The 72,089-nt window shown below is 37.4% G+C and overlaps 1 pseudogene across 1 annotated transcript; it reads left to right on the top strand.

Annotated features, from left to right (window-relative positions):
- The first annotated feature begins 39,985 nt into the window (after positions 1 to 39,985).
- LOC311627621 (small ribosomal subunit protein uS2-like) lies at positions 39,986 to 67,973 on the top strand (annotated as a pseudogene). Its single transcript has 3 exons — positions 39,986 to 40,050; positions 41,309 to 42,096; positions 67,794 to 67,973. The product of its transcript is annotated as a small ribosomal subunit protein uS2-like (transcript).
- The last annotated feature ends 4,116 nt before the right edge of the window (positions 67,974 to 72,089 follow it).

The raw sequence follows: 72,089 nt of genomic DNA, 5'->3' as shown, positions 1-72,089 counted from the left end.
TTCCCGTAATGAGCATTAATAAGCAATCACCAGGGACCTGAGGCTGTGCCTCCCCACCCCCATGGGGCTTGACAGGGAACCTCAGGCCATGCCCCACATCCAACAGGGCTTGATGGGGGACCTCAGGCCATGGCCCCCACCTTGTCACCAGGCCAGGGGAACTCATGCCATGCCCCCTTTTCAGGAGCCAGGCTGGGGGACCTCAGGCTGCACTGCCACCCACCCAGCAGGGCTTGACAAGTGTGGGACCATCTGGATGTATATCTAGCCCAATGTGGGGAGGGGGTTCGATGGGGAGTGCCTGGCTGGGTCTGGGTCTCATGAGATTTTGAGGCACATGTGGGTGGGCAGGGATTTGACTTTGGATCTGGTGGTGAGCACCAGACTCTAAAAGGAGAAAGATTTTCATACACATTTTACTAATTTTCTTACATCTCTGACACTTCTATTATAGAGAAAGGGCAAATAGCAATATTAAAATATTTCCTCTAATTAATCCCCTTTTAATGTGCATGAATTTCGTGCACTGGGCCACTAGTATTATATAGTACTAGTAGTAGGGGTAAGTAGCTGAGTTGCTACAAAATTACAGATTTTTTAAAATGATATTATGTCTTGACTGTGTGTATGTGTGTGTGTGGTTAACTGGTAAACTAACCCAAATAATTTACTATAAACCTATAAATAAAAATAAAACATATAAATTCTTTCTATATTAATCTGAAAATATTTCAGTAATAAATATGCAGACAAGTCATATTTCCTGAAAGACTACAAGCAAAGATATCACTCATTATAAAAAATAAAGCTCTACTTATTAATTAATGAGTACAAGTACACATTTTTGTACATCACTGAGTGAAGATAAATGTTCCCTTCAGCTAAAATCTTAATAGGCATCATTACTAGGCTTTGGTTTCCAACTCTCTGTCTTAAATGGAGCCAGTATACTTTAATGCTTGCCTCCTCTGTCCTAGGTGTAGCCTCTTCATTTACATTTTAGGTCATTCCACAGCTAGTGTTTCTCATTTATTTTTAAACTCTTCTTTTAAATGAGAAATATCTTCTTCAGCCACTTCTTCATTTAGAATTCAATGGACTCATTCACTTATTGAAAGTATAGCAGTAGTGAAATGCTCTTGTTGAATTTGGTACACTTCATAGTAAGAAACCTATTTAATTTTTTTCTTAATTTTCACATTATATTAATCAAGATTTTCAGGTGCAGATGTAAAAAAAGTCCGAAGACACTAAGCAAATGTGTCTAGTATCAGTCTTCAGCTCCCTAGGATGAGCATGTCGCCAAGGACAGGCCAGCCATTATAATCCATCTTTCTGACTATAGCAATTGCTCCTGATTATTCAGGGAGCAGAACATGTACTTGGTCCTTTCCCAAAGCAGACCACCTAAGGTCATGCCAGTTACTTCATCAAAAAGTATTTGATTGGATTCCTTGCCTCTGAGCCAGTATATATGGTCCTATACATACCTGTTCCAATGTCTTAAGGATGATTTGCAATTTATTTATGTGACATAATATTAACCATGAAAGTGAAAAATACTCTTAACAATTAAAATTTATTTGCTAATAATTTTCAAAGAAAGGACCTGCCTTCAGATGGAACTGTATTCAGGGGCTTAATTCCTATAACAAATAGCCTTAGTCCATATATAAGCTCTGCATAGTTTGGCCTAACTTTAGTCATTGTGGATAATCTCTTCACAGTTTAGATAAAATAGCTGTAATAGAGCTCAAAGTGCAGAATATCAAACCCTTGTATCGTTCATCACTCACATAGCATACACTTATTCCAATACATTCATGTTACCATAATATGACTATCCTATATAAAAATAGAAACTATCTTGCCATCTGTACAACAGCATCTAATCAAAGTACTTACTAATTACCTCATTCTAAGATTATAACCTAGTGGGCCCAAGATACACTTTTAATTATGTGGTGACCCCTTTTCAGCAACCTGCAACCTCTTATTAAAAAAAGAATTTAACCATGATCCATAGTCAGTATGCCATGGTGAAGAAGAATAATTTAGGGGAGAAAGAAATATAAGGCATTTAATAATTTTGGCATACACCATACAAGGATTTTCTTCCTGAGTAGTGAAGGTCCTCCTATTAGATTTCTCACTTTGGATAATTGAGAAATCTTATCTCTGATGCACAATGAACTACTCTGAGATAAACAGGGAGGTGGATATCTCTTCAGGGAGGTATTCATACTTTTCTGTCTACTGCCTAAGTGTACTATTAAGGAGGATGCTTTAAGGACTCAACATTAATAATGACCCATTTTAACCCAAGCCTTTCTCTGGAAATATATCTCTGGAAAACAGAAAGCCTGTGCTCGACTTTGTTTTTGCTCATTTCAGATGCTGTAACCAGTCAGAGATTGAGTCGAGTCACAGATCTTGACTTTGGAAACTGATGATGAGATTTCTGTCCCTTAGAAACAAGTCTTTTTGTTGCTGTACATGTCCCAAACCCTTAGCCTAATAGATCCTATCTTGCCACGGGCTACAATAGTAAGAAGTATCATTTCCCCTACTTTAATAATGTCATCAGCTTGGAGAATTAAATTTAGCATTTGTTTTGTTCATCCCATGTCTCCAGTTCATATTTCTGCTTCCCTTCTTCACACTAAATTTTGCCTGAAATGCAGACTCATATTTCTGCAAGGATATGGTTATCTTGAAAAAAATTAAATTCTGCAATTTTAGATCTTTGATTGCAGGCATAATAGGTGCCCATTTTCAAAAGCAGTATCACACTGCTTCCTTCTCTTCTCTAGAAAGGCTTAGTCTCAAAGCCTATAACTTCTCTGAAACATTCCATTGCAGGTGAGAAAACAGGTAGGGAGGAGTCCAAGACTAATTTTTCAACAAAACGTCTAAACCTTTCAGTGCCATAGATGCATAGTTTAAATTCTGACATATTTTTTCACAACACTGCAAAACTGTCAAATCAAATTCGCCCAGTTAATTCTGTAGTTTATAAGTCATCACTTGTAACTTTGCACTGTGATAACACTCTTTATGTTGGCCAGAACTGGAGGGCGAGCTAGAAAATATAAATAAACTGCATACACAGAAGATAATGTATTGATTCACATAGGTGTGACTGTTGCCTGTGAAAACAGGGTCTTCGTGGAATTTCTAAGGGCACACGTGTGGGAGGAATGTAAGCACAGTGGCAGGATTTATTGGGGTGGAGGTACTAATACACTCTGGGGCATGTTGAGGTCCTGCAGGCTCTCATAGCAACCACTCCAAAATCCGTGATAGTCCTTCATATATTTTCTTGGTTTGGGAGAATAAGCAAGCTTTCTTTCAAGTTATCTAACCTACTTCCTGGATTTCCCCAGGCTTGTGCTGGGCCCTCCCCCTAACTGATCCTTTTCCTAGATCTGCATGGGTTCTGTACTCTTATTCAATATGGTTCTTTCCCCAAATTTTCCCAGGTTAGGCTCTACCTCTTTATGCCACCATTTTGGCTCCTACTGTGCATGCTTCAAAGTTCTGCTTGTTATCTGGTCTTCAATACACATACACTCACCTCCCCCTGCACCACCTTGGTTTCTACTGTGCATATGCCTAGCAAAGAATTCCCACCCCCCCCACCCCCCCCCACGTCCCAGGTTTTATTCCTGTCTCGTGTAATCCTTGCTCCTGGGCTGATTGACTCTCCACCCCCCACCTCATCCCCGGGAGATTGGAAAGGGATGCTTCCTGCCTGCTAGGAGATTGCAGGGGATTAAGTCTCTTCAGTAGAGGATGCTAAGCCCCCTGGGAGCCTGAGAATGTTATAGCTTCCTCATAACTCAGGCTTAATATCCAATTCAGCTCCTTAGTTTATTAGGCTTAATGTCTGATTCCATTTGCTCCCTTCCTTTATTAATAACTAGTTAGCTACCTCTAAGCTTTTTAGAGAAAAGCTTAGGCAAAGCTTTCCAAATTATGTTATGGCATCATCCATAGCTCTCTCATGATTTCTCTCACAATACACACACATATAGATACATACATGTGCGCACACACAAGCAATACAACAGGACAACTCAAATAAGGTGATTGCTAGCCCCAGAAGGACTCTGTGGCATAGGAGAGGAATAGATATCTTTAGGAGTGTGTTCCCATGTGGTCACCTGAGTTACTCTGTGCAAGATATAGCCTTAGATGCTTGGTGTGAATCAGAAAAGCGAGTAGGTGGTTAAGCCAATAGAAAGTTATGTATAGCACATTCGTTCTTTGAAGTGCTATAAAAGCTGACAATTTAGTTAGAAATATACAGGATATTCACAAATAACTAGTACAAAATAAAATATAGCAAGGCTATCATGAACTGTTTGTGAGTGGCTTCGAAAAGTAGTGTGTTGCAGATGTTTCTTCTTGTTCTTTCTGATTTGAGACTAATATTTCTGCAGCATTTTCTATAATTATTTTGTCTCTTGTACATTTTTCTTTTGTGCAGGTATCACTGTTAGCTAACACTGTGATTCTTCTAATCTCTTAAATGACCACAGACACAAGGGGGGCAACATTTTATTAAATAATCAGAGCAATGAGTTGGGATAGCACTATTTAAGATGGAATATTATCTCTTTAAAGACCTTCATTGAGCACCTACAAGTGGTTAATATTAAATTTCATTGTTTTTCTTCATTATGAGAGTGAAATATTTAAGTAAGCCCCTTCTGTGTTATGGTTGAGTCAGAGAAGCTGCACTCCTATGATAGTTAGCATAATAAGATATTTTGTATAGTAATTAGACCTTACACAAATATGGAAGTTGCTGGAGATAGGAAGGTATGAATGAGATGTTGTAACAGCAGAGCAAGGGTGATTGACTAGCTCACAGGAAATTAACTCAGAATTTGTAAGGAAGCTCTGATAAGCAAAACATGTCAGATTACCTAAGTGAGACTTCTCATTCAGAGAAGTCTGCAATGGTTACCTCTACAAAGTTAAATTATCTGTGATCTCAACTCAAGCATCTGGAAATGGAGTTTATTGGCAGAGACAACAGTTGAGAAGATGAGCTGAATGAAAAGTAGAGGAGAGGAAATAATTCAGCTGGGTGAATCTGTGATTGTCCACCTACATATTTTATTATTATAACCTTTTGATACTAGTGTCTACTCCTCACTTTTACCTCCCATACACTACTTAAGTTCCTCTGGTGGATAATTCTATTCCCAAGCCTTAAAGGGAAAGAGATTGAAGGTATTATACTTCTTCTCAAGTCCAACCATGTTGATTAGAATTACCCACCACTGCCTACCATTTCAATTTGTCATTCATACAATATTTAAGTTCCAAATGAAGGAATATAAAATGTTGTCTTCACTTAACAGGACTTTACTGTACTTGCATAAAAATACATGTTACTTATATTCAAAGAGACTATATAATGACCCACATGGGACTTTAGCAATTATTGTGTACTGTTTATCCCAACCCAAACTGATTTATTCTGTCTTTGATATCTGGCAACTTAATAGAGAGAATATTAACATTTGCTATATGAGGAGTGGGTGGGATTGATATGCACAAACATAAAAATAAACTGACATAAATACAAGGAAGACATGCAAAACCTGCCTTCACTTACATAATTCATCATACTGTGCATTAATTTTCTATTACTGAAAAATAAATTACCACATATTTAAAGGTTTAAAATAGGATCCATTTGTATGGCTAGCATGGCTCAGTGGCTGAGCATCAACCTATGAACCAGGAGGTCACAGTTTGATTCCTGGTCAAGGCACATGTCTGAGTTGCAGGCTTGATCCCCAATGTGGGGTGTGTGGAAGGCAGCTGATCAATGATTCTCTCTCATCATTGATGTTTCTATCTCTCTTTCTATCCCTCTTTCTTACTTTCTGAAATCAATAAAATATATTTTTTTAAAAAATAGAATCCATTTATTATTTAATAATTCTGTTATCATATACTGGGCACAACATAACTGGGTCCTTTGTTCAGGATCTCACAAGCCTAAACTCAGTATGTCATCCAAGCTGGACTTCCTTCTGGAGCTCTGGGTCCTGTTCCGAACCTAGGATGTTACATGTTGTCAGTATTCAGTTACATCTGATTGTAAGACTGAGGTCTCCACATTCTTGGCTGTTGGACTGGAGAATGATCTGTTTTCACATGCCATCCACCTATCTTACCAACTTGGCCTCTGTACAACACTAACACCTGACTTCTTCAAGGCCAGGGGAAGTATTTTTCTCAAAGTAGAGTTCAGCCAACCTCTTATGAGTTTTTTCTTATTGAATGAGAAACATTCAAAATAATATTTCTTTAAATTAACTGAAACACAGTTAATGTAATGAAATCAAGGGACTAAAACCCATCATATTCACAGTTTATCCCATACTTAGAATTTTGCCTGCCATATATGGCCATAGATTAAATTTGTAACTTGTATCTTCTTCTGCCCTGGAACTGGTACTTAGACCACTGGTGCTTCTGGTTCTTAGGTGTTTGATTTTGGTCTGGAATTTATTTTTTAATCATTATCATGAAATATAATTAGAATGTAAAAAGCTGTACATATTTAATGTATACAATTTGATGTGTTTAGAGATAGGTACATACAAAACCAACAGAATAATCAAGGCCATAAACTTATTTATCACCTCCAAAAAGATGACTTTCCTGGGTCTCTGGCTTACAGATGACACATCATCAGACTTCTTAACTTTATAATCTACGAGTCAATTCCAGAACCGTCAACTCTCAAAACTATATTCCACTTTTCTGTTTTCAGGAGAATCCTTACTGAAGGTCCTGGGACATTTTTTAGTTTTGCATTCAGTGGGTGGTATGTGTCCATTTTGCATTTGCATAGATATGAATATAGCAAACAGATCTCCAAAGGATGTTCTAAGGTCTGGACACATAACTTTCTCTCCATTATGCAGAAACAACTAATTCCACCTTGATTTTTAGGAATAATCAATGCAGGAAGCAAAGTAGAACCTTCATTTTCACCTTCGTTTAATGACACAAAAACATTTCTGGGGGGTGGGGAGTGAAACAAAGAGAAGAATGCAATAGCTCATAATTGCCAAGCAAACTCCTTGAGTCATATGACTCAGCAAATCTAGCGATGAGACAGCAGGGCTATATGAAACTTTTGTCAGGTTGCTGTATGTGAATAATGGTGCAGACATTTAGAATTTTTAAGCAAAGTGATTCTACCCTGGGTGCATAACTATTCTCTATCTGAAAATGTGTTTTTTACTCTAGCCAGCACTAAATGCTTGGCCATTGACTGTCAAGATTTTATGCAGCCTGAGCTACACATCATGAATTTGGTATAATCTGGCACACCGGCCATAAAGTCGGGGAGACAAAGTAACACTCTGTCATTGAGTAAAATGATATACACAAGATCTGGCTTGTGCAGTTCCAGAAGGCACACATAATTTGCATTAGCAAGGGACTCCAATTCACATGTCTGGCTTCTCCTGAAATATTGATGTATCCCAGTCTACATCTATGGTCTCCTGAGGAGTTCATTATTCCTATTTGGAACACAAAAAATTGGGTTAATTAACTAAGGGTTCTGCACAATATGCTTGTGTTACCAAAAGCAAATAGCAGCGGCATTACAATCCCACTTAGGGTTTGTATTACAGACAGTGTTGAAAAGGAATCCTTCCAGTAGACAGAATTTAAAACAGTACATGTGGTTGGGGACTTGGAAAGAACACAACTGAACATCAGTGCTGGTAATTCTTGGAGTGCAGTAGGATAACCTTTTTAGGATGATTATAGGTAAAGGAGAGATGGTGAGGGTAGAGTTTAAGGAAGACTGGCATCTCTGGGTAAAGTTACTACCTCATGATTGGTCATTATAGTTTCTTCATACAAATGAAAATTCACCCACTCAAACAGAAAAATAGCTCTGCTTCTAACGGCAAAGAGTCTCAGGAGAAAATCAGAGTTAATTTTTTTCTTTCTATAAATTTGCCCATATATCTTTAACTCAATTTTTACAGTTCCATTCTTACCCAATGATTGCCCTAACGTTAACAGAAGAGAAATGCAATTCTGGGAATCCAAGTCTCCTTGTAATTCTGCTGGTAAAGTTCATTAACATATAGCTCCAGAACTGTCAATGCTCAAAACTGTCACTTCTAGCCACATCTGAATCTCTGAGTCATGGTAAAGACCAAGGAAGAAAGCTAAATAGCTCCCTGACACTACTGTATCAACATTAGGCAAAGAACAAGTCACCAGAATAATAATCTTCCAATGTTTTCCATGAAAACCCTCATGGTATGACTCCAGGCTTGAACATATGATCAAAACACTATTAGGGTTCTCTTACAAAACACACACACACACACACACACACACACACACACACACTACATATATATGTATTATATACATAATAAAACATAGCAGATTGATATTCTAATCTTCAAAATAAAAACACTGAAAAATTAATTGTATTATGCAGTTCTCTATCCTGTTTGAAAATTAACAATAGGAAACTTATTCAAACTTCCTTCCCAGACTTTTTTCAAACTAGTCACATTTCATAATGCTTTCACCTCTCTCATTCAATTCCTTCCACAACACTATCCACAAACATATATAAATACCACAAACATAATAAACCAATTCATGGCTGTAAAAATTACTGTTATTTTTGGAAATTATGTACACTCTAGTTGTGCTAAAGTTAAGAACATGTGAATCTAACTACTCAAGAATACTTTATTTTTTTAAATATCCAAGATCTTATCTTCCCCATGAAATAAATAATCTGTTCTCTAGACCTGAATAAATTGACCCCTAGGAAAGGATTTAATTTCAGATTTAAAAGGTTTACATATATTATTAAAATTGAAACACTTGACCATTGTATTGTCTATTTATTACTAATTTTTAAAATACTACAAATATATAATTCTCAATTGCCAATTTTTTTATATGATTCATCAAATTTCCACCTAGTTTTCATAATGTTTTAACATTTTAAACAATTTCATTTTAAGGATATAAGATATGTGGGAGGGAACTTACAGTGATTTTTTAAAAAAAATATGTCTTTATTAATTTTTTAGAAAGAGAGAAAGGGAGGGAAGAGAGAGAGAAACATTGATTGGCTGTTTCCTGCACATCCCCCTATTGGGAATCAAGACTGAAATCCAAGCATGTGCCCTGTCTAGAAATTGGACTGCAACTTGTTGGTGCATGGGATGACACTTGGCCCAGCCACAATGACTGGGCTATAGTGCTTTATAATTTGGAAATTTTCTATATACATTATATTAAAACTAGAGGCCCGATGCATGAAATTCATGCAAGAGTAGGCCTTCCTTCCCCTGGCTGCTGGCACTGGCTTCCCTCTGGCGCCCAGGACCTGGGCTTCTGTCCAGCTGCCAGCAGGCACCCAGGACTGGGGCTTCATCTGGAAGGTCATCAAGAAAGACATCAGTCTAATTAGCATATTATTATAGATTGATTAAAGCCTACGACTTTTATAAAAAACAAAATGAAGCATGAAATTTGAAAAAATTTCTTTACAATTCTACTAAAAAGTGAATCTTTCCAGAGCACTGTGGGAATATATAGCAGTGTCTATCTTAATTCTAATATTATTTCTCTGCAGATTATTATTAGAAAGGCACAAAATAGTACTAATTGACAGATGTTCCTATAATATAAAAACATCTGCCTACTAAAATACCAAATTTCTAAAAAATAAATGGTAATAGGAATGATGGTTTGGATTGACTTAATATGACATTATCATAATAGGCTGTCTTTTTTATTTTAGTTTTGTTTTTTAATTGAATATTAGGCAAGGTTTTAAATCATAAATACCAGTGAGACTAGATATAAACTACCAATTTTTACTACCTGAAAGTGGAATTTTTCTTCCTGTATACCCAACACTTGTAAATTATTTTCTTGGCAAGATTATAACTATGAGAACATTTTATTGTGATTGAAATGACAGAATAAATAATACTATTCCCTTAATTTTCTTCAGGCAAATTTTTGAGATGTATAATGTCAAAATAAATATTTATACAAAAATTCAGGGCTTTACAATAATGAATCATATATCATCTTTATTTCTTTTTTTCTGCAGCTAAGTTTTTGACACTGCTCTTGAAAATGACTTATAGTTTTTACTTAGTGCTTCTTTATTTCATACAGGCTTTATTAAATTCATCTATGCCACTGAAAGTAAAAGAACCACACAACTGTATAGATTCTGGTTCCAATCTGATTTCAAATTCAATGCTTCACACAGAAAAATGTCAGATGGGTCTGCAAATGCCATGTGGATGCCATTAATCAGGAAACTCTTGTTATTCACTGATCTCCAAAGCCTTTCTCACTATCAGACTCAAATGTTATTGCACACTGCATCATGAGAACATTTTTTCTATTGTCTCCCTTCTTCCATTTTTATAGAAAGACTAGAGGCCTAGTGCATGGATTCCTGCACTGGTGGGTCCCTCAGGCTGGCCTGAGGAGATCAGGCCAAAACTGGCTCTCTGACATCCCCTGAGGGGTCCCAGATTGTGAGACAGCATAGGCGAGGCCAAGAGACCCCACCAGTGCACAATCAGGGCCGGGAAGAGACGTTGGGAGGGCTCCAAGGCATGTCTGGCCCATCTCTCCCAGTCCCAACTGGGGCCGATCAAGCCAAGACTGTCTCACCCAGTCTTAATCAGGGCCCATCAGGGCATGCTGGCTTGGGAGGGACCATAGGAGGGCTCCAGGGCATGTCCTCAAAGCAGCAAGCTAACCTACTGGTCAGAGCATCTTCCCCTTGGTGTGTGCCTGTCATAGTAACTAGTCGAATGGTCAGATGAACAGTCTGACACTTATCATATTAGGCTTTTTTTAATATAAGATATTTTTAAACTTACAGATCTTTCCCTCTGAATTCCACCCCTATTAGCTGCTGCACACAGCTTGCCTGAATGCAAACATTTTTCTCTGTAAAGAGATTTTATTTTCAGTCCTGGGATAATGATTCATCTAAGTCAGTTTCTTTTTTTATGTATGAATAGAGTTGTGTGAATAGAGTACATTCTTCTGAAGAAAGATAACAGGGTGATAATTAATTAGCTATGCGTATTTAAGTTTACAATTTCTTAAAATCTATGTTGACATGACAATGATATGTTTGGATGTTAAAAAGAAAATTCAATACCTACCTTGATCATGACACTATGGTAAGGGGGGGGCTGATATAATTTATTTACATAATAAAATATTTGCAACTCACTAGGTGTTTTTATAAACAGGAACACAATTCATAATCACACCAAGACTTTGCAGAATTGACCATACACATACATATAAGAAAACTGGCTCTAAACACTTAAGAAATATATTCACGATCCTACAGATACCAATTTTTACTTAAAAAAAAAAAAGAAAAAGCCATAGTTCATGTTTTTGTTACTTTGGAAATAATTATATTTATCACAAACAATAAAATGAGGTTATATAAGAGCAAAATGCTTTATTTCACTAGTTGAGAAAAACCGTATTTCATATGTTTTATTTCACTCAATACAAAAACAACCAATAGATTTTACCAGCTGTGTTTCCTACAAAGCCCAATAAAATGAACAAATGAATGTTTCCCAAGCAGCAGCCATGTTTAAATCCTGTCCTCCTAATAATGTCAGATATTAGCCATGTCAACAAAGCAGTGAATGTCACTTTACCAGGTCCCTCAGAGACAATTGAAGATATTTTATCATTGTTAACATCTAAAAGGATATAATATTTGTTGGAAAATGAATCTATTACTTGCTAAGACTTTTGGCCTAGAATCCTATATAGCTATATATATATACTGTTAGTCAGGCCCTGTAATTATCCAGCATTTAATCTGTCCTGAAACTGATTAAACTTGTGTGTTTCTTACACCTTGTTGACAGTTCTCCAAATGGGTTAGGTCTGGGCTTTCTAATGGAAAAAGAATAATGACTCTCCTATTAACTGCAGAAGTTACATAAGAGACTATGTGTCAAATGAGAAAGATCCACAAACATTTGAGACTACAAATCATATTTCTAAGAAGTAATTTTCAATATCTTTTTATTGATTTCAGAGAGGAAGAGAGAGGGAAATATAGAAACATCAATGATTAGCGAGAATCATTGATTGGCTGCCTCCTACATGTCCCCCACAGCCTAGGCATGGTCCTGACAGGGAATTGATTGAACTATGACCTCCTAGTTCATAGGTCAATGCCTAACTAGTGAACCAAGCCAGTTGGGTCCAGGAAGCAATTTTTAACCCTTTTCTTGCACATGAATGATTTCTTCCTAGAGCTACCATCTTAGTGTTTTCATCTTCCTCTATGATTTAGCTCTATTCAGGAATAAAAGCAACTGTGGGTTAGAAAACATTATTGTTATTTATTTATTTATTTATTTATTTATTTATTTATTTATATTCTCTTTGCTTATTTCAGTGTCTGGCAAAAAGTGATGATCAAATCAAAGTAAGTAACTTTATTAAATATCTGAGCAGGTAATATGTGAAAAATAATTTGATGAACATTGAAAAACAAAGATGAATAGAATACCACTTACAAAGTAATCTGTAATTTAGTGCATGACATAGCTTTAATATTTTTTGTGTGTGCAATTAAATAACTCACAACATAAGAACTGTTAGAGTTAAAAATGTATACAGTTGAAATAATTCCTTCTAAAGAAGTGGTATTTGTGATTAACTTGAAGGAATGGTAGTATTTCCACATGCAGGGATTTAAATAGTATTTTTTTTTTTTTTTAAATCTAAAGTGAAATGGGTAAGAAGACTAAGAACATGGTTTACTTTACTTGGTGTTGTTAATAAATAATTTGGCTGGCTTTTGCCCCTGGTTCCTGGGAGGGGACCACTAAATACTTGGTTTCCCAAGTGGTGGTGATGTCTTTGTTATTCATGGTGATACTTGGGACAACATCTGAGTTTTGCTGATACCATTACCGAGGATGAGACCTGGATTTGCACCTTGTGAAATTAGCCTGATTTCTGGGGAGGAAAGGAGAACTAGAAATTGAGCCACATAGGCCATGGTTCAATCAATCTGGACAATGTAATAAAATTTCAAAAACAAAACAAAACTGGTTTTTTGTTTGTTTTCACTTTTTTTTTTGTTTTGTTAATCCTGAGGATATTTTTCCAATTGACTTTTTAAAGAGAGTGGAAGGGAAGGCTGAAAGGAGGGAAAGAGAGAGAGACAGAGAGAGAAACAGACATTCATCTATTGGTTGCCTCCCTCACACACCCCTACCAAGCTGGGGATGAACCTGCAACCCAGATATGTGCCCTTGACCAGGAATCGAACCCATAGCCCTTCAGTCCATGGGACAATGCTCTAACCACTGAGAACACCAGCTGGGGAATTTTTCACTTTCTTATTGGAGTATAATTGTCAGACAATATTCGTTTTATGTGTACAACACAGTGGTTCAATCTTCATTTATATTGTGAAAGGATCATCACAATAAGTCCTGTTATTGTTTGTCACCATACAAAGTTAATATAATATTATTGACTATATTCCCCATGCTGTACATTTTATCCCTATGACTTATTATTATTATTTTTAAAATATATTTTATTGATTTTTTACAGAGAGGAAGGGAGAGAGATAGAGGGCTAGAAACGTCGATGAAAGAGTAGCATCGACCAGCTGCCTCTTGAACACCCCCTACCGGGGATGTGCCCACAACCAATGTACATGCCCTTGATCGGAATCAAACCCGGGACCCTTCAGTCTGCAGACCGACGCTCTACCACTGAGCCAAACCGGTTTCGGCTATTATTATTATTTTTAATGACTGAAAGTTTGTGCCTCTTGATCCCCAATTAAAACTGTACACAAAACCTCAAAGCTCAAGTAATCCTCCCTGGTTAATAACATCCTGAATATTGTAACAAATCAGTGTGCTGTGAGCATGATGCAACCTCACTCCACAGGAAGAGCACACAGAAGATTTGCTTTTGGGTCCCACCCAGACCTTACTTTATGTATTTCCTCTTTTGTATGGTCCTTATTTGAATTCTTTCAGCTATAACAAGACACTATTACTAAGTATCCAATTCTCCTGAGATCTGTGAATCATTTTAGTGAACTGTCAAACCTGAGGGGATAGTGGTGTTAGTGGTGAATGGCAGCAGATGTTAGACCTAAGTCCTTAACTTAGGTTAAGAAAGAACTCAGCTGAAACCGGTTTGGCTCAGTGTATAGAGCATCGGCCTGCGGACTGAAGGGTCCTGGGTTTGATTCCGGTCAAGGGCATGTACCTGGGTTGCGGGCACATCCCCAGTGGGAGGTGTGCAAGAGGCAGCTGGTCGATGATTCTCTCACATCAATGTTTCTAATTCTCTATCCCTCTCCTTTCCTCTCTGTAAAAAATCAATAAAATATATATTTAAAAAAAAAAAAAAAGAAAGAACTCAAATCCAAGGACTCAAACACAAGCAAAAGTTTATTTAGACAATCACTGAGGTAGAAGAAGTGAGCCAGCTGGGCAGCATGGGTTCAGGATACTAGTTACAGAGGCAAAAACAAACAAACAAAAACCAAAAACGGTGGGGAGGGGTGTTTTTGGAGCTTAGGTTAAAGAAAGCAAAAGTATGTGCCTTGAAGGTAGGAAGGGGGAGGGGAGGCACAGAGTGTGTGTGCCTGTGTGTATGCATGTGTGGTGGTGGAGGGAGATAGAGAGAGAGAGAAAAAGAGACTGCTGAGTCCTTTGTCTTGAGGGCTTTGATAAACTCCCCAAAGGTGAAGACCTTAGAGGAGGTCCCAGGAGAGGACCATAATAGAATATTCAATAGCTTTCCTGGTGCTTTCTTTCAGGTTTGTGGTCTGCATTGATTTGTCAGAACCAGAGTGGGGGGCGGGTTGGTTAGTTAGTTATGCAGGTGGTCCTGATGCCAGCCATGGCATTGCCCCTGCCTGGCCTTGCTGCTTTTCTGGACTTGGAACTGAAATACAACTGAGGCTTAAATGTTATCTACAATTTGATCAAACTTCGACTCTGTGGTCAACAGACCAGAGGTTTGCTCCTAAGATTATTTGATGTAGGTCAGAACCTCATTGTCCTAGGGCCTTATAGCTGAAGGGAGCTATTGTGCAAAGGCTTGCATGGGAGTAATATGAGGCTATTATCCAGCCCCCTTGTTCCTCCTCTAAGGAGGTCTACCATATGAATGGCAACATACCAGGGGAGGGAAGATCAGGGAATAGTCCCAATCACATGACCAGTGACATGAAAGGTAAGGGGGTCTAAACTGCTTGACCAGTGATTTGCTAGGGGAGGGAAGGTCACCTAGTTTTGTCCATTGAAAGATATCTGGGGCGTTCCAAGTTGGTGAACTTCCGCACCCGGCCTATTGTTCCTACTCTGCTAATGCTAACAGCCTACTACAATAAAATAGTGAATTTGTAGCTAGTTGTCTGCTCTTTGGGTGGCTTGGGTACATCCTAGTTTGTGGCAGGTGTTTGAAATGAGAGTATAGTCCTGCAGAAACCTGTGCACACTTAACTTGTGAAATTTTAGTCTAACTCTGGACAGTTAGTGCCAGAATTGAAACTGGAGGAAAGGTATATAGATATGGTTTTATAGAATAAAACACAGGATGGAGGGAGACAGGAGATCCTATAGGGAATTCTTACTACCATTATATCAGAATAAAATTAGTATAAATTTGATGGTGGAAAAGAAAGAATAAAAAATTTCTTATTGATATTTGAATAGATATTTAATAAGAATGAAGAATCAAAGGAGACCAAGTAGGTTAGAATTTGAAACAAAATTTAAATGTATAGGAGGAGTTAAAGGAATAAAAAATTATAGAGCCAGAGAAGTTGATTGATGGTTTGATTTAGGGCTTATTAGGTTGATCTATAATGAGCTCTAATAAAATATTTTATACAACTAACATCATAGCTGGTCTTCAGAACAGAGAGGAGATATGTTTTGAGATACTCTTATGGAGACAAATCTCTTAACACGTTTGGAAAATATTTTCATCACTATTTACTTGGAAGTAAATAATAGATTATTAAGATATTGCATATAATGTTTCTTACTATATTTATCTTTCATATTCTATTCTCCTCTTCTAAACTAGATAATAAACTCTTGTGGGGTTATGCAATCATTTCAGTTATGGTAAATACTTATGAAAATAAACATTCAGTAATCTTGGCACTGCAATTTTTTTCCCAGTCATGGATTTTAATGTCAGTTTGTTGCATAATTAGGGAAGAAAGGGAACAATAATTGAAAACTAGACTAGAGATACTTATGTGCAGGTCAACTTAATCAGACACTTTAATCTAATGAATAGTGATTCTAATGTACATACTGGTATCAGCAATGTTATGTAATTACATCCTGAACAATCTCCTAGGATATGTATCTATAATAAATTAATATTTTCTTAGAAAATTTTTCCAGTAGTAATCATGAGATGAAATCCTGAACTAAATGAAGAACTATGCAAATGTGTTTGTCATCTAAAATTGTCAAAGGATAATATTTATAATATATTCACAATGTCTCTACTCTTTTTACTAGCCAAGAAATAGGAAACTGGTATCCATATATTTTGTTGCAAAGTTAAATTACTCTATATTAAGAAAGCTAGATAAAAATATTTTCCTACAGGTGAGCAATAGTGTATTTTACACTAGGAAACCCAAAATCAGTTTATAAATTTGGTAAAATAAACATTTTTAAAAACTATTTTAAGGAGATTTAAAGTAGTCCTAACAATTGATAATTGGTAAAATTAATATTTTAAAAGTTAATTTTAAGGACATTATCTCATAACTTTTATGTTTATAACTAGAAGCCCGATGCACGAAAATTCATGCAAGAATGGGCCTTCCTTCCCCTGGCTGCTGGCACTGCCTTCGCTCTGGCCAGAGCCACCTTTCCACTCCAGCCTGGAACCTCCTTTCTGCCTTCCCATGCTGCCCTGAGGCCCTGAGCAGCTGGGGTGGTGCAGAACGCCTGCAACACAAGGTACTGTCAATTAGCATGTTTCTCTTTTATTAGTGTAGATGCCACTTTGTAAACAATATAATTTTCTTATATAAAAAATACAAGCACCCATGATTCGCTTATGTAAAAAGTAAAGATTAAAATCACAAAATGTTTATAGTATGAGTGGCAGGTTGATGATTAATTTATTCTTTTAAAGAATTCCGAGTTCCATAGGACTCTGCTATTATACTGAAAAAGGATTCTTCTAATCTGTTGAACATGAGCCACTGAAAAGACTTTCCATAAATCACACTTCAGAGTTAAGTTTTAGTAAAATTCTTATACTACCATGTTTCCCCAAAAATAAGACATCCTCCGAAAATAAGACCTATTTACAGGTTTCCTTCTGAGTGAAATATAAGGCATCCCCCTGAAAATAAGCCCCCCCCCCCCCCAGGCTAAACATGAGAGATTTGGTCCACTGATTCTGAAAGAAATGGAGTCACAAGAAATTCACCAGGAAATTCAGGAATTGGATTGTTATGATGATGTTCCAGAAGATGACGACATGATTGTCATTGAATAAATGAGTAAATTCTTGATACTGTAGGATTCACAGTTTGTCTGGTTTGTGTTGACAACTACTGTACTACCGTACCGTATACAGGTAATAAATTTCCTTTATTTTCATTTAACAATAAATGTGTACCATATTCTTCTTCAAGGAAAAATAATACATCCCCTGAAAATAAGACCTAGCGCATCTTTGGGAGCAAAAATAAATATAAGACACTGTCTTATTTTCGGGGAAACAGGGTAGAGGCCCAGTGCGTAAATTCTTGCACTGGTGGGGTCTGGCCAGCTAGCATCAATAGTGGCAGATCAGGGGTGGGGCTGGCCGGGGGAGGGGCTGTGGGAGGTTGGCCGGCTGTAGTGCACATCATACTGACAGGTTGTCCAGGTTGTACTGGTTGTTCTGGTTTTTACAGTCACTTGGCTTTTATTGTCAGTTAATGCCAAAGGAAACACAAAACTCACTTAAAACAATGTAGTGTATCAGCCAGGCCATAAACATTCTGGTTGTTTCTGTCATTTGATGTATCACCACCAAACTTCTCCCCCTATTACTACTCACCTCCTACTATCCCTACCCACAAAAAATTTAAATAAATAAATAAATAAATAAATAAATAAATAAATAAATATAATAAATAAAATAAAGAATAAAAGATGGGTAAAAATATGGCTTCTGGCTGTTAGCACAGTCTGTGCCTTGACCTTAAAAAGCATAGAGTATTGTAGAGTAAGACAGAAAATGAACATGGCATGACTGTGATTCTTTGAGATTCATTATATAGTATGATGAAATAAAATAGTGTGATAAAGAATACCTAGGAGTGGTTAGTCTCCAGTAAGACTAGTTTTGAATATAGTGGCATGGATTAAATGACTTTGGTAGGGACTATAATTCATCCTTTTGTAACTGGTATATGGAATGCCTAACTCAAGAAGATTCTTATAAGCCATCTAGGAGGGCATATCAAGAAAAAGAGAAAAATAATAGACTAGTCTCAATAAAAATATTTGTCAGTGTATTATTTTTTAAAACCAGATATTAGTCATAAACCAATGTTTTCATTTGAGGCACATCTCAGTCTTAACCACAATGATTTTCTTCAATTGGTTAATGGATAAACTATCTGTAATTCATCCATACAATAAAATATTTCTCAATAATCAAAACAAATAAACTCTTATCCAGGACAGTGTTGCTTAGTGGTTAGAGCCTCAGCCCACACAAGGAAAGGTGTGGGTTTGATTCCTGACAAGGGCAAGTACCTGGGTTGTAGGTTCTACCTCCACCTCCAGTTGGGGCTTGTGTGTGAGGCAACCCACTGAGTATCTATCTCAGATCACTTCTCTCTCTCTCTCTCTCTCTCTCTCTCTCTCTCTCTCTCTCTCTCTGTGTGTGTGTGTGTGTGTGTGTGTGTGTGTGTCTTCCCCTACCTTCCTCCCTTCTACTCTCTAAGGGTTCTGGGTTGGATTCCAGTTAAGAGCACATACCTAGATTGCAGGCTCCTCCCTGCCCGGGCCCTGGTATGGGTTAATACAGGAGGCAACCAATCAATGTGTTTCTCTCATATTAATATTTCTCTCAGTCTCTCCCTTATTCTTCTACTCTAAAAGTAATTGAAAAAAAATATCCTCAGGTGAAGATTAAAAAATAAAAGAAAAAATATCCTTAGATAAGGATTAGCAACAGCAACAAAAAGAATAAGTTCTTAATTTCTGCAACAACACAGATGAATCTTAAATGTATTTTGCTAAGATCTTCAGAAACAAAAAAAAAATCATAACATTGAATTATGAACCAAATAATTTTATAGATATCCATGACTCATAGTTTTATAAATAAAAAGTTAAATTAAAAAAAAGGAGACAGGACAAATCTTTACAGAATGATTCCAATTAATAAGTGTACAATCATAGAGGGAAATAGAAAATTACAACTAGTATACTGGAATACTCACATGCAAGATCCACTGAGAAATGTTAATATTAGGGCCGGAATTTAAGTAGAAAGAAGATGGTTTATAGCTTCTGAATATTTCCCCCCCCCCCAAATACTTGTCAATTACTGTGTTTGTTTTAAAATATCCCCATATATATTTTACTGGAGGCCTGGTGCACAAAATTTGTGCACTTGGAGGAGGGGGGTGTCCCTCAGCTCGGCTTGTGCCCTCTTGTGCCCTCTTGCGCCCTCTTGCAGTCCAGGAGCCCTCGGGGGATGTCTAACTGATGGTTCAGACCCACTCCCCATCAGTTGGACATCCTTAGCACTGCCACAGAGTCAGAAGCGACTCCACCATGGCAGCTGTGCTCGCCAGCCATGAGCCCGGCTTCTGGCTGAGCAGCACTCCCCCTTTGGGAGCTCACTGACCACCAGGGGGAAGCTCCTGTGTTGAGCATCTGCCCCCTGGAGTTAGTGCATGTCATACTGACCAGTTGTTCTGCCTTTTGCTCAATTTGCATATTAGCCTTTTATTATATAGGATAGTTCTCCTTTCAGGAATAGACTTTAATTACCTCTTTTTGAATGGAACCTGGAATTAGTGACTCACCTTTAACAAATACAAATGATAGCAGATAATAACAATTTTGCAGTGGAGACACCTGGCACACACTAACTTAACCAAATGATCTATATTTAAATCACCAGAAACAAATCTATATTCAGGGACATTCAACAAAATAGCTGACCAGTATTATACAGATATGTCAAGCTCACAAAAAACAGGTAAAGTCTCAGGAACATTCACAGATTCAAAGGAGACAAAAAAAAAATGCTGATATTCTAATTTGTAGATGCAGGAACAGGAAAAGGACATTCATAGGGAAACTGATAAAAGATAAATAAAATACAAAATTTAGTTAGTTGTATGATAATAATGTTAGTTACTTCATTTTTGAAAAATGTGCTATAATTATTTTAGATGTTAACTTTAGTGGAACCTGGCTAAGGAATATATAAGGGAATTTTCTGTATTGTCTTTGTAACTCTTACGTAAAATTATTTTAAAACTAGAGGCCCAGTGCATGGATTTGTGCACTAGTGGGGGGGGGGGGGTATGGCCTGCGGGGATCAGCATGCTGTGGGAGCAGCACTCATCCTGGTCAGCCAATCGGCACTCCCACTGTGAAAGCACACTGACCACCAGAGGGAAGCTCCTGTATTGAGTGTTTGCCCCCCCAGTGGTCAGTGCACGTCATAGCAACTGGTTGAATGGTTATTCTGGTCATTTTGTCATTTGCTTGCTGGGCTTTTATATGTATGTAGATAAGTTTTAAATGACTATATATCTTTTGCCTTTTCACTTAACTGGCTAGTCTTCAATCAAAATAAAAAAATGAAATTGGTGATAACATGGCACAAACGACTTCGTCACAATTTTGAGGGAATAATAATTACATTTCACCAGCAATTTAGTTCCTTTATTTTGTAATAATGATTTTTGTGGGTGACTTTTATCAGGTTAAATAAGTCTCTATATATTTACAAATTATTAAGATTCTTTTCATGAATGGTTGTTGAATATTGTCAAATAATTTTTTCAGTAGTAATTTAAATAATCACGCATTTTACTTTTAATTTATTATATGGTAAATAACATAAAATGAATTTCAAATGGTCATGATAAATTATTAATAAATAACTGAATGTTGATTGTTTAAAGGTTACATGCATGTTTTTCATTGACACTGGCTTCTAGTATTTCCCTTGAATTGTAATTGTCTTGGTTGTCATGACCTGGAATCTAACTCTGCTCATCCATCAGAGTGTAAGGGCTACAAAAGAGATTGATGCTTTTATTTTCCCATAATAACTTACCCTCAAGTCAGGCCCTGTAGTTGAAGGATAGAGTATATTAAATAAAAATGACAGGATGCTTTTTTCATTCAGCAAGAATGCTATTTTTATGTGCTTAGTATTACTTGGTGTGAACATTGCGATTACAGGATTTCTACTAGTTCCCATGTGACTGCTCCCCTCACTCCAAATATCTCAATTTTACCCTTACAATGAAGGGTAAACTAGCTAGACTTTGCTAGTTTATAATTATAATTAAATAAACTTGTACTAAGCCACAGATTTAGAGGAATAATATTTTGACATCAACATCTTCTCTTATATGGCTTAAGATTTAAACAATCTATAATGATAAAATGGTAATATGCTAATTAGGCCAGACTTCCATTTGGAGGGAAGCCTGGGTTCTGGGTGCCTGCTGGTGGCTGGAGGGAAGCCAGCCTGGGTCCCAGGTGCCAGAGGGATGCTGGTGCTGGCAGCCAGGGGAAGGAAGACCTACTCTTGCATGAATTTTGTGCACTAGGCCTCTAGTTTAGTAGATAATCTTCATATGTATATGTTAGATATATAAAATATATATAAATTTGGAGTTTTACCATTAACTTTATTTATTTTGAATGTTGATATTCAATGAAATTATTTTCCTCCAAAATTTTAACTAATAATGTCTCATCTATTTATTTTTTGCAATTTTTAGCACTTCTATCAAGTTTCAGCATGTGTGGCAGGCAAAATAATGGCACCCCAAAGATGTCTAAGTCCTAATCCCAAGAATCTATAAATATTTGTTATGTGCAAAGAGAAATGAAGGTTGCAGATAAAATTAAAGTTGCTGAACAGCTAATGGTACCATGGAAAGATTATCCTGGATTATGTAGATGAACCCAATGTGATCACAATGATCTTTTAAAAATGGAAGATAGATATAGGACTGTGACTCAGAGTCAGGGAAGAGGATTTGAAAATGAAAACTGTGTCCCAGGGACACAGTGTGAGAAAGTGAATTGTCGGAGGTTTTGAAGATAGAGGAATGGGCCCCTGAGTCAAGGAATGACTCTAGAACTTTAGAAAAAGAACATAGCTTTTCTCCTAGAATAAATATATCATGACTGCATCTTGATTTAACTGAGTGAGACTTGTTGCAGACTTCTGAACTATAAAACTGAAATTTAGTAAATAACACAGATACTAAATCCATGTTGTTTTTAGCCGCCAAGTTTATATCTTTCTAATATATTATTAGAAAGTTTATATCAATTATTTGATTTAGTTTCTCAGCAATTCTAAGAAGTAAACAACCTTTCTAATTTATTATTCCACAAACATGTAAAATAATTTAATTATGCATTTATAAATCATTCCTCCCTGCTTAATTAAATTAATATTTTTAATGTTATAAGCTTAAGTACAATATGGAAAGTGATAAATGTATTTTAGCTAAATTATTATTAACATACATGTAGAGTTTAGATAAGGAGCAGAGCAAGGAGAGTTTCCAGATTTTTCTGATAGCCTTATGGTCTGGAGCATTAACTCAATTTTTCTAGTTTCCATATTGTATTCAGGTGATTACACTAAACTTGCCATGCATATAGTAATTGGTCATTCCCATCTCAAAGGGAGTTGTAAATCTGGGAGCTCAGCAGACTAATCCCCCAAAACTTGGAAACTCTAGTAACCACAAAGAGGAAGTACAAAAGCCTAGTATAGAATGCAAGCTGGCTTTCTTACTGCACTACAAGTTATTTAAAGCAAAAACCAGATACATAGATGGTGCCCATCAGGAAGCCGGGTATGTCTAGTATTTACCTAGTTCAGGGTGCCAAATATGGCCAAATAAAATCAAAGTTAGGTTTTCTTTAAAGACTTAAGTATATCTCACCATATTTTATCAGTAGATTTTATACTGGAGATAGCATAATTATCTTTGTATTTTATGCGTATATAGGTTATGAAATCAACCAGTGTTGTTTAGTGATGAGAAGTCATTTATATGCAGGTTTTTATTCCAATGATCATGTTTATTGTTTAATAGCATTGTACAATATCAATTTCCTTATTTCAGGAGAAGGATAATACATTGCTCAAGTTATTATGCATTATAGTAGTTATATTATTAACCAAATATGTAACTTGTATTTATGCATGATTATAAAGTACAGCACCATTAGCTATAAAATAAAACATTTTGCTCAATCTTTTTAATTCTGACATATAACTAATATTATTGCTTTTTCTTCCATTTACACTTCTTAATTATTCCCTACATAATTCTGTCCTCATTCACCAGAGTAAATTGTATATGATGTTGAAAATTGTTGCTGTTTTCTAGCCAAAGTAAGAAAGGCACAATGACATTAACTGGAGTTTTGAATAGAACTTAGTTGTTGATTACTCATCATAAAAAAGCTTAGTTGCAGTATATTGTTTTCACAATATTGTTATTTTTGTTTCATCACTTTAAAATGTTTGTAAAATCATTGCTATGTAGCCATGTAGTCAGTAATTTTGCATTTATTGTTTTTAAACTGCAAAATTTAAGAGGTTTTATGTTTTTCAAATAATAAAGAGAAGTAATGCTATTTACATATCAATATTATATACCATCCAATTATTTTTGTTTTAGTATGTGTGAGACAACATTACTAATATTATTAAAATTATAATGACATTTCAATAAAACATATTATACTCTTCGAAATGTATAAATGCATATAACTCACAAAGTTAATTTCATATTCTTATATTCTTCAGCATATATATCTGGATGTGTGTGTTTAAGTTTTTATGTGTGTAAGTCAGATAGAGCAAGATAAATATCACATGATCTCACTAATTTGTGGAGTATAATGAACAATATAAACTGATGAACAAAAACAGATCCAAAGGCAGAGAAGCATCAATCATCAAACTTTAGAGGGAAGGCTTGGGAGGGTGGGGGTAAGGGAAAGAGATCAACCAAAGGACTTGAATGCATGGATAAAAAGCTTAACCAATGGACACAGACACCAGGGTGGTAAGGCCATGAGAAGAGAGGTGAGGGGGCAATGGGGATATAATAACACATATGTAATACCTTAATCAATAGAGAAAAAAAGTAAGTAGAAAATAAGTATAGGTGAACACAGATGAACCAATAAAACACCAAAACCAGATGATAGGTTGAAATCCCATGGTATCCTATATTATTCAGTATGAATAGACACTGATATGCTCCATCAATAGTCTGTGAATATTGATTTAGTTGAAAAAAGCAGCCCAAAGACTGTACTTTCTGGAAACACTTCTACAGTTTATTACCAAAGAAGTTTCTCTGAGTGCATGGAGTATCCCCTCTCACCACACCTTTTAAACTAGTTAATATGTGAAAAGAAATTTAAAATGTATATAGATTAGGATAGAAGAAATGAAACTGTCATTATTTGCAGATTATAAATAATCTATGTATAAAATTCAAAAGAATCAACAACAAAACCCTTTAACGAATAAGAATTTATAACAAGATCTGTATACTATAACAAGATTGGTTAATATACAATACAAATTTTACTTGCTATTCTGTATACCAGCAAAGAACAAGTAGAAGTTGAAATTGAAAGAATAACACCTTTTACATTAGCATCCAAAAAAACTGAAATACATCAGTATAAATCTCACTAATTATGTACAGGATCTACATAAAGAAAACTGCAAAACTTTAATGAACAAAATCTAAAAACAAAATAAATGGAGAGATATTCCACGTTCATGGATGGAAGACTCAATACTGTCAAGATGTCACTTCTTACTAACTTGATCTATAGATTCAATGAAATCTCAATCAAAATTCAGAAAGTTATTTTATAAGTATCAACAAACTGATTCTAAATTATACAGAGAGGCAAAAGGCCCAGAATAGCCAACAGAATATTGAAAAAGAAGAACAAATTTGGAGGATTTATCTTCCCAACTTTAAGATGTCCTACACAGCAGCAATCATCAAAACAGTGTACATCACATTGACGTGGTGAAAGAGTAGGAAAACAGATCAGTGAAACAAAATAGAGAGCCCAGAAACAGACCGACATAAATACAGACAAATGATTTTTTCAAAGGAGCTAAGGCAATACAATGGAACAGAGATATTCTTTTCAACAAATGATTCTGGAACAAGTGAATATTCATATATAAAATTGATATGAAAATTTAGACACAGACCTTACACTCTTCACAACAATTAACTCAAAACTGAGCACAGACCTAAATTTAAAACATGGAACTATAAAACTTCTTGAGGATAATGTAGGAGAAAATCTAATGGATTTTGTAGGAGAATTGGTATAGCAATGTCTTTTTTAGATATAACACCAAAGGTGTAATTCATGAAAAAAAGAATTGATAAATTGAACTTCATTATAAGACATATAAATGCATAGATAGATAGATACATAGATAAAAACTTCTGCTCTATGAAAAACAATAGAAAGAGAATTAGAAGACAAGCCAGGGGCTGGAAGAAATATTTGCAAAAGGTAAATGTAACAAAAGACTCTTATCTAAAATGTGTGAAAGGAACTTTCACAACACAATAAGAAAATAAACAATCCAATTTTTTTAAAAAAAGATCCTAACAGGCATCTTATCAAAAGATATATATGAATAGAAAATAAGCATTTGAAAAGATACAATATAGCTTATCTCATTGCCAAAATTCAAATTAAAGCAATAATGAAATACCAATACATGCCTGTTAGAATGGCCAAAATCTGGAACACTGACAATATCCAATGCTTGCATTGATGCTGAGTAGACTAAAATTTCTTATCTGGGACACAAAAAGCTCTAAGCCCAATCACATATACAGTATAAATATCTTTAAGAAATAATTAAATTCTATTCATCAGAAGAGACTATTAAAAGAGAAGAAAGTTTGGCTCAGTGGATAGAGCATCAGTCTGAAGACTGAAAGATACCAGGTTCGATTCCGGTCAAGGGCATGTGCCTTGGTTGCAGGCACATCTTCGGTGGGGGGTGTGCAAGAGGCAGCTGGTCCATGTTTCTCTCTCATCAACGTTTCTAACTCTCTATCCCTCTTAATACCTCTCTATGTAAAATCAATAAAATATATTTAAAAAAAAGAGAGAGAAGAAAGTTAGGACAGAGAATGAAAGATGTTTAAGATGCATTTATATTTATGACAAAAATTATATATAGAACTAGAGGTCCCATGCACAAAATTCATGTAAGCACTTGGCCCTTGCAGCTCTGGTTGCCTCCGCCTGCCCTCAGCCAGCCCCTCGCAGGCTTGGCTGGCCCTCGCATCCCTGGCTTCATCTGGAAGGTCATCCAGAAGGTTGTCTGGAAGGTCATTCTGCTGTTTGGTCTAATTAGCATATCTGCTCTTTATTATATAGGATGTAAATAGTGATATAAGTAAAAATCATATAAGTGATCAAATGAGCGAATGATGGGTTAATTGGTCACTATGATGCTCTCTGACCACCAGGGGGCAGACACTCAATGTAGGAGCTGCTCCCTGGAGGTCAGTGCTCTCCCACAGCCGATTTCCAGCAGTCAGACAACCTCCCGCAGTCTTTCCCTCTAGCTTGCTGACCCCAATGATCCCAATGGAGGCTGCCAGTCAGCCTCCTGCAGTCCCTTTTCCTGGTCAACCTCCTACAGCCCCAGTCAGCCCTGACTGCCAGCCAAGTGAAGTGACCCCACCTGTGCATGAATTCATGCACCAGGCTTCTAGTTCTATCCAATAAAATAGTAATATGCAAATTGACATCACTCCAAGACACAAAATGGCTGCCCCTGTGTGGACATAAGATGGCCTGTAGGGGAGGGCAGTTGTGGGCAGTTGGGGCAGACCAGGCCAGTAAGGGAGGATGGTTGGAGGGGACCCAGGCCTGCAGGAAAGGGAAGTGGAGGGGGGGGGGAGCAAGGCCTGCAGGAGAAGACAGTGGGGGTGGGGTGGGGTGGTACACCTGCAGAGGAAGGCAGTTAGTGATGACTGGGCCAGCAGGGAAGGGCAGTTGGGGACAAGTAGGCCTGCAGAGGAGGACAATTAGGGGCGACCATACTGGCAAGGGAGGGTAGTTAGGGGTGACCAGGCCAGCAGGGGAGGGCAGTTAGGGGCAATCAGGCTGGCTGGGGAGCAGTTAGACATTGATCAGCTGTCAGGGGAGTGGTTAGGGGGTGATTAAGCTGGCAGGCAGAAGCAATTAGGGACAATCAGAAAGGCAGGCAGGCGAGTTGTTGGGAGCCAGCAGTCTTGGATTATGAGAGGGATGCCCGACTGCTCATTTAGGCCCTATTCAAGTGGGATCGGGCCTAAACGGGCAGACAAACATCCGTTGAAGGGTCCTAGATTGGAGAGGGTGCAGGGTGGCCTGAGAGATTATCCCCCCCCCCCCCCGCCCCTCATGCACTGATTTCATGCACCAGGCCTCTAATTAACATAAAAGGCAGAAACCTCACTGAAAAAATATGTTAAAACTTGAAGAGGCAGCTGAAACCGGTTTCGCTCAATGGATAGAGCGTTGGCCTGAGGACTGAAAGGTCCCGGGTTCAATTCCAGTCAAGGGCATGTACCTTGGTTGCGGGCACATGCCCAATAAGGGGTGTGCAAGAGGCAACTGGTCGATGATTCTATCTCATCGATGTTTCTAACTCTCTATCCCTCTCTCTTCCTCTCTGTAAAAAAATCAATAAAAAACAAACAAACAAACAAAAAAACATGAAGAGGCATTTTATAGAAGATATCTATTATTACTAAACATATGCAAACATCTTGATATTTATTAGTCTTCAAGGGGGTTTCAAATTAAAACTAATTTGATACCATTGTATACACTGGAGAATGATTAAATTGAAAAACAAAACTAAATATAACAATTTTTACAGAGATGTGAAACCAGTTACAAAGTCATACACTTCTGGATGATATGGAAGGCAGTTGTGAGCAGTTAGGGGTGACCAGGCCAGCAGAGGAGGCAGTTGGGGCAGACCAGGCCAGTAAGGTCTGGATGATATGTAAATTGTTTTCATTGTTTTTAGAAACTACCTGACAGTATTTTTACTGAAATTGAACAAATGTCAAGTTATGTACTCAAAAGTTATTTGCACATATGTTCACCAAAAGATATGAAGAATAATATATATAGGTGTAATGTTTGAAATAACCATAAGCTATAAACAATCAGATATCCATTAGCTCCTGAATGAGTAAATATATTTTAGCCCATTATTTAAATGTAATATTATGTGTAAGTAAAAATGAATCAACTATAATCAAACACAAAAATACGAATATATTTCACACTAAAAAAATATTGAGACAAATACGCCAGACCCAGAAAAGCCATTTGCCCTGATCAGTATGGCTCAGTTGATTATCATCCTGTCCTAGTTCCATTCCTGGTCAAGGACACAGCCCAGGTTTCAGGCTTAACCCCCAATAGGGGTCATGCAGGAGGCAGCCCATTGATGCTGCTCACTCATCAATGTTTCTCTTTTTCCCTCTCTCTCTTTGAAAAATATAAAAATATGTTTTTCAAAAAGAGCATATTCTATATATTATCTATCTATCTATCTATCTATCTATCTATCTATCTATCTATCTATCTATCTAAAAAGCCAGTGACCATCATGGCCATAACAACCATAACAACTAGTCACTATGGTGCCAACTGTGGCCATCGAACTGGCCCAATCAGGGGTTGGAGCCAGCCAACCTCACAGGCTTGGCCCCTGCAGGCTTGCCCCTGAATGGACTCTCTCACCCTGATAAAGAGCAGAGTGGCTGGCCAAATGCTCCCTCCCCTCCCCCCACGTCACCAGCCCCACCTCTGATCCACTTTAGGCCTGCAGATCCTCCCCTGCCAGCCCACCCCTGATGACAACACCCCACCCCAACAGGGGGCAGGGCTGGCCAGCCAATTTCCTGCAGCCCCTCCCCATGGCTGGCCCTGTCCCCTATGGGCTCCCATCACCCTGATTGGCCCCCAGTCCCTCCTTCTGTTTGGCCCCCCCTTATCCCCCCCATCCTAATTGGGGGTAGGGCCTGCCATCCAATCATTTGCATCCTTTTCCCCCAGCAAGCCCAGCCCTGACCTTATGCTGCTGGCCTGACCCTATCTCTGCACGAATTTGTGCACTAGGCCTCTAGTTATTTATAAAATTCAAGGACAGTTGTATTATTTTATAGTGTTACAGTTAGCAGTTTGAGGTTAATTAGAGGTTAGTGTTTATAAAAGAGGCATCTGAGGAGCTAGTATGGTGAAGTTTTAAATTTGGCAAGTTTACTTTATAAACATTTGGTGCATTTATTTTTTAGAAAATGTCATTGTGTTGCTTTATACGTAAGTTATAATACATTATTATACATTAACGATGTAGTGAATAATTTAAAAAAATATTTAGTATTGTGTCCATGAAGTAGTATGTCTTATTAAACATTTTAAATTTATTTCTTTCAATATGTTACATTATAAAATTATAGTTTGAATTTAAAATATAAAACACAAGATTATGGTTTATAATTACATTACTCATACAAAATCATTTTTATCAATTATTTGCCCCACTGTTCCTCTATTTTTTTATTTATTTTTTTAAATAAATCTTTATTATTCATATTATTACAAATGTTTCTCATTTTTTTCCCTCCTCCATTGCTCCCCTCCACTATTCTTTTAAATATAAGTCCATGTTTTATAAAATATTATTTGATTGTTGAAAGGTATAATTACCTAGGGATATATCTTTAATGCAAATATATTTATTTCCTTATTTGCATCTGTTTTACTATCTGTCTTTCTGTTAATTCCCTTAGATCATAGGTTCTTATATTTACCCCTTTAAAATTTATATTTTTGTAGAAATATCTGTTTTCTTTAATTCCTAAATATTAAATTCTTATCATCATACCATTAAAATATTTCTTTCTACAACATCCTAGAACAGTGATTGGTAGAAGATTGACTGCATGCAACCACAATTGTTTTTTGTGAAATGCTATAAATGGAAGTAGAATTTATATGTACAGTTTGATTTAAATTATTGACAAAATAAAGAAAATAACTAATTGACTATAAACTATAGTAATAACAATGAGCCTTTTTTTTTCCTTCATGTAATTACATATGAAAAGAGGTAGTAGTAAAAGAATAATTAAGAAAACATGGAGAAGGCTTACTCCTTTTCATTTAGTTTCACATTATAACTATGATTATTTCAGGTTAACCTCAAAATGCCCGGTTAAAGATAAAAATTATACAACCATTAATTGGGGGTTATATTTCCATCTCACTAATCATTTATATTTGGTCATAGCGTATCAAAAAGAAATCTGGAGAATAGGTCATGCCCGTTAACTGAAAGAGAATCTGTATTGTCTTATTAAAGACATATCACATCCAAAGAACATAAAATTTTCCAAGTCCTTTCTTTTGCTTTTACTGTAAAATATGCTGTGACTTTTGATATATGCTATAATAAGCTGGCTATAATAATTGGCTTTAATTACAGGTCAACCTGAGAAAATCCCATCACTGGTAACTGAGAAAGCAACATTAAAATAAAACTAGGAAGAATATATATAAAAAATCATTATAATTTATTATAATAATTACTTTCACAACACACTAAGTGAAAAAGAACATGTACACAGAAGAAGCTGTTTATCATTTGTAATTAATTTTTTTTCTAGAATGCTTTGCACCAGATGAATGAAAAAATAAGCCCTTACTCGAAACTCCATTGCAAAGTTCTAGAGTTTCTTATTCTCAATATCTTTTTTTTAGATTTTAAGTTTTTTTCTAACTTTTCCTTCATGATTTTATCATTATGACTTGCAAAATTATATATTGACTTTTCTTTTATAGTTTAGTCTTTGTACCTTGACATCAATAGTAATTGATAGTAAGTCCAGATTTCTATTTTTCTTATAAAAAGCAGATGTATGTGTAAATTAGCTCTAGGTTATGCTTTATAATATTGATTTCTTCTTACTGCTGCAATTCTTATAAGTTAAATTGTGTTAGTAATACCTATTTTACTACCTTGTAGAATATTTGAAATAATAAAATTTAATATGTTTAGAATTGGTTTTTATATTACAAAAATGTTACTATCATGGGATATTATTACAGTTTTAGTAATAAGATAATATTTACTTATTTGATTATATTGCTAATATTAATGTTAGGAGTTATTTTATAAGATATGCAATATTAAGTATTATGTGAGCTGTTTTTAAAATTGTGTTTATGGTTACCTGTTATTGGAAAAGGAAATGTTAGTGCTACATATTGGAGTTTTTCTGCTGCCAAATAGTGTTACAATCTTCAAAAAATGAAAGAAAAGTGGAAGTTATATTAACAGGTTCCAGATTCATATATCAAGCATAATTTGGCTTATAATATATAATACATTTTAAATATTATAATGTTATTCTACATGAGTTAACAAAATGTGACTTCCTAGAATCCTAAGTAAGGTATTGCAATTGAGTCAAAAACAAAACCAAAAACAAATGCATCTAGTCAGGAAACGCTGGAGGGGATGATCCAGAGGTATTAGGCTCTGACAGACAGAGGCTTACAGGAACCTGCCCCAGTCTGAAGCTTTCCTCCTAGCTCTAATAATTTTTTTGTTTGAATCAATACCTAAGCCCAGGTCTAGTTTGCCAACTCTCTGACTATTTATATAAGGCACATATGTCAAACACAAGGCCCGCGGGCCAAATCCAGCCCGCCAGGCCTTGCAATGTGGCCCGCACCACACTGTCATCACTGCACTCCGCTGTCAGTTTATGACATTGTCAGTTTATGACTGTTCAGTAAACCATTCGGCCCGCGATTTAGGCTGGATTTTAGATTTTGGCCCCTTCTCTGATTGAGTTTGACACCCCTAATATAAGGGAATCACCCAAAAAGAGACAGATCAAGCAGAAAGTATTACCATTGCCTGTGCGGTCAGCCTTTCCAATCTGAAGAAAAGGAAAAGCCAGTTCAGACCAGGGGGCATGCATGTGAGAGGAAGAGGTGAGTTTTAGTGCCATTTCTATATTTTCCCTTCGTTTTTCAAACATAACCAAAAACATATTTTTCTTTTTTAATATTGTCTATTCATCAGTGTGCTTAATTTTGTGGAATATTTTTAAATATATATATATGTTTTATTGATTTTTTACAGAGAGGAAGGGAGAGAGATAGAGAGTTAAAAACATCAATGGGAGAGAGACATGGATCAGCTGCCTCCTGCGCACTTCCTGCTGGGGATGTGCCAGCAACCAAGGTACATGGGCTTCTAGTATTATTGTAAAAGAATAAAAGTTAAATCCTGCTTAAAGGTATCAGGAGGAGAAAGAATACAGAGTGTATGCATGATTTCTTTGCATCGTATGGACCACATCACCACTCATTCAGAGACTGCAAAAATAACACAAATTATTGAAGTATTTATTTAAAAGAAACCTTAATCTCTCTTAGTTATTTTACAAATGACAAGATCATATCCCAGAGGAAAAAATAATGGTTTCTCATGATCACTTATTACTTAGCAGGAGCAATTCACTATCACCTAAACTTTATTAAATCTATTTTCTTTTGTGTTTATTGTTAATGAAAATTGACTTTAAAAAATCTCTGGGTTAGCCCTGACCAGTTTGGCTCAATGGATAAAGCATAAGCCTGTGGACTCAAGGGTTTCGGTTTCAATTCTGATCAAGGGCATATACCTTGGTTGCCAGCACATCCCCAATAGGGAGTGTGCAGGAGGCAGCTGATCAATGTTCCTTTCTCATTGATGTTTCTAATTCTCTATTCCTTTCCCTTCCTCTCTGTAAAAAAAAAAAAATCAATAAAATATATTAAAAAACAAACAAACAAAAAAGTATCTGGGTTAGCCTGTCTGGTGGTTGTGCATAGACCTATGAGTCAGGAGGTCCAGGTTCAATTCCCAATTAGGGCACATGCTATATATGTTTTACTTTCTCAAAGTAAAAGCTGATCAAGGCAGCTGATTCTCTCTCATCATTGATGTTTCTATCTCTCTCTCACTCTCTCTTCCTCTCTGAAACCAATAAAAATGTATATTTTTTAAAAGTATCTGGGATTAAACTCTTTATATTGAAGTGTTTTTCCTGAAAGTTTTCTCAAAAACTAGATTTATAATATAACTGATATACATAGAGACATCCCTCATGCCTGTAATTGACAGTTAATTCTAAAAATTTAACCCTAAAACTAAATTTCGTATCAGCAATTTATAATATTTATTTATTTTGGGGGTGTTAGTATAAAACTTGCCTAAATTACTATGTCACTTCTTTAATACTTTAATTCCAAGGGATAAATATAACTGTCATTTCTGAAGATGCACAGTTAATTTGAAAATAAATACATAAATAATAATTTAAAATTCTTATTATAGTTATATAGACACAAAACATGAATGAATAGATGTATATGGAAATTACAGCAATAACATAAAAATCAACATATCTGTATCTGAGCTTAAGAACTATGAGCAGAACAATGTGGCAATTACTAACTACATGTCTTCTATAAAGAAAAACAAAAAATGTACTATGAGTTGTTTTTATCCCCATACCCTTTAAAGATTATTTTGCCATATATAAATAAAACTTTCCTTTGGCAGCTTTATACTTCACAATAAAACAACTTGTGGCAGGTAGAATTGATCAGTTTTAGTGCAACTGACATCTTGATGATGCTTTCAACAATATAGCACAAGCCAGTCTTCTTTTACTATGTGAATTATACTTATTCATTCTAGCAATAAAATAACTTAATGCAGTCATGACATAATGAATATACAAACAACTTATACCTCACAAAATGCAGAAGATTTTTATTTTTTAAAATTAAATGCTTCCTTGTTATATTTTCCCTCTCTTATTTTCTTCTAGAGGCACAGTGCACAAATTTGTGCATGGTTGGTGTCTAGCTGGCTCTGCCCCAATCAAGGTGGATCTGGGCCAGGCTTTTTGGGAGGAGATGGCAGGTTGGCCGGCTGGCCCAAACAGATCAGGACCCAATCAGGGCCAGACCTGCCAGGGTGAGGGGCTGTGGGCAATAGGCAGCTAGACCTGTCCTGATTGGGGTGGGGGGCCATTTGGGGGCCAGCAGCCAGGGAGAGGAGCTGTGGGAGGTTGGCCAGCTGTCTCCGCCCTCTATTTGTAGGGGGGCAGGTCAGGGGCGGGGCCAGCCTGGGGAGGGGCTGCAAGCCTATCAGGGTGGTGGGGCTCATCAGGAGTGGGGCCGGGCAGGGGGAGGGGCTGCAGGTGGTTGGCTGACTGGCCCTGCCCCTTATCTGAGTGGGATGGGCTGATCTGGGCCAGGTGAGGGGAGGGGCTGCAGGGGGGTTGACAGATCCCATATTCATTCGGGGTAGGGGAGGCCAAACAGGGACAGTGCCAGTCGGGAGAGGAAACATGGGAGGTTGGCTGCTGGCCCCATCCCTGATCAGGCTGGTTTGCTGGCCACAGTGGGCATCATAGTGACTGGTTATTTCAGTCATTATAGCATTCCAGTCACTGGCTTTTTATAAATATACTAGAGGCCCAGTACACAAAATTCATGCACAGGGGTGAGTGTGTGTGTTCCTCAGACCAGTCTACATCCTCTCCAATCTGGGACCCCTCGAGGGATGTCCAACTGCCCATTTAGGCCTGATTCCAGGGCTGCTGGTTCCCAACCACTTGCCTGTTCGCCTTCCTGATTGTTCCTAACCTCTTCTGCCTGTTAGCCTGATCACCCCCTAACCACTCCCCTGCCAGCCTGATTGATGACTAACTACTCCTCTGCCAGCCCTATTGCTCCTAACTGCCCTCCCTTGCCAACCTGGTCACTCCTATCTGCCCCCCTCTGCCAGCCTGGTTGCCCCCAACTACCCTCCCCTGTAGGCCTGGTCACCCCTAACTGCCATCCCCTGCTGGCTTGGTTGCCCACAACTGCCCTTCCCTGCCAGCCATCTTTTGGTGGCCATCTTGTGTCCACATGGGGGAGGCAATCTTTGACCACTTGGGGACAGCCATCTTGTATGTTGTCCAATTTGCATATTACCTCTTTATTATATAGGATAGATTATTTAACTACCTATATTTCTGATGAAACACAGACCTGACTTTCAGGGACGGCATGTATATGAGTTCAATACAATTTTTTTAAGATCACTCTCAAATATATTCAGTTCCATATCTAAGTCATTACTTCCTTTTAGTGGAGACTCTTAGAGCCAAGAGCATATACACATGCAAAAACACCATCTTTTTTTCCACATTAATTCATTTGTTCATCAAGCCTGCTTCTTATATCTTTACATCACTACAATCTTAGAAATAAATATCATTGATAAAACTAAATTTAATGTTTTAGTATCAATTTATCTTCTCTCAAATAATGAGCTGACACATATGGGTATATGTTTCACAAAGTGGATCTTTTAAGTCTAAACTATGGTGTAGAAAAGGCTCCTTCCTACATGTAGTTTAGAAACTGGCTCTCATTTGCTCAATACTCTGCACCAACTACTTGCAGTGCATTGTGCATTTCAGAAATGAATTTTTCTATGAAATTCAACCAGCCACCTGCTGGTATACCGGAGGGTGCTCCAACCAACTTAGCCACACTAACCAGAACACCCATTTTTCATTTTATTATCTTTTTGGTGTTGAGTAGTATATGTTCTTTATATATTTTAGAGAATAACCCCTTATCAGATGCATCATTGGGCATTATGTTCTCCCATACAGTGGGCTCCTTTCTCACTTTATTGTTGGTTTCTTTTGCTGTGCAGAAGCATTTAAGTTTGATGCAATCCCATTTGTTTATCTTCTCCTTTGTTTGCCTTGCCCTAGGAGGCATATTGGCAAAAATATTTCTTGAAGATATGTCTGATATTTTACTGCCTATGATTTCTACCCTGTTTCCCCAAAAATAAGACAGTGTCTTATATTAATTTTTGCTCCCAAAGATGCGCTAGGTCTTATTTTCAGGGGATGTCTTATTTTTCCATGAAGAAGAATACGGTACACATTTATTGTTAAATGAAAATAAAGGAAATTGTTTGCCTGTATATGGTATGGTAGTACGGTAGTTGTCAACACAAACCAGACAAACTGTGAATCCTACAGTATCAAGAATTCACTCATTTATTCAGACAATCATGTCATCATCTTCTGGAACATCATTATAATAATCTAATTCCTGAATTTCCTGGTGAATTTCTTTTGACTCCATTTCTTTCAGAATCAGTTGACCAAATCTCTCATGTTTAGCGATAGCACTGTCTTTAAATGAGTACTTCTTGTCAAGGTAGCCTGCTCGCAGTGCATTTGCAATGCAACTGTCAGTGATTTTCTCCCACGAATTCTTCACCCAAGTGACAACTTCTTGCAGTTTAGGTTTCACAAAGTTTCCATGCTGATTTCTCTCCATTCTATTTTCAATGTAGTCATTAATTTCCATGTGCAAATTGTCTATGAATGGCTTGTTTATTGCAATATCAAGAGTCTGGAGATAGGCCGTCATTCCTGCGGGAATCATTATCTGATCTATTGTTCTTTCATGAAGAAATGTCTTCATGTCTTTAGCGCGGGGAGTGCTGGTTGCATCCCAGACTAGCAGACCTCTTTGGCTCCCTCGCATAACAAGCGGCAGCATTAAATCGACCCACTTCCTTATAACTGCTTGTGTGGCCCAGGCTTCTTTAATTTCAAGAATAAAAATGCCCAAAACACGTTCAATCTTTTTTTTTCTTGCCCTTAGAAATGATTAAAGGTGGGATTTTAGTGCCATCCAGACGAATTGCCAAAATACAGGAAACACGTGCACTTTCATAAGCAGTGGAGGGAATGTACACTAAGGAGGCCCCCGCTGCTCAATTGTTGTTTGAGATGATTGGCCCATAAACACTGCAGTTTCATCCATAGCAATCATGTTGGAAAGATTGTATTTAGAGAAGTCAGCATCATCAATAAAGGACTTGAATGTTAGTGCTTGCTTAATAACTTGAGTATCTTCCAACCTAAACAATGTTGTACCAGTAGATCTTCTTAAAGACAGTTCACTTCGCTGAAGGAAATTATCCAGCCAGTGTTGTGATGGTTTGAAGTCTTTGGGGGCTATGTCAAACTGTGGTGCCATTGCAAGGGCAAATTCTTGAATCTGAGCCCTATTCACAACCAAAGCCTTTGCTCTCCTGTCAACAACCCGTTCACAGATCAGGTCTTCCAGCTTGGAAAATAATGGTTGCCGACCTGATCCACACTTGTGCTTTTTAGCATTTCCCTTGTCCACTTGTTCAATGAGGTTACCATACTCTGCTCGCCATTTTTGGACCAATCGGATACTCAACATCTTCTCTTTGCAGAAAGCAGTAAGATTTTGGCCCCAAGAGTCTTCCATGATTCCTTTCTTGTACTCCATGGAGTAGCTTTTTCTTTTTGTGTTCATTTCTAGGGGTAAAAAAAAAAAAAAAAAGGAATGGGGGTGTCAAGGAGGGGGGAAGGGGGTCACTTAAAATGACACAGGGGGATCAGAGGGGGGAATCAAAATGGCACAGGAGAATCAGAGGGGGGATTACCATTTTAGTAACCCCTTTTGATCCTCCTGTGTCATTTTGATTGCCCCCTCTGATCCTCCTGTGTCATTTTAAGTCATCTCCCTCCACCCACCCCTGTGTCACTGAACACCTTCACCAGACATCCCCCCTACCCTTTATCAGACATTTACCCCCTGGGGCCTGCCTGTGGACTGTCACTGGGCTTGCTGGGGCCTGGATCTGGGCTGGAGCAGGGTCTGCCACTGACTGAGAACCTTCAGTCATCATGAGGGCAGCTGCAAGCATCAGGTAGTGTCACCAGAGACAGACCAGCACTCACCACCTTCGCGGCGTTCTGTCTGCTCTAATCCTCCTGTTCTTCGACATGCATCTGCGAAAGTCTCCTCCTCTCTCCCGCCCCACACTCACTGCTCACTCCGACCTCCACTCCTCCTCCACACAGTAGTGATGTCAGGACTCCGGGTAATGTCACTGGTTGCTAGATGCCAGTCGACCAGTTTAAGATAAATTAATTTTCATTCTGAGACAGAGCCTAGGGGGGGCCTTATTTTGGGGGGGATGCCTTATATTTCACTCAGAAGGAAACCTGTAAGTAGGTCTTATTTTTGGAGGATGTTTTATTTTTGGGGAAACACGGTAGCATTTTTATGGTATTATGAATTACATTTAATTATTTTATCCATTTTGAACTTATTCTTGTGTATGGCGTGAGTTGGTGGTCTAGTTCCCATTTTTATTTGCATGTATCTGTCCAATTTTCCCAACACCATTTATTAAAAAGACTGTCTTGTCTCCATTGTATGCTACCACCTCCTTTGTCAAATATTAATTGAGCATAGTGGCGTGGATCCATTTCTGAGCTCTCTGTTCTGTTCTACTGGGAAAGAAATAGATTGTTCAGAATGATAATTGTTATCTCATCTCTGTTGCTTACTTTGGGCACATTTAGGTAGTCAGGGGTGAGCTATAGGCAGAAGATGAGAATGTGGGGACATGCTCTGAGGCAACAGCCAGTGAAAAGTGACTGTTAAGGAATGGCTGTCTTTCTAATTCCACAGACAGAAGGCATTATAGTCACAGTTTTAATCCTATTTTGTACTTATATTTCACGAGAGGCATACAATAGTGGAAGACTTCCTGAAGCCCAGCATCATTTAGTATCAAATAAAAGTGTTACAGGATTCCAGGACAGGAGGAATAGGGGAAACTGAGACAGGAAAATTAGGACAAGGCCTAACAGTGTGAGAATATGCAGCTGGCCCACAAATAACAAAGCACCTCCTTCCCCAGCCAAGGACACTCGGGGAGCAAATGATTAAAACCTCCCTAGGGAGAGAGTGCAGAAAGAGAGGGGGACAGGGGAAAGGAAAAAAGGACAGGTTTACTCCCTAAGCAGAGAAGCCAGCAGTCTTGGGAGTTGGTAAGATAAAGTTGCCAGGATTCTGGGAAGAGCATATAGGGAAACCTTGATACTTAATCTGTACTAAGATACTCAGCAAAAGAATCTTTGAAACCCATAGACATTCACTTTTCCAGATTAGCCAGAAAAACAAAAACAAAAAACAAAACAAAACAAAAAAAAACAAGAAACAAACAAACAAACAAAAAATATGTGCTCCAAGCTGGATGAAATAAGACAGGTTTGCTTGCTTCGCTTTTTCAATAAAGGTACATGCTTTAATAAATTGGCTTTCCACAACACAGCCAAGGTCTCTCATACAAACTCATTTATATGAGAAGACAAGGGTGGAGGTTGGGGACAGCCCACTCCCACTGACTCAGGCGGCTATCGAGTAACACTTCTCCAGTGCCCATGAGAGGTGCCGCTAACAAAAAAACCAAAAGCAAAAACAAACACACACACACACACACACACAAAGAACAACAACACATAGATATATTTTTACATCTCCGATTGGAATGAAAAAAAAAGTCAATTGTGTATTTTCTTTCTTCAGTGTCATGACTCTTAGCTTAAAATATATCAGCTTCTAGTGTAATGTGGAAAAATGCGAAGCACCAGTTAGATTTGAGTTGCCAGATGGCAGCTGCTATATTGTCCAAGTAACAAATTTCATTATTTGTTCATAGAATTTGTGTAGGTACTTAGTTGGATGCCATCGGTATGCACTTCATAATGACTTTCTTTTCCATGTTGTTTTGCATTTTTTGTTATAGGGAATGTATAAAGATAACTGAAGAGAGAAGATATATTTTCACCTGTTCGTGGACCAGTGATAGGCCAGACTGGAATTCCTAGTTAATGAGCCATGTGTTCATGTCATAGTTCCTGCTGCCCCCTCATCTAAGGCAGGATCACTGCATTTGAAATGGATGATGTTATTGACATTTCTGTCTCTGTCTCTGTCTATCATAAAATTCACAGTTGCACATTGTGAGTCTGTGTGACAGTTTAAGTAGACTTCTCTGTGTAGAGGAGGAAAAAGCTTTAGCAACAGTAAAACGTCTAACACTGTGTCTGTCCTCTTCATATATATACTATATTTTTTACTCTCAAAGGTAACTATGTTTCATATTAACATAAGGGTTTCAAATAAGAAATACATAATCTGACTTCAAAGAAATTGCAGGAAGAAGCCTGGCAGAATGTCAGATATATCCGCATTTAAAAAGCAGAGGATATCATTTTAAGAACTTGAGAAGAATAAAATTAATTCTGTGTAAAAGTGTTTTCTACAGCTTCCTTGGCATTTCTCTTCTTGAAATTTTATAGCAGGATGTATTTTATTTATCAATAACAATGTCATTGTTTAAGTCATATCCTAGAAAATTACACTCAATGTGTCTAGAACTTTAGATTTAAAAAGATACTTTTTAAAGTGTTACGTATGTAAATTATCAATCTAACTTCTAAGAAATAATATTAACTTTAGTTATGGAAAGGAAACTAAACCATAGAATATTTAGCCACAAAGTTTTTAGGTTCTATCCTTTCTTAGCTGCAATATCCTAAACAAATGTCTGCCTTACCTTTGGAGTAAGAAGTCATGAATCAGGACTCAAACCAGCAGTCAATACTGAATGCATGAATACAGGAAAAAGTGAAAGAATCTGTGGCAGGAATCCATCTATTCTAAAAGCTTAGAAATATTGCATACATAGCACAGATTACACAAATAATGAATGGCAGAACCAGGATAAACATCTTGACGCAGGCTCTATATTCCACCATGATGCTTTCCTAATATGTAGTCATTTATTTATTGCTTTTATGTAAGTAAAATTATATCTTCTTAGCCTTTCCACACTCCCCAGAGAAGGGCCCATATGGTATTTTTCTTGGTTCCCACATAACGTAAAGGGGAACATTCACAATTTCCAGAGCCCTTGATGTCCTGCAAATGGAGGAGGATGGTGTCCTCCAATCCCTTGCATCAGAAACCCACTTAAGTGGCACCAACCTTGACTTCCAGATGGAACCGTCCACTTACGGAAGTAAAGTGATGGCACCTGCAAGGTAAGTGTGAGGAAAAGCCGGGAGAAGCTTCTGCTGGTGGCTCTGCCATTGTTGTCTCTGAAAATCCGACTGATGTCAGTGTCATATCGTCCAGGAATACCGGTCAGCTAGCTGTGCTGGAATTTGCTGCTGCCACTGGAGCCCCTCCTATTGCCAACCCCATCACTCCTGCAAGCTTCATCAGCCAGATCCAGGCAGCCTTCCCGGAGCAGAGACTTCTGTGGTTACTGACCCCAGAGCTGACCACCGCCTCCCACAGAGGCGTCTTATGTTAACTGGCCTGCCCCAGCTCTGTGCAGCTCTGGCCACAAGGGGGCTCACTCAGTGGGTCTTACGTGGTGCATGCTGGCCCAGGAACCACTGTGCATGTCTGTCACCATCTCCCACGAACACCCAAGGGAGGTCACACCTGATCTTTACATCTGCAGAGACCCTGAAGAGACAGAAGGAAGAGCAGCGACCCCTGAAAAGGCTGTGACCTAGAGGAATCTCAGGGTAAAGGGATGGCTCCAGCTCCTGAGTCCATGGCTGCTCAGCCTGAGCTCGCAGACTGGTCTGAGGCGCAGGTGCCCTGGGTGCCTATTCAGCAGTTCCCTACTGAAGACTGGATGCTCAGCTGCCACCCAAGGCTGGTCTGCAGCTCCACTGCTCAGGCCAACGAATGGGGAGGGACAACCTCTGAGTGGGATTTTTTAAAGACTGATTTCAGAGAGGGAGCGAGGGAGAGGGAGAGAGAGAGGAACATCAATGAGAGAGAATCGTTGATCATGGCTGCCTCCTGCACACACCACACTGGGGATGGAGCCTGCAGCCCTGGCAAGTGCTCCAAACAGGCATGGAACTGAGACCTCCTGGTTCATAGGCCAATGCTCAACCACTGAGCCACGCTGGCTTGGTCCCACTGAGTGGGTCTTACACTGTTCTTCCACAAACTATTAAGATAAAGTTTGTAGAAAATAAATAGCCACTAAAACATCAAGACATATAAGAGCCTAAGTGACTGAACATCCGGTTGACTGGTTGCTATGACATGCACTGACCACCAGGGGGTAGACAATCAATGCAGGAGCTGCCCCCTGGTGGTCAGTGAACTCCCCCTCCTGCCAGCCTGCTGCCCCCTCACCCCTTCCCCACTGCAATCAGCCCCCATCATCAGCCAGGCCGAGGGACCCCACCTGTGCACAAATCCGTGCACCGGGTCTCTAGTAACTAAATAAAAGAAATAAAATAATATCTCCTTAAATTTTAGGCATGCCTGTGGCTCAGTGGGAGAAGACAAAGTTAAAGCACGTAGGCATGTTCTACTTTAAAGAACTGTATAAACCAGTATACCCAGAGTTAGAATGTACTGAGCAGAGTTACAATCATACCACGAGCAAAAACTTGTTTCAGGTTTTCAGACTTTCAGTCACTTCATTTCTATATCGGACAGCCCGTTCCAGAGTGCGTCCACAGTAGCCTGGCTCTCCCCACCTCCATCCCTACATTAGAGCCCTGGCCACGCAGCCGAGGAGAGGAAGGAGGGTGATAAGGTTCAGCGCCGGCTTTATCGTATGTAAAACAGGAGGGTACACGGCAGAGAAGAATGTAAGTGGGATTTAATTAGGAGGCAGGAGAAGTCAGAACGCCGGCGACAAGAATAAATCAATGCTTTTGATCATGGGACCTTGCAGAGGCTCCGCTGCTCTTGTAAGAAGGACCTGGCACAGGCGCCTGCCCGCGGAGGCCCAGACCAGCTGGGTGGCACTTTGCACCGCAGCTGGCAGGGGCGCCCGCGATGCTCAGTGGCCGTGCTGCCACCGTCTCTCTGCTCATTAAAACGGGAGCCACGACATGGTTCCTCTGCTGTGGCTCTTCTTAGAAACAGCCTCTCTGTTCTGTTGATGTGTGCACATTGTATAGAAAATGGCCTAGAAACTGGAACATAATAAAGTATAGACTCCCTGAAAGCTGTAGGAGGTGAACATGGGTATGATCTCTTTTGTGCTGGAATTAAATAGACTCTCTGAGACTATGAGGTTTTCTGTGCAGTTTAACTGAACCTCTTCTCCATGCTTATAAATTGCTGAGTATTACTAATTAGCAATTCCTCTAAATAAGGACAAGCCGGGATTACCAGGGTGACTCATGTGTAATTGTCTTTGAGATTACTGATGTCCTTTCATGCCAGGTTCTCTCCATCTCATAAAACGATTCCAGTGTCAAATGGTACTTTGCCTTTGGACCCATCGCTAGGATGTCATTCGTTTTCACAGGAATTATCATTGCAATGGCATTACTGCCGCTGTTCTGTTATTTCAAGGGTGCCTAAGAAACACTATGTTGGCCTGAAAAACATTAGCTGGAGAAGTGAGGCTTTGTAACCAGGCTGTTTTCTTGGCGTTCCTTTCGTGTGGCACAATTCCTGCCCCTCAGGACCAGTCCCTGATCTAAGAGCCAGTTACAGCACATACATTAGGCATGTACTCTGCTTGTGCTGCTGTGTGCCATCTACAGTGGCTGTGAAATAGGTGCTAGTTTCTGCAGATCTGAGGAAGTCTCACGTGGTATTTCCAGCACACTGTATTTGTGGTGGAGAAATTCTCGGTAATCAAGGTTCAAGTCTCCATTTGTCAACAGTTTATTTTCTAGTGAAACAATCACAAAGCCAAATAAGAATTACATGTGTAGCGATGAGAAAAGGAAATAAAAATTGTAAGAAATAGTTTTAGAGATGAAATATTATGTTCAATATTTAGTGTGTCCAATGTAGGCCTTTGCAGAGTGCATCCTACATGTCAGTTATGTGCTAATGATGTTTCCCAGCACACCTTGATCCTCATGGCTCTTTGACCTCCTCACTGCATTCACTCATAGGAAATCTTGTTTCTGTCACCTTAATCTCAAATACTGCTACTCATGATAAATAGGTTGAATGTCTTCTTGATTGTGTTTTTCAAACTTCCTCCTTTATCTCTGCCCCTAGGCACTGGCTCTTCCCCTCCCCTACCTTATCACAGCGTCCTTTTACGTCATTTGTTTGCAAGGGGTTCATCTAAAAACACACAGTACAAAAATATTAATATAAAGTGGACAGCAACATTGATATCAATAATAATGTAAATAGTTTCCTTTTCATTTATTATGGGCTAGGCATGGTTTTATGTTGGGAATTTATGTACATACTACAGTTTAATCTCAAGATGTAGATACTGTTGTTACGACTATTGGGAAGCGAGGGGGAGAAAAGGCAATAAAAAACGGATTTCTTAAGTTGTCAAAGATGAAAAATGAGAGAGCTAATATTTGTACCCAGGTGACAACATTCCAAAGAAAATGCTACTATAACCAAACAGCCAAAATACCTCCTCTACTACTGGTGTCATATTCTGCTCCGATTTCTAAAGAGGGACTTACTCCCATTCCCAACCAAACAAGTCCGTTTTTCATATTTAGTAGATCAACCAATCTTTTTCCCTTCCTCTGTCTTCCAAAAGCCTCCTTTTCTTCCTTATCTCTTGCCTCCAAATTCAGAGGAGGGATTCCAATAAGTCCGGGAATGCAAGGCATTCTCAAGACATGTTATTAGTTTAGATTTTGTCCCCTGAATTAAGTTGGGCAGACGAAAGAATCTTTGTTGCTAGTTTTGTTGCATACTTAAGAGGATGCTCTTTCTCTCTTTTTCTCTCTTGAAGTGCATGGTAAAAGGAAACATCCCCTCCAGTTATTGCAGGCAGATTGTTAGTTTAAATTTTTTTTTTTTTTTTTTTAACTACAACAAAACCAGCAGTAGGAGGAAGCCATCACAGGTGACTGCAGATTAAAGACAAAGAAAGGACTGCTCCCCAAGGACAATCTTGTTTCTTTAATAACAAACCTGGAGCGCACACGCTTTCTTCCCATCCATTTTTTTTTTTTTTCATAAATCTCTCCTAAATATTTTCTTTTTTAACAGAATTCTAAGTGTTAAAAATAAATCTTTGATAGAATAATGAACTTGGAGCTCAATATAATTCCTACATGATGGATCAAAATTTCTCATAAAATCATAACATTTTGTATTTGGAATAGCACCCTATTTTATAGGCTGAATGAGGTAAAGTTGTCGTCCGACATATATAAATATAAGCTAAGATAGGAACCTTATTATTTCAGGCAGAGCCCTTAACTTACCTAAATAACAGATCTTTCTGTCTCAGATAAATCTGTGGCTCCAAAAGCATGTTTTAATGAAGTTAAAAAAACAAACAAACAAAAAAAAAAAACAGCTTTAAAAAATCTTTATTGTTGAAAGTATTACATATGCCCCCTTTTTTCCCCCATTGATCCCTTCTAGCCTGCCCCCTCTCTCACCCCAGGCCTTCACCCACCTATCGTCTGTGTCCATGGGTTATGCATATATGCAAACACGTTCTTTGGTTGATCTCTTCCCATTCATAACCCTCCCCCACCGTCCCTCTGAGGTTCAACAGTCTGTTCCATGTTCCATGTCTCTGGATCTATTTTGTTCATAAGTTTATTTTGTTCATTAGATTCCAAATATGAGTGAGGTCATGTGTTACTTGTCTTTCTCTGACTGGCTTATTTCACTCAGGGTAATATTCTCCAGGTCTCTCCATGCACAAAGTTTTTTGATCCCTCCCAGCAAAAGAAAACTATTGGACAACTGTGAAAGCTGTCAGGCTATGAAAATTTCAAACTCCCATTGGCTTCATTTTACAGAAATCTTCAACACTACCATGAGGATAACGGGCATGTCCTCCTACTTTAAGCTGGGCATACGTGATTCACTGGCATTTGCCATTGGCAACCTTAGTTGAAATATTCTGTTTCAAGGGTGCTGGATATCATACACACATTTAAATATGAATATGAACAGTATATATATATATATATATATATATATATATATATATATATATATTAGATTAGGTGCTCTGTTAAAGTAGCACATGTCATAGCTCTGCTTCATAGCTTATTTTTAGACCACTTTGATTTCAGAGTTCTGATATTTGGACTCAAAAGCATGTTAACTGAAACTGAAATGGGGGAGGGGGAAGCTAATGTTAAATACTTTTGTAATTCCTTGCACATTCTAACTTCCAACCTGTTATTTTACACTGGCCTTTAATTCCTCCATATCCCTGTGTTTATTTTCCTTTTTCCCATTTGGACACACTGCCAGTATTGTACTCACAAATTCCTCTAAGCCTATTATTATCACTCTGTCTAATGTGTGTTGCACTTTTTTTTTTTTTTTACTGCTTAAAGTATTACATATGGCTTCTTTTTTCTTGATTGACCCCCCCACCTCTCTCACTCCCCAAGAACAAGCTCCCCTAACCCAGTGTCCCTGTTAATTGGTTATGCTAATATATATGCATATAAGTCTTTCCTTTGGTTGATCTCTTACTGCCTCTCCTGCCTTCTCTCTGAGGTTGGACAGTCTAATCATCAGTGTTTCTTAGTCTCTGGATCTATTTTTGTTCATCAATTTATGTCGTTCATTATATCCAACATATGAGTGAGATCATGAGATATTGATCTTCCTTCAACTGGCTTATTTCACATAGCATAATGCTCTCCAGTTCCATCCATGCTGTTGCAAATGATAAAAGGTCCTTCTTTTTTATAGCAGCATAGTATTCCATTGTGTAAATGTACCACTGTTTTTTAATCCACTCATCTGCTGATGGGCACTTAGGCAGTTTCCAAATCTTAGCTATTGTAAATTGTGCTGCTATGAACACAGGGGTGCATATATCCTTTCTGATTGGTGTTTCTATTTTCTTGGGATATATTCCTAGAAATGAGATTACTGGTCAAATGGAGGTTCCATTTTAAATTTTTTTGTAATTCTATACTGTTCTCCACAGTGGCTGCATCAGTCCGCATTCCCACCATCAGTGCAAAAGGGGTTCCTTTTTTCTGCATTCTCACCAACACTGTTTGTTGATGAGAGCCATTCTGATAGGTGTGAGATGGTACCTCATTGATGTTTTCATTTGCATCTCTCAGACAATTAGTGACTTTGAGCATAGGGAGGCAACCAGTGGCTGTGGCAGGAACTGGGTTGGCAAGTGGGTGGAGCCAGGTCAGCAAGGCAGGTGCCAGCAGGGGGCTCCATAATTGCCCCACACATGGGCCCTGACCTCCAGCCAGGCCTAGGGACTCTACCCATACACAAATTTTGTACACCAGGCCTTTAGTGTTTGTATATATGTCTCTTGGCTTTCTGCATATTCTTTTTTTTTTTTTAATATATTTTATTGATTTTGTACAGAGAAGAAGGGAGAGAGATAGAGAGTTAGAAACATCGATGAGAGAGAGTCATCCATCAGCTGCCTCTTGCACACCCCCTAATGGGGATATGCCCACAACCAAGGTACATGCCCTTGACCGGAATCGAACCCGGGACCCTTCAGTCCTCAAGCCGACGCTCTATCCATTGAGCCAAACCGGTTTCGGCTCTGCATATTCTTTTTCAAAGTGTCTATTTAGGTCCTTTGCCCATTTTTTAATTTGGATTTTTTTAATCTCCCTTTTGTTAAATTGTACAAGTTCCCTATAAATGCTGGAAATTAAACCCTTATAGGATATAGCATTGGCAAATATGTTCTCCCTAATAATGGACTTTTTTGTTGTTTTGTTGATGATTTATTTTGCTCTACAGAAGCTTTTTATTTTGGTGTAGTCCCATTTGTTCATTTTCTCCTTAGTTTCCATTGCCCTAGGAGCTGTATCAGTCATTATATTGCTTTGACATATGTCTGATATTTTGATGACTATGAGGTCTCCTGCACTGCATCCAGCACAGCCAGGGGTGAACCTGAGGAGGGGTAGTGAAGGATTAAAAAAGACAGACAAGAGAAACCAGGTGAGGCTAGGTGGGACATGTTCCCGGATGGAGAGACAGTGCCACAGCGTGCAAGCCAAGTCTTTATTTTATAATCAGATCCCACTAGGCAAAACATGGTCAAGATGTTTACAAAGTTTCCATGAGTTTCAAATCTACTTCATTATGTGCACCTGAGAACTCTATCCAGCTTTGTTTTGGCAGCACTTGCTGCACCTCCAGCAGCCTACAACACTCAGCTACCTGGGACCACAGGTTCAGACCATAAGGTGAAGATAACAACCATAGTCTTTGGCTATAATTGTGCTGGGAGGGCTTTGCCACCAGAGGACCGTGCCTCTAATTAGCCCGAAGCTTGAACATGTAGCCGCTCTCCACAGTCTTCTAAGATTTTTATGGTTTTCCATATTACATTGATCTCCTTTAACCATTTTTAGCTTATTTTTGTGTATGCTATAAGTTGGTGATCTAGTTTCATTTTTCTGCATGTATCTGACCAATTTTCCCACCACCATTTATTGAAGTTATGGTATTGACTCCATTGTATGCTCTTTCCTCCTTTGTCAAATATTAACTGATCATAATGGCTTGGGTCGATCTCTGGATTCTCTGTTCTGTTCCATTGGTCTATATGTCTGTTCTTGTGCCAATACTGGGCAGTTCTGAGAACAGTGGCTTTGTAATAAAGCTGGATATCTGGTATTGTGATCCCTCCGACTTTGTTCTTCTTTCTCAGGATTGCTGTGGCTATTCGGGTCTTTTTTTTATTCCAGATGAATTTTTGATGAGTTTGATCTAGGTCCGTGAAATATGCTGTTGGCATTTTAATGGAAATTGCATTGAATCTATAAATTGCTTTGGTAGTATGGACATTTTAATGATGTTGATTCTACTGACCCATGAACTCAGTATATTCTTCCATTTGTTTATCTCTTTCTCTGTCTGTTTTCTCAATGTCCTGTAGTTTTCCAAGTACAGGTCTTTTACTTCCTCAGTTAAGTTTATTCTTAGGTATCTTAATTTTTTTTTGGTGCAATGGTAAATGGGATTCTTTTTTTGTTTTGTTTTTGTTTTTAGTTTCTCTTTCTGTGAGTTCATTATTGATGAATAATAAAAACCATAGATTTCTGGGCATTGTACTCCTTGCTGTGATCCTCACAACTTACCCATACCCACTCTCTAACTCCTCCAGGTGTTTTTAGATTTTACCGATCCTTAAACTTGACTTACCTTTCCCCAATCTGACTATTGCTAATCACAACCCAAGACACCCTTTAATGACTTCCTCATTCAGACACAAAACATTTCAATTATTTTGGAATTTAAATAAAAACAATACTACTAATAGTAATGATAAAACAAAATCAAATCATTTCTAGATAAGAGAATGTATAGTTAATTCAGTTGTATTTTTTGATCACCTTAGATATACTAGCAACATTCTATATTATGTTTAAGACATTAGAAATTATCCTAAATGGGAGTACACATAATGCCTACTTAAATATATTTTTAAGATTACATTATGCATAAAAAAATATTTGTGATAAACAACGCTAACAACGAATACTTAACTTTGAGCTATTTGCCCTGTACAAGAAAGTGAGAGCTTGTATATAAAGTTTTGGCTTGGGAAATTCTACCAAAAGGAGTTATTTTTATATCCTTGATACTTGATTCTTAAAAGTTATCTTTTGTCTCTTGTCCTACTCAATGGTGTGTTTTATTTTTTCATAAGATCAATAGACTTCTATAGTTTTTACACTATTATAAAATTTTCATTCTTATATCATACAATATTTCCTTATAGTTTTATTATAAGGAATACATTTGTAAAAGATTCCATTTTGAGTTTTGCTTTAAAAAAACATTACAGTTAAAAAATAATAAAACAAACATTAAAATAGATTTTTAAAAAGCTCAGGAAAGTGGCATCAATAAGCCAGCATGACGAAACTCGTCTTATCCAGGCTGCCAAAAAGGAAGGCAGCCTGTAATCACATTTTGTAGCTCCTTATTTTCAAAAGCAATTGTTTCTATTTAAATGGTTTTTGCTTTTGTGAGCTTCTGTGTTCTTGACTATTATTGGCCCTTCTGTCATTTTGAGGGATGGACAGAAAACATTTCTGTACTTTAAAATATCTGAATGGAGAGCTGGCTCCTCAAACAGCATGACATTAGTAAATGTACTTAACAACCTTTTAATAGCTAAGTTGGATGACTCTATGTCTGGCTTTATTTGACTAGATCTAATTTACCTGATGCCTTCAGCATAATTAATCAGATAATGAGCTATTGTGAATGCCATCATTTCATGTCTTGAGAGGGCTAATTGACTGGTTTTGGTATCTTGGGTATATCATGTCATTCACATGACTACCTCATTTTATTTTGCTTTGTTTAAAAAAATGCTAGTATATTATATTTTTAGTCTTTTTAAAATTTACATCTGTCAAGTTTCAATTGATAAAAGAAATAATGTTTGATACTTGCTCCTTTTTACCAAGAAAAAAAAGTCAAAAGAGGAAAATTCAGAAGATTATTGAATGACATTCTAGAAAAGAAAGAAAAAGAAAAAAAAAAGATCCCTAGGAAAAAATAGCATATTTAGATTGTCTCTAAAATTTATAGGTATTCTATTTTTGCAGTAGAAAACTACAACTGAAGACTCATTGCATAACTATAAGAACAAGTTTATTTATAATTTTTACTAATTACATTATATTGTATAATTTGAGATGAATATTAAAATAGAAATGCAATTTTTACTAACCAGGCTAATGCACACATCCAAAAATTAGTGACACTCAAAATTCAGTGACTATATTATGCTGTATTCATAAACTCATATTTTAATTCCTGTATCTCCATTTATATTCAACCTTGATTGTCAGGTGGTCAGTATTTTTTCTACACTGTTCGATAGTCTGCAAACACACACACACACACACACACACACACACACACACACAAACTGAAATTATCCACCCCTTAAATTACAAAATAAATGAATATGACTAGAGCAATATCAAGTCCTCTTTGGTCATAATAAGTGTGTTAAAGTAAGACTGAAGAGAGATGCAGGTGACTAAGGGTGAAATCTGACAGTAAATATAGTTCCAGAATTACCTATCTTAACTTCCTTTTGAAACATCAAATATTTATTTTTTACCTGATAGATTTTAATCTTTAATGTACTTATATTCTCTATCTACCTCACTTGTTTGGAAATCTCATCTAATCTCATGGCTTCAAATACCAACTAGAGGAAGATATCTCACAATTTGTATCTATAACCAGGTCTTCTTCCCTAAACTCCATACTTATATACACAATAGTCTATTTATAGTCATTACAAACTTATCTTGTCCAACATTGAACTTCTCCATTCTTCCAAATTTTGCTTTCTTCCCAATCTCAGCTAAGCAACACCACTTGTTCTCTTTATCAGGCAAAATCTTAGAGTCATCTTAATCTCATGCTTTTTTCCAATTATACATTTAATATGTCACAACATTCCATTACTTTCATCTGAAAAATATATCTAGGATCCAGATAGTTATTTATCCATGTTCAAATCAATCTGATTTGAGTTTCCATTGGTGGTAGCTCAGTTAACTATCATAGCCTTTAGTGGTTAGTAAATTCCACCCATGGCTCACATCACTCTGTTTCTTTTTAAAAAATGAGAGTTGCTTTATTAAAATATATGACAACTCAAAAGATTTACCAGATCAAGTCTTACAATGCCTTTACATATTATTCATAAGGAAAACCAATTTTTTTTAATTACTTACAAATAAGGTGACCTTAACTTCCAAATGGGGCCAGTTTGAAAATGAAAAGAAGCTCCAGTCATAATCACCCTAGCCAACAGATGTGAACGAAGATTGGCTTAGACAAATCTGGACATATGGTCAACCTACCTGAAAGGGCTTATACAGTCTTGTCTCTTGTCACCCCTTTATTCTCACCTCCTTCTGGTAACCCTATTGATCTCTACTATAGCCATACTGGCACCTTGTTATTTCTTCAAAATGCAAAGAGAATCTGCCCATTTTCACAGGCTGTTCTCTTTGTCTGAAATGCATGTCTCCAGAATACCCACCAGTCCTTCCTTTACTTCAGATGTTTTTTCTGAAAAATTGTTGTATGCCAGCTCTTTCTGTCCAAGCTGTTTAGAATGCCAGTTTCATACTTCTTATCCCTCTTCGAGTATTGTTTTCTCCATAACACTTATCACTATCAGATAAACTGTATATCATTTTATTTATTATATGTGCCCTTTCCATCTAGATAAGAAAAGCCTAAGCAACCATTACCAGTCATTCTGATGCGCACTGACCACCAGGGGGCAGACAATGCAGGAACTACCCGCTGGTGGTCAGTGTTCCCACAGGGGAAGCGCTGCTCAGCCCGAAGCAGGTCTCATAGCTGGTGAGTGCAGCAGTCCTGGCAGGAGCCTCTCCCACCTCTGCAACAGATCTTAGAAGCAGTGAACCAAGAGTTAAGGAGTGAGAGGGTCAGGCCAGGCTGAGGTGCCCCCTCCCCAAGTTGCATGAATTTCATGCACCGGGCCTCTAGTTAAAATATAAGCTCAATAGGAGAGTATTTTTGTGTTGAAACTTTTATTCTAATCCATTTGAGATTTAGTTTTATAAGAAGGTATTTATTGAATTTTTAAAACTTGCATAAGCGTGTCTGGATTTTATTTTATCTCTCCCAAACCACACATGTCTGAAAACTCTCATGCTCAAATTCATGAGGTTAGACAAATGCCCTCAATGCCTACTTAATTGAGTATGACTTACTTTAGTACTACTCATGAATATATTTAAGATGTTACATTAAAAATATTTTTGTCAGCATATTTCATTCTTTTAAATGGGAAGATTGATGGAGGGGAAAATGTCAATGAAGGTACTTAGTCTAATATGTTGCCAGGAAACAAAGATTCCTAGATAGGATTTTAAAAGTGACTAAATTTAAAATTGTTGCTTTGTGCTTCAGTTTGATCTTATATCCCAAATGCCTCCAGATATACAAGGGTTGAGGATTTATTAAAAATAATAGCCATATTCATGTTATCTCTTCATGCATGACTGAGTGAACTAAGACACCAGATAGTTTCCTAAAATTCTATTTTATTATTTATTAGGAACTTTCATTATGTCTCACATTTTTTCAGGTTGTCTATTTGAAAAACCACATAAGAGAATAACATCAACGGTTGCTGATGCCTTCTAAGAAAACTGTATTTTTTTCCAATGGGCTCCTAAAGCTAAAAAGTTAGTTATACTTACATCGGTTAAAAAAAAAGATTTTTATAACAGAACTATGTCATATTTTCTCACTTTAGTTGATGGCACTGTCCAAGGTCATTTCAAAAGGGTTCTTTCTTCTACTATTTATATATTTTCTCTCTCCATAAAGAATTACAATAACACTTTGTCCAGATTAAACAAAGAGAAGTCATGTCATTTAATTATTTCCATCTACCCACTTTATTTTTTAGATTAAAAAAGTCCCTTGCATATAAACTTGGGGGAGAAGGGAATCATAAGAGTAGTTGTCACCAAATTTGGTTATCAAACTTTGACTTTGGCTAAAGGCACTCTATGGCAGTAATGTTAAATTTCCCTCATTATTTCTTATCTCTCAGAAGATATCTAAAGAAAGAATTACTGTATCATGAACAAAACATTTTCCTCTATATTCATAATTAATTTTGATCATCCTTCACCATCTACATATTTCCTAAAAATGATATTCACTTTACAATAGATTAACCCATACAGAAAGAACAATTGTGCTCATCTATGACATGTTTCAAAAAGATGTGTTATGACATTCCAGTGTTAATGTGTTAAATTCTTTGAAAATCATCTGTCTCTAGTCTCAAAGTTTAACAGAGATGACAAATATTCTTGGCAAACTTCTGAAATACTTAACTGTCAGGAGTACAATTTGTTAGTTTCTAATTTAATATGCAGTTAAAGGCATTCTCCATAGGCATTGTTATTCTGCAGTGTATGATTTAATAAAAAATGTATATTTAATATTCTGATATTCAAATTTTTGCCTAAATTCTCATACATATTCTTATGTTTATTTATAATATATTGTCTGTAGCTACCTCATCTCAGATGTTCTAAGAATTTTGTGAACATCAAATATTCTCAATGCAGTATTTTCTGATAAAAGGAACAAGAACTTTGGATTCAAAATGACTGAGTTGTTATTATTGCCTCTCGACTTATGTCATGTTTGAAAATTAAATTTATCTCCCTGTGCCTTAATTTAGACTTCTAGAAGTGAAAATTATGCTTTTAATTGTAAACATTTGGAACCACTGAATGTTGTGTAAGAAAAGGGGAGACCTCGTTACTAGTATAATTTTTAAAAAATATATTTTATAGATTTTTTACAGAGAGGAAGGTAGAGGGATAGAGAGCTCTAAACATCAGTGAGAGAGAAACATCAATCAGCTCTCTCCTGCACACTCCCCACTGGGGATGTGCCTGCAACCAAGGTACATACCCTTGCCCTGAATAAAAACTGGGGCCTTTCAGTACCCAGACGGACGCTCTATTCACTGAGCCAAACCAAACTGGTGCTCATAGAAGCCTGGGCCCTGGATACTGGCAGCATCACCCCGGTGACAAGTCCTAGCATCCTGCCTGCCTGGGCCCACGGAGGGAGGGCGGGCTGGCAGGCCTCTAACCAGAGGCCGGCTAGGGCGGCATCACCCCAGCAACAAACTCCAGTGTTCCGTGTACCCCAACCCACAGAGGGAGGAAGGGTGGGCCTCTGGCCAGGGCGTGGGATACTGGAGTCATTGCAGGCCAGGCTGAGGAGACCGTCACCCATGCACGAATTTCATGCACCAGGCCTCTAGTGGTTTGTTATAATTGCCTCTTTGTTCTGTGGTTAAGTGACAAGTCTTCATCAGAGGTATAAGAAAAAAATGACCTGCAATATCCAGATTTAACCTAAAGTTTTAAAACCCTACATGGGTTAAGGTTTAGTCAATGGATTTACTAACTAAACCAAAATAAGTAAACTATATTAATCAATAAAGGTTTATTTTATACTTCCTTTTATTAACAGTTTATACTTTTTAATGAAAATAAAGTGAAGAAAGTATGAAAGCGAATCCTTCCATTCATTGTTTAAGCTTTAACTCTAGGATTGTGTTGTGTATATAACTTTTCTCTTTCTTTTCCCTTAACATTAAATCATAAAAATTGTCTTTATGAAAAATTTTTGTGATACTATAATGTATTTTATAATTTTACTTAATGTTGTATTTTTATTTTTTGTTACCACATAGAATGCTGCATTGCATACTTCTGTATGTCAGTATTTTTTGAGGTATTTCATAGAACGAAAATATCAGAAAATGTTAGCTCATTTTCAAAATGATAATCGCTACATAGTTACCAAATCCATGTATCTTATTACTAATATAAAGACATATTCATGAGCTTACTTTGACAGTGGCAACTGAAGGTGGAACCTCTCATCAATGGATATTATTTTCCCACATATTATGGATTTAATTTTGTCTCCAAAAATGATATGTTAAATCCCTAAATCCTAGAATCTCAGAATGTGATGTTATTTAGAAATAGGGTTGTAATGCAGCAGGTGTGGTTCAGTGGTTGAGCACCAACCCATGAACTATGAGGTCGTGGTTCGATTACCAATCAGAGCACATGCCTGGGTTGTAGGTATTGGCTAGATCGCCCTGGGGGGGAGGAGGGCGTCATGCAGGAGGCAGCAATGATTTTCTCTCATCACTGATGTTTCTATCTCTCTCTCCATCTCCTTTCCTCTCTGAAATCAATAAAAGTCTATTAAAAGGGAAAAAAAAAGAAATAGGGTTATTGAAGATATAAATGACTAAGTTAAGATCATATTGGAATAGGGTGGTTGCTTAAACCCATCTGACTGATGTTCTCATAAGCAGAGAGGAAGATATGAGGACAGATGAGGGGAGAATGCCTTGTAACCACCAGGGCATAAATCAAAATTCCGAACACAGGAGCCAAGGACCGCTGAGGGCTGCAGACAAAGTACCAGGACCTATAAGGAGGCAAGGAAAATTCTCCCATATGGGTTTCAGAGAGAGCGTACGCCTGTTAACATCTTACTTTTGTACTTATAAACTTAAAAACTCAGAGACAATACATTTCTTCTCTTTTAAAACACAATTTATGGTAATTTGTTATGATAACCCTAGGAAACTATGCCATGCAAGCCACACACTTGCACCACCATACTCCACACACACCTACCCACCACACCACACACACACAGTCCCTACCCAACCTTCTGGTTTATTTATAGCACTCCTTATGCATTTTTATTTCCTTAGATATTTTCGCTGTCCAGATTACTAAGCCAAGTAAATCCTTCCTATTCATTGAGCTCACCTGCCTCTGGCCTCCTAAGGCACTGCTCAGGCAGAAACTCAGCTTGCTTCTAAACCTCCAGTTGTTTTTTTCCTGGTTTGTTTATTTCAAAGGCATCAAGTCTCTGTATTTCCTGATCCCCTATAAAAGATCTCAATATCTTTCTTTTATTGGTTTCTTCTTTTAAACTCTTCATATTTGATGACCTCTCACCTCTGGATCTTCTCTCATTTCCCAAAAGTCTATTCTAACTTTATTGAAACATTCTTTGAATCAACATTCTAAAAATACATCCCAATTAAATTTTGATTATTTTGGCCTCCTTCTAACAAAAATATTTTACATAAAGATAAAAAACATAAGAGAAGTGATAGTATTTTATTTAATGGAAGAACTATTTTTTATACATTAATTAAAAATATTTTGCTGCTATGAGGAATCAATACTGAGCTTATTTAAGGAGTTATAGTTTAGATCAACTTATTATTTATATTTGAAGCCACTTTTTTCAACTGAGATGTTTAAAACTGAAATTTAATAATAATAAACTGCCACATTATTTATTTTAGCTGATTTATAGCAATGTTTAGAAAACTGAAAAAGTTTATTAAAATAATTTGCTGCTGTATTTGTTATCCAGACCTATACATTTTGAAGCTGTTTAATAATTTCTTTCACTCAAATTTAAAATAAACCTCTAGTGGTCTCTTATTCAAGGCTGGTTGGTACAAGGTAGAGGGGGAAGGCATCTCCTCCGTTAATTTTATTAAACTGCCAGGCTTCACAATCTAAGTAAAAAACAGCACCGTTCCAGAAAAATGCCTTATCAAAACAAGCCTCCTAGACTCTTCCAACACTGCCATTTCTGCATTCCTTGGATATAAAAACTATGAGGTCCCCACTATTTGTATTCATAGCTTTCTCAAAGGTAAGGAATTCATTTGGAAATATCTAGAAAGAGATATTCACCTTTAAAAGTGTCCGCCCAGCCGAAACCGGTTTGGCTCAATGGATAGAGTGTCGGCTTGGGGACTAAAAGGTCCCGGGTTCGATTCCGGTCAAGGTCATGTACCTTGGTTGCAGGCATATCTCCAGTAGGGGGTGTACAAGAGGCAGCTGATCTCTCTCATGGATGTTTCTAACTCTCTATCTCTCTCCCTTCCTCTCTGTACACCTCCCCACTGCCCTGCTAGCAAACAACTAGTAATTTAGGCTTTCACTAACTTTGGGAGTGAAGATACAGGCCTCTCTTCTTCCAACAGACTCCACATGATAAAGCTTCTCTCTCTTTGAAGGGAAATGCAGGTAAAGTTTTTCTAATTTCAGGGTCACTCTCCAGTAATGAATCTCATTGCAAGTGCAGGTACAATCTGTCCCACTCCATATTACGCTACAAAGATTGGGGTTTGGGGAACTGAAGTAAGATGCTGCTCTAGCTGCTGATTTGGCAATGAGTAATGAAACGTCTTTGTCTGGCTCAGAGGCAGGGACTTTACACACAGAGGCACACATATGTGCAAGTGTGTGTGTGTGTGTACGTGTATGTGTGTTTGTATAAACATACACTGAGTGGCCAGATTATGATCTCTGAACACATAATAATCTGGCCACTGAGATTATGAAGCCTGGTGCATGAATTCATGCATGGGTGGGGTCTGGCAAGCCTGGCCAGGGGGAGTGGACATGGGCTGTTGACAGGCCTGCCTGCTGGTCGAAATCCTGGTCGAGGGGACAATTTACATATTACCCTTTTATTATATAGGATATACACTCAGTGGCCAGATTATTATGCATTCAGAGATCATAATAATCTGGCCACTCAGTATATACACCATGTAAATATATAGTATATGTTTATACAGTATACCCAGTATAAATATAAAGGTATATAAACACATACAATTAGCAGGCTCACTTGTTAGCTCATGACTAAGATAAAAACTCAGACCCTCTATTTGCACAGGTCTGATACAAGTCTATAATACTGATACGGGTTTAAGTTTGCTTTAGGCAGATATATAATAGGGAGTGCCCATTCAATCATACTGCTTTATAATGTGGAATTTCCTGATTTTGAAAAATGGGTTGTGGTTATATCAAAGACTGTCCTGGTTCTTAGAAAATATACATGGAAGATTTAAGGAGTCAAGTAGCGTGACATCTGGAATTTACCTCAAGCTGTGCAAACAAAATATTTCAAAAAACATTTTAAAAAATTTATAAAAATGTTCACATTGCTCAAACTGGGTCAAGGGTATAGAGAGCAGGGAACTCCGTGAAAGACCACAAGGAAAGCCTAGTGGTTGGGCATAGCTAAATGTATCAGACTTCCTACCTCACTGTGACCAAGGCTCAGTAATGCCTCGCCATGGGTGAATAAGGAGGATAATAAGACATGCCTTGCAAGATGGGAACTGATTAGGATTTGGAACAATTGATGATGAAATGCCTTAGGACTGGTGAGCACAGCAGAAAGGACTTCTTGATGGGCAAGCTATCAGTCTTGACAAGTAATCTGTTCCATTGGTTCAATCTTATCTCCCCGGAGTGGATATTTCTGAGGGAAGGAGCTAAGACATTTAAGCTTGATCTCAGTATTAACACTGGGACAGGGAATTACGTTGGCTTCAGTTCCCATCTTGTAACATTTTTATACTAAAATTTTAGCAGACTAAAAATGTGTAAAATATGCATGAGATTCTCAGCTGTCCATGTAGTCATAGGGGTACATTATTAGGTAATTGCAAAAGCTGTCTAAAATTAGAGACTAAATAATTAATAGATGAGCATAATTAAAATAAAGGCCTCTATGAGTTTAGTTATTGTAATTTCATAGCCATCCAATACCAGCATAGAATAATATCTCATCCTCATTTTCTTGTGGTTAAGTCAAGTTACTAAGCAAAATAGTCAACAATCCCTGTGACTCTACAAGTAGTTCATTTGATTTAGTGCAGAACTTAGGAATCAAGTATGAGTTCACAAAAACATAAGTTTTAGGAATACATGTAAGCCACACAATTGTCTTTCTCTGTATGACTCTGGTACCTCTATGCCAGAGCATAGAGTGAGTGTTTGTGCGCCAGAGTTTGTGTGTTGTCCCTTTAAGAGGATGCCTGGGTTTCTGTCATCCTTCTGTCTCACCTGAGTGGACAGACTCCCACTGATTTCTCACAGCCAGATGTCATGTGGGTTCCTCTTCCCAGCACTAGTGCTCTGAGAAGGGGAGCCTGGCAGCTTGGTGCTAAGAAGACTCATTTCTCAGAGAGGGCACTCTGCAGCTCAGCTATCCCTCTGGATGCTTAGCCCACATGTGGGTGTGGGGCCAGCTCATTTCATGCCTCTGTCCCTCCTCCCATCTCCACCTGGTTGATGTCTTCTGTAAACCTTGGGTCATATGACTTCTGTTCACCTGGCAATATTATATGTGAATACATAAGTCCTAGAAAATCTTGAACTTTTACACTGAGTGGCCAGATTATTATGATCTCTATATGCATAATAATTGGGCCACTCAGTGTATACCCTATCTAATAAAAGGCTAATATGCAAGTTGTCCCCTTGACCAACTGCCCAAATCCCCTCCCCCTGGCAAGGCTGGCCGGACCTCACTTATGCACAAGTTCATGGACCGTGCCTCTAATATATATATCTAGTGAGTGGCCAGATTATTATACATTCTGAGATCATAATAATCTGGCCACTCCATTTATAAAGTAAAAGGAAAACAAAAATAATGACAGTTAAATATTTTTATTAGGACTAAATATATTATCAAATGATAAAATATTATCTTAACATATACCCATTATATCTGATGTCAAAATGAAAGAACAAAAAAATAAAAGATGTAAAATGACATACCTTGCAAATAATAACCATAAATAAACTGGATTAGCTATTCTGAAAATAGTCTCACAGATTTTAAACTAAATAAATGTTTAAAAAGGGAAATTTTATAATGATAAGAGTCAGCTAATGAGACAGATTTAGCATAAGAAAAGCCTAACATGCAAATTGTCCCCTTGGGTGGTTGTCCAACCAGGAGTTCAAGCCAGAGACCGGAATTTGACTGCCTGCTATGACCTGTGCTGACTACCAGGGGGTGGTGTGGAGCATGGCAGCCATGTGATGTGGTGCTGGCAGTGAGCAGCAGTGGAGGCGATACTGACTCTGATAGGCCCCCACAAGAAAAGGACTGCTGAGGAGCCAAGCCAACATGGGTGCGAGTGGGGGCCCGGGTGCTGCCCCAGGGCCCAGAGGTCAGCTGGGACCTGCCCTTCCACGCCAGACACTCAACACTTTGATTGTCTGCCAGGCTTAGGGACCACACCTGTGCACAGATGGATTTTGTGCACCGAGCCTCTAGTAAATATATATAAACCTAACAACAATGTCCCAAAATACATAAAAACCAGATGGTCAGAATTAAAGAAAAAGTTAGATACTTAGGCACTGAGTTGAAACTTCATTACCCTATTGTTAATTCTGCCTAACAATTAGGCTGTTCAATGAGAGAACAGAGCAGTTGCATGACACTGCAAGTCAACTGGACCTACTAGACGTCTGTAGAATACACCATCCAACAGCCACAGAATGTACATTCTTCTCAAGTGTGCAGGATGCATCCTAAGTAGAACATATGCTAGACCACAGACTAAGCCTCAGTAAATTTAGGGGTAAAATCACCTAACACATAATACAGATTGTTTCGCTCTTCTGAGTTCAGAACTTCCCACAAAAAGCCATTTATTCCACTTCACTCAATAAAAATACGTGTACGATAGAAAAAGAAAGCCCCATGCTTATAAGATTCCTTGCCTAACAACAGGTAAAGGCATCTTTACCAACATGCATTTGGACAGGAATATAAATATTTTCAGTGTAAATAAAAAGAAATGGAAGCATTAAATTAAAAATGTTAGGAAAGAATCTAAAATCTCCAATGCTTTGTAAAAACTCAATGTAGAGTTTTTACAATGAATTTTAATATATAATCTTTCAAATGTTATGATATAATTTTTTTCTGTTTCCTCTAATGCCATGTATTTCAATGCCAGCCCACTGAGAAGACTTAGAATGAAAAAGTCAAAAGGAAGCAATAGAGGATAAAGGAAGTATTCTTAATAAATACATCTTATAGAGTTCTTTGAATCCTAATAAAAACAACAGTAGAGTAACAAAACAAAAAAGACAATTTTGAGATAAAGAGGTAAATTTGAATAAGGATTAATTAATATTGAGGAATATTTGTTACTTTTTTAGGTGTTACTGATATGTTATATTAAATGTGTTTGCATATGTATGTGGCTATCATAAGTATATTTGTATATATACATGAAATTGTGAGTTGGTACATACACAAATTGGGGTAGAGAATAGATGAAACATGATTGGTAATTATCGATAATATTTGAAACTGTCATGAGTACAAGAAAGTTAATTCTGCTCTTGACTATGTTTAAATTTTTCCATAATGAAATATTATTAAATGAATGTGCTATTTCTCCTAATGTTTATTTCAAATATTTTTTTACAGAGCTTTTCTATGTTAAATAGTATCTGTTAAGTTCAATTATGGGTCAAGGGTGGATAATGGCCCTCATAAAATCAGAAAACTCTTTTTTTTGAAAAGTACATTAATCATGTAGATAAGCTTAAAAAAATAAAATAGCAATTGCTTTACTTACAGCCATTCCTCATATATGGAAGAGGGATAAGAGTTGGTCAGCTCTGGGTAAAAGGTGAAAGTGTTTTGTTATTAATGAATCAGTCTTTGCAACAAAACGTAATACTGTACTTTTTGTTGTTGCTGCTTTTCTTTTATGTTAATCCTCATCTGAGGATATTTTTCCCATTGATTTTTCAGAGAAAGTAGAAGGGAGAGAAGGGGGTGGAGAGAGAGAGAGAGAGAGAAGTGAGAGACACATTGTTTGTTGCCTCCCGCAAACACCCGCATCAGGGTTACCAGGGTCACCAGGGCTGAGAATGGAATCTGTGACCCTTTGGTACATGGGCTGACACTAACCACTGAGAAACACCAGCGAGAGCTGTAACACTGTACTTCTTAGTTGTACTTGTAGCTTTGCAAAAACCTTTGAAATGCCAAGAACCTGACTAACACCATTCAACATATATATTATTACCCCACTTCCCTCTCTCCTATCCTAACTACTTCTACTTATTTTTATTATTCCCTTTGTATGAACGGTAAATAAAGTGTAATTCTGGATAATCCATGCTACCTTATATACCTAACAGTACTGCGATGCATTTTTTCAGCCTAGTGTGTGCTAGTCAAAGCTTTCCAAGTGGTAAGACACTGCAGGAAATCTGTGAGTTTTCATTCCTGCACTGCCAACTTGAATAACAATTATGATCATTTGAAATGTATTTTATTTGGTTGCCCATTACCCAAAACATCTTTCAAATCTTAAAACCAAGCTGTGCCCTGAAAGCAGAGAGCTTATAACGATAATCCAGAGAATTTATGTCTGTGTTTAAATTCAAAGTGAAACAAAGTTCTATCAATAAATTTAAATCAATAAATGTTTTATGTCTCTATGCCTCTTTATAGAGAAGGTCTTCCCCAAGAATGGCAAAGAAACGGGGTAAATCAGGTAATGCATTGTAGTTAAGAGCATATGAATTTGAAATGGCTCAATTCTCACTTTCCACTTAAAGAGCCAAATTGCTTTGGGAAATAATTTAACTGCATAGTCTGACTATCCTATCCTTAAGAACAGACCTTATAATACTTCTAATTTTAAATAATAACCTCTTCACTTTCCTCCACACAACTATTTGCACTTACCAATGTACAGGGGCCCTTTTTGCTAAAAAATATATATAGTTAAAACATATTTGATTGGAAGAGAAGACAATTTGTATTAGTTAACATAATACCAGCTGCTTTACAAAGCAATGACAAAAGTACGCAATAGTTAACAATGCAGATGCTTATTCTTCACTTTGTTAAAGTCCAAGGAGCTACTGTCTTCCATTCCTGTGGAAGTTACTGTCTAAGGGTCATTCAGGGACCCAGCCTGCTTTCATCTTGTGATTGTACAGCTACTGGTTCTTGTCCTTGCCTTCTGTATCAGGATCCCATTGGAAGATGAGAGAAGAAATTGTGCAGAGGTTTACATTTGTTTTAACTGCCTCAGCCAACAAGTGATGGATGTCACTTTTGTTCACATGCTACCTATGGGAACTGTATGGGCCCCCCACTTAGAAGCAACAGGAATTGGGTAACCAGACCGTCTTGAGCGAGATGGCTGTTTCTGAGTAAAAAGTCTACAGTATAAAGAGTGATCACAAATCTTTGACAGTCAGCCAGCTACAGTAACATTGGAGGAAGAACTGATGTGTGTTGATTGATTAAATTGATTGGGTGACATCGGCCAACAAGAACATGTAGTTTTCAGGTGTGGCTTTCTGTGTTTCAGCTTCTGTATATTGCACTGTGTGCCCACCATCCAAAGTCAGATCTTCTCTTGTCACCTTATATCAGGACCCCCTTCTCTCAGATTGTATGTTTAATGTATGAAATCATAAGCACATTTTGCTTTAAAATGAAATAGACTTTTATAAATTGAAAGAATGCAGAGGACATCTTAATATTGATTGCAGGAACAAAACACTGTACAGTATAACACATGCTGAGCCAAGGCTTAGCAGGCCTCAGCCATTCACTCAAAGGCAATTGCACTGGCATTCCTAGCTAAGTGGGGAAAGAATTCAGTGGTTTGGGAGAGAATACTATTCTATTCTGGAGCATTGTTAAAAGGGTCATTAATTAGTCCAAGGAAGCAATATATTTTGAAAGAACACAGAAAGCTGTTAAAATTAGAGGTGGTCATTAATTTTTGGTAGAGGAAAACTGTTTTAACTGTATCCTCTATCTTTAGCCTAACTTTTCACAATATTAAACATACATTGTAAAGTTAAAATTTATAATTTAGTGAGATGAGGTGCATGTCAAATAAACTGATGAACAAAAATAGATACAGGACAAAGAAGCTTCAAACAGGCTGTCAAACTTCAGTGGAAAAGCAGGGGAGAGTGAGGGGGAAATAGTTCAACCAAAGGACTTGTATGCATGCATATAAGCATAACCAATGGGCACAGACACTAGGGTGGTACGGGCTTGTGCCTGGGGTGGGTGGGGGAGGCCATGGGGAGGTCAACAGGGGTAAAAGGAGACATAAGTTCTATTATTTGTATTATAATACTTAAAAAAATCAATTAATTTAAAAATGTTACAACACTATCTCTGCCTACTTTCATATATTTCCTTTTTAAAATATATTTTATTGATTTTAAAGAGGAAGGGAGAGGGAGAGGGAGAGAGAGAAACATCAATGAGGAGAGAGAATCATTGCTTGGCTGCCTCTCTCATGTCCCCTACTGGGGATCAAGCTCACAATCCAAGCATGTGCCCTTGGCCATAATTGAACCTTGGACCTTTCAGTTCGCAGGCTGATGCTCTATTCATTGAGCCAAACCAGCCAGGGCTACTTTCATATATTTTAGTAGGAGAATTGCTATTTTTTAATATCATTGCAAATTCTTTTTAAAAAACCTTGTGATGCATATACACTGTCAGTTATATGCTAGAAAATAATAATACCTATTGTACTAGAACTAGATCATAGTGAAATTTTGATTTATAGTTCATACATTTTTGAAGTGCACACTTACCAAGAAAGACATTTAAAAAAAACCCACATGTAGACAGAGCTCAAAACTAAAATAATTTGGCCATATGTTTCTTTAAAAAAGAAATTTTACATTGATGTTTATATTGATTTATAATACCAAGCAATATGTCCATTTTAATTTTTACCATTTTAATATAGACTACTTACATTTCATCTTTCTTTCTAAAACAAATATATACAATGATAAATGCATCAAAATATGAACTCAAGAAATCAAATCAGTGTTAGGGTAGCCAATTACATGTTAAATGTTGAAGTAATAAACTTCCACACACCATGAATCACTGAAGTAATGTCACTTCCATAAACAATGAAAATGTACTTTTGCTTCTAAGGACCTATACTTCTACTGTCCAAATGAAAATACCTGTTTCCTACATATCCTCCCAGCAGCATCTCACATGTATATATATAAATGTATGTTCATGTATAGAAGCTTACTTTTTACTACTGTTCTGCATCCTACCTTTCTTCTCTGTCAGAGTTAATTCCATATCTGATTTAATATATTTTGAGATTTTGAGGTTTCATTTTCAATCAGTTAAAATAATTTCCTATTATCCTTTTTATTTCTTCTTTGATCCATAAAGATAAAATGTTTTCTTTAATTTACAAATATTGGGATATTGTCTTCTAGGCAGCTTTCTGGTATTGATTCTGATCTAATTCCATTATGTTCTGAGAATATATGTGCTATTACTTCAAACTGTTTAAATTTATTGAGTCATATTACATGACCCAGAATATAGTCTTTAAATGTTATCTGTGAACCTGAGAAGAATATGTGTTTTGCTATCATTAGAAACAGTGGCCTATAAATGTCAATCAGGTCAAGCTGATTGATGCATTGTTCAAGATATCTATACCATGACTACCCAGTACATAAGTTATTGAAACAGAAGTAGAAAGATTAAAATGTCCAAATGTAATTTAAGAATGTATATTTCTCCTTGCAATCCTATCAAATTTTGCTTTGTGTATTTTGTAGCACTATCTGTAGTTACATTAATATAAATATATTAATATTAATAGTTATTTACATTTATTTTTACTAATATTAATATGGTATATATTTTATTATCCTTTCATTTTTAAAATATTTTAATTGATTTCACAGAGGAAACATAAATGATTAGAGAGAATCATTGATTAGCTTCCTCCTACATGCCTTTTACTGGGGATCGAGCCCACAACCAGGGCATGTGCCCTTGGCTGGAATCGAACCTGGGACCTTTCAATCAGCAGGCCGACATTCTAGTCCCTGAGCCAAACTAGCTAGGGCATATCCTTTCATTTCAACCATTGTGTCTTTATTTTTAAAATGTGTTACTTGTGGCAGTATAGAGTTGGGTTTTGCTCTTTTATCAAGTCAAAATCTGTCTTTAAATTGCATTGTCTAAACAACATACATTTAAAGGAATAATTAATATTGTCAGGCTTACATCTATGATTTAAAAAATGGTTTTTGTTCTGTTCTTTTTTTTTTTTTCTTCTGAACATTTTAAATACATTATCCCACTGCCTTCCGGCAGTCATTTTTTAAAATTTTCTGCTGAGAAGTCGGTTGTTAATCTTGCTATTTTTTCCCTGCCAGTTCAAACCCACTGTTGAGACTCTCTTATAAATAATTTCAGTTTACTTTTCAACTTCACAATTTCCATTTGAATATTTTTAATAACTTCTGTGTCTACTTATAATCCCTATTTGATGTCCCCTTGCTATCATATCTGCCTTTACTTTTTAATCATGCTTTTCCTTTGTTCCATGAACTTATTTGTAATGGTTACTTTGAAATCGTGTTTTGTTAAATCTGATGCCTTATCTCTCAGATAGTTTCTGTCTCCCTTTTTCTTCTATTTTCTGTGTCTTATTTTCCTGCTTTTTCACCTGGGCAATAATGTTGTGATGAGAATGGGAACATTTTAGATCACATGGTATGGTAACTCTTTGTGTGTGTGATTCCCCATCCCTGGAGCTTGTTATTGATTTTTTTTGCTGTTTGTTTGTTTCATGCATGACTGGATTACGTTAGTGAGGTCTATTTTCCATCCCTGATAGAGTTAAGTCTCTGATGATGCTCTACTGGAAGGGACAGTTTTGGGTACTTCACAGTCAGCAGGACTCTCTTCCACTGTTTCTCTGATCCTATCCCATATCCCAAGGTTAACATCCACTACCAAACTGTTCTATTGTTTTCAACAATGCCGTGGGTCATAAATTCCTCTATGAACACATCAATCAAACTGCAGCTCCTGTGAAGGGACAGTCTCTGAAGAGAGTGGTTGACGCCTGTTCTGACCCAAGAGGTTTATTCCCCATCGTCATATTCCTTCATTCTCTCCTGTCTTCCGTAGATCATGGAACCACCATCTCATGAGTTAGGCAAGGTCTTTTATTGGTACCCCAGTATTCACAGTGCGCCATGTCCAGAGCAGAGCCAGCTTTCTAAGAGTGGGTTAAACTGGATGAAGCCCCCAGCTCTCAATCGCACTTTTCAGGAACACAGCCTTAGCAACAGGCCTGTGGGGGCTTAATGAGAATTGTTGAAGTTCTGCTTCCTCAAGGAAGACAGCATTCTGGCTGGGACCTGAGTGGGGAGAGAGCTGGATCTACTCTTTGCTACAGCAATCTGGAATGGAGTACCCACCTCAAGGAGTGAGTGGGTGGGAAGGGAGCAGTATGGATTAAATGCCACAGATTTTTCATAGGTTGTTTTGCATAGATATTTCTTCATTTGCTGTTTACCCTTAGGACCATTTGCAGAGGTTGCAAAATTGGGGATTTGGGGAAATTTTTCTCATTATTTTCACCAACTTTACTGGGGAACTAGTTGGCAGAATGCCCCATATGGTCATGCCTAAAGTACAACTCTGATAATGATCAGTCCCTAACAGAGGTCAATGTATAATAATTCAATAGTTTTGCTGTGCTGTGTTTTAGTTACCCAACAGAAATGCAACAATTATAATAGAAATAATAATACAATTGCTAGATATAGTTATGATACATTTCCAAATTTTTCTATTCTGAAATTATTACATTTTAGATATATAGTCAAAATATTGTTCTTTAAACTATTTGAACTAATTATCTTTTCTGTGAGATTGGGCCTTCATCTTGATATGCAGTTAACTCTGTTGTTCCATTTTATAATTGGTTGTTTTTTGTTGTATTGTTTAGATTGTTTTTTGTTTTGTTTTGGTTTTTAGAAATGGCTATTTTACTATTTTTAATAATTTAATTTGTGTTCTTTAATGACGTAAGTTATTTACAAAAATCAGAAAATGTAAACTATATAAAAATGCGTATACACATTATTTTCATCCCTTCTCCCTTTTTCTTAATCCCTCTTTATTCTTATTATAAGTGTATCTTTTATTTTGATTTAAATGTATGCAAACATGTTCATACATTTTCCTCCTTTATATCAATAAGAAAACAGCATAATCAGGCCTTTCATCCATTTTGAATGAACCTTTTTTTACATGAGGACAAACTGTAACCTACTTTCATTCAGTTGTGAGTGGCTTTCCATTTTCGTGGCACTACTTAGTGAACAGGCTTTCTTTTCTCCATCATGTGTTTTTGGCTCCCTTGCCAAAAACAATTTACCCATATGCATGTGGCTTTTTTGTGAGCTCTTAATTCTGTTCTATTGACCTGTGTATCTGTTTGTTGCCAATACCATACTGTTTTGATGACCATAGCTCTGCAGTATAATTTGCTATCAGGTATTGTGACATATTTGGTTTTGTTCTCTTTTCTGCGGATTGCTTTGATTATTCAGGCTCTTCAGTGATTCCATATAAATTTGATGCCTATGTAATTTCCTTCATTATTTCCCTCCTTCCTTCATTTCACCTTCCTTCCTTTATTTCTTCCTTTTCTTCTCTCTCTCTCTCTCTCTCTCTCTCTCTCTCTCTCTCTCTCTCTCTCTCTTTCTCCCCCCTCCCTCACTCCCTCCCTCCCTCCTTCCCTCTCTTCCTCTCTCCTTAGTAACACCACAAGTCTGAAATCATTACTAATTTCTGAAAATAGAATGCAAAACAATGCTCCCTCTCTAAAGGTGCCTACTTTGAGGTACCCATCTTAAGTTTTAACAGATTGTCAAAGATAAATAATTATGTACGTATTTCAGCTTAAAAGTCACATTGCCAGCAACAGGAAGCCTGTATAAGTAGTAACTACCAGGGGGCAGGAAAGGAAAAAACTGTTGAAATATGAAAAGTCAGAATGCGAGCAAGTAAGGAGTCATATAAGAAAGGGATATTTGGAAAGAAAATAATCAAGAGGATAAAATTTTCTTCTCAATCTTTTTTTTTTATTTTTTATTGTGATGTTTATGTAATACTTTGTGTTTCTTCTTTCTTGATTAATTTACACTAGACCAGATATCTCACACAGGAGCCACCCCATTTTCCATGGCAAATTTCAGGGATTCTTTTTTTTTTTTTCATCTTCACCTGAGGACATTTTTCCATTGATTTTTAGAGAGAGTAGAAAGGAGCGGGGGAGACAGAGTGATAAACATTGATGTGAGAGAGACAGATCAATTTGTTGCCTCCCACATGCACTCTGACAGGGGCCAGGGATTGAACCTGCAACCGAAGTAGGTCCCCTTGACCAGGAATCAAACCTAAGATCCTTCAGTCCGAATACCGATGCTCTATCCACTGAGCCAAACTGACAAGGGCAATTTCAGGGATTCTTTGCAATGTTTGTGACATAGGTAGCTGGGGTATAAAAACATAACCTTTGGTTCTTACTATGAAACCTTGTAATTGATATTTAAAATGAGATTGCTAATCACCAGCATCAATGTAAAGGAGAGGGGCTACCCAAGAGACCATCAAGGACTACTGGTATTTTCCTTCAAAAACCATTTTATTTCCAATGTAATGGCTCTTACTATATGCAGGAGTTTCCTCATGTTTTTTGTGTTGTTTTTTGTTTTTTGTTTATTTGTTTGTTTTTTTTCCATTTTCCTAATTGCATAATTATACTTTTTCAATGTCCTTATAATTTCCTAGCTATAGTTTGTATTCTTCCCACTCTTTAAAAAAAAAACAAACAAACAAACAAAAAAAAAAACAAAAAAAACCCAGAAACCCCCCTTTAAAAAATGCATAACAATTGAGGAATACATAGGTAGAACATTCAGCTGGAGTCCCTGTCTATCCTCATGTGTGTCACTCTATGCAATAGGCTCAGAGGTGCATCATCATTTTCTCCCCAACATCTCCCTGCCTGTTACCTGGCCTCTGCAGCCTCCTGTCAGCAGATGACTGGGAACACATACGGACCTCAGTGCTCTTTTCTGATACTGAATAGAGTAAAAAGTGACTGAAAAGTCATTCTGAATAGTCAAGCTCACAATGTCCTGGAGAAAATGAGTCTAGTGGTTTTCAATGTCATTTCTATTATATAGGAGTAGAATGGCTTTGGGGACATTCTTTACTTAGAAGAGACTGAGAGAAGAGTTTCTGTGTATTTTCATCTGAGCAGAGGGAGCCTGGCTGAATGCAGAGCAGCGTCAGAGGGAACTGCTCGCTGGAGATTAAGCTCCAACAATCAAGCTACTTTCCAATGAATTTCAAACTCATCTTTGCAAGTCATTCAATTAACAGCGGACTTGCAAAGCAATTAAACTCAGCCCTGCCTGTTTAATTTCTGCAAAGTGGGACTGGACTGCCCGAGCTTTCATTTGCTGTTAATGAAAGGAGCCAGGAACATACTGAAGGCCTGGGGAACACCTGGTGCCTCTCACAATTTTTTTTTTAATTTAAATACTGACAATGGAAAAGAAATCCTTAGCAGGAAATGACTATTGCCCCAAACTTTTTTTCAAGAGACTTTCGCTAATACCGATCTTCAAACAGAGGGAGAAGATTGTAATGCAGAAGGGCTCTGTGTATTTACTTTGAAAATGATGGGTGCTAATATAATCAGAAATATTTAATGTTTAATATGCCATTCTCTATAAGTCATCCATAGCATTGACATAAGACAAGGTTAAAGTATCTTCTTCAAAACCAATTTCAAAAGAAAAATATGAAGTATAAATCTTAAAACTAGATCTAGGCAAGATCTTTGTCTGTAGTTACTTGCAAGTACGCCTTCTAAGATTTTGGGAAAACTACTGGTATATAGCAAAAAGTACCACAGTTATGTTCATAAAATCACTTATTGAAACCCTTAGAGAAAAAATAATCACCATTTCCAGATGCTCCATTGCTTCAGTTAGAATATTAAATTCCAATGATGGAAAGAAGTTTGACACAAGATAGAATATATGTTTCTGTCTTTCATAAACAGTCCAGAGGTAACTGATCAGGGCAAGGATGGAGACTGAAATCCATGGATTCCCCAAGAACCCAGACTTTATTCAACTTAAAAAAAAATAATCCTGGTCCTCACTATCCATTGAGAATACCTTCTCACACAGCCATGATCCAAACAGCAAATGATAAAGAAACATGACTAAAAAGTAAGCAAAGAGCCTGTAGTATGTATTTTAATTTCCCAGGAGCTAATATTTCGTGTTTCTGAAGATGTGCCATTGGCACAAACATACTCATGTGGCCTCACATATAGTGGAGGTGAGTGCATGCAGTCTTTGCTCTCACTGACTGTGGGCAGAATGACTAAGC

This window comes from Pipistrellus hanaki (genome assembly GCF_964339955.1).
Source record: "Pipistrellus hanaki genome assembly, chromosome: 9".
Classification (NCBI taxonomy): Eukaryota; Metazoa; Chordata; class Mammalia; order Chiroptera; family Vespertilionidae; genus Pipistrellus; species Pipistrellus hanaki.
Note: the sequence above shows the minus strand (reverse complement) of the source record. Positions and strands in the feature narration are given on the sequence as shown.